This window comes from Etheostoma spectabile, chromosome 8 (genome assembly GCF_008692095.1).
Source record: "Etheostoma spectabile isolate EspeVRDwgs_2016 chromosome 8, UIUC_Espe_1.0, whole genome shotgun sequence".
Classification (NCBI taxonomy): domain Eukaryota; kingdom Metazoa; phylum Chordata; class Actinopteri; order Perciformes; family Percidae; genus Etheostoma; species Etheostoma spectabile.
Genome location: NC_045740.1, coordinates 35,505,824 through 35,577,912, shown reverse-complemented (window position 1 = coordinate 35,577,912; position 72,089 = coordinate 35,505,824). Strand labels below are relative to the sequence as shown.

The 72,089-nt window shown below is 41.6% G+C and overlaps 2 protein-coding genes across 2 annotated transcripts; both read left to right on the top strand.

The window, feature by feature from the left end:
• The first annotated feature begins 31,647 nt into the window (after nt 1–31,647).
• Nucleotides 31,648–40,149, top strand: th (tyrosine hydroxylase). Its single transcript, XM_032523386.1, has 12 exons — nt 31,648–31,855; nt 32,351–32,551; nt 33,609–33,758; nt 33,915–34,003; nt 34,466–34,469; nt 34,928–35,038; nt 35,162–35,286; nt 36,284–36,353; nt 36,434–36,490; nt 37,495–37,590; nt 37,702–37,835; nt 39,428–40,149. The coding sequence occupies exons 1-12, from the start codon at nt 31,772–31,774 to the stop codon at nt 39,585–39,587; spliced, it is 1,281 nt and encodes a 426-aa protein (XP_032379277.1). The 5' UTR covers nt 31,648–31,771; the 3' UTR covers nt 39,588–40,149.
• Nucleotides 40,150–42,436: 2,287 nt separating this feature from the next.
• Nucleotides 42,437–50,319, top strand: igf2b (insulin-like growth factor 2b). The gene is made up of 4 exons (XM_032523609.1): nt 42,437–42,675; nt 43,488–43,638; nt 45,166–45,347; nt 46,778–50,319. Exons 1-4 carry the CDS (start codon nt 42,601–42,603, stop codon nt 47,015–47,017), a joined length of 648 nt encoding a protein of 215 aa, XP_032379500.1. The 5' UTR covers nt 42,437–42,600; the 3' UTR covers nt 47,018–50,319.
• The last annotated feature ends 21,770 nt before the right edge of the window (nt 50,320–72,089 follow it).

Here is a 72,089-nt window from a genome sequence, read left to right as displayed (position 1 = left end):
GAAAACAGTGACAATTGTATTTCACCACCGAGCGCGTTTGCGCCTGTCATTTAATCATTATCCTACTTGAGAGACGACTTTCTTTATTACATTGCGACACAATCATCATCTCCGTTGATTTTACGAGGGGTGCTTATTGAAACAAGCGTCAGCTAAGAAGTCCGAGCGTCTGACCAGCTGAGCTCATTTGACTCAAAAACAGCAACACTGGTGTTGCGCAAGCGCAGACTGATGACGCATTGACATGCTAACGGCAGCTGGGCTAGGCTAAGCAAAACCAAGTTCATCACTGCCTTACAATAATAAAATTACTATCCTGCCTTACAGTTTTCAGAGGCTCATGATAAAATATCAAATTTAAAATTCCCTTTCATCGGATACAAACCCCCTATTAAAAACTAAATGGTATGGGCGGTGCCAAAGATCTGACAGCAACTAACCGAGCTAGCTAGCTAGCTACGAGTCAACGTGCTATGAACAATGCTTTAGCTAAGAGCAAGTGCGAAGGTTAAATTATTTGCTCGTTTTAACTCATTCGATAAAAAATGAAATGGTTTTTTATAAGTTTGAAGAAAACTGCTATGACTATCCATTATGTAGTAAAATGTCCGTTAAACGTTTTCAGCTAAATTACTATGCTAGCCGCCCCCATGCAAACTAATACAGCAGTATGTTTTGCTAGTAATGAAAGAGCCCAAACCGGCAAAATGTCTTCAAACGTTCACCAGCGCCCCTTCTCATTAGGATATATTTGTAACGTTTTATTAATACTCTAAATGAAAACAAATTTTTGCATTAATGAAACGGCGGCTTACTTTTGTTTTGCATCTTTTGTTTGGTCTTACCTCATGAGGGAATTAAGCTGGGCTTTTTCCTTTCACCAATTTTTTTTTCTAGGTGGTGAGGCCAAGAGGGCTTTACCCCCCTCTTCCCTTCCCGCTCTGGGGGGGTTTTGGTTTTGGGTTTTGACAAGATGGTTGGATTGGTTTGGCTTTAAAGTCGGGTACCCAATCAAGGGGAAAGGCGGGATGCCTAGCTACCCTGGAAAGAACAACCCTTCCCTACGCGTCTTCGCTCGCCTCACGGGCGGCGACACGCGCCCCACTCCGGGTTTCCTTTTGGACACTGTGAAGGGGGGCAGGTGTTGCTTTCAAGTGATTTTTTGGGAAAATCAAGAAAGATTGTTTACCAATTAATTGAGTTTTTTCAACGTGTTTAGTCCCCATATTTTGAAAAGTCCATGGTTAACCAAATCTGTTTCTGTTCTTTCTACGAATTTTTGACATGAGAAACTTTACACCACAGACCCATTGATGCCTGTACCTGTGAAATTTTTTTGTTAAAGTTGAACAAAAAACCAAGGGGAGTGTGTAAGCACATCGGTTTTATCCAAACCATTGAGTAAGAGGGTTTTTCCCCTCGTCCCGTTCGGGGCATAACCCTTGGGCGCCCCCTACTGAGGCATTGGTGAAACAACTGAAGAGCAGGGGAGTTGTCCCTTGGATATTAAGTAAATTTTTGCCAGTCTAAACAACAGAAAAACATCAGTGAAAAGGCATATACGAAGGCTTAAACCCACAAAAAAACCGCAATTTTTAGAGAAATTACATTTTTTTGGCAGGCAAAAAACCCTCGATTTGGCCCCTTTTAAACACCCCGTATTTTCCTTCAGTGCACACCGATAAGTCAACTACCTGCTTTGTTTTTCCCACCCAACCCCGCTGCAGACCTTAAATCCTACAAAAGGTCGGGGGCCATAACAGAGGGGGTGGGTGAGTGAGGGGAACCAGTACCAAGTCTTAAAACCGTTGTGTTGTAGGCCAAATCAAATAAAGCCCCAACTCTTTAATCACCCCAAACCCAACTTTCATATGGACACCAAAGTGAGCCCAAGGACTCTCAATCTTTTTTTTTTTTCAAAAGCCCACTTTGCCAGTTTCCCAAACCTGATGGTTTTACTTTTTCCCCCCAAGCGCCTCCTTAGGCCCAAATAGGCTTGGCCAAGTTCAGGGGGCAAATGAGTGACTATGCCTTTTGCTAATATATTTTTTTATTTCATTCCCAGTACTTTGACAGTATCTACACACAACACAACTCCTGCAAGTTCTGCACGACAAATTTCGCCAAGATTGAAAAAGCAAAAACATGTGTCGCACAGATGAATCACACCATGAGCTCTCAATTCACAGCAACATGCATCCATCCAATCTATGCACGGCATTCTGACCAAAACTTGAAAGCTTGTGTTCCCCATCATCATCATTTATTGTTTGACTAAATTGAGTTATCAAAAAAAGGGGCGGGTACAAAATGACTCTTGACAAAATCTGATAGGTATGCATACCCACCGTACCCACCAAAATCAACGCCTAGGCTCCTGAGACTTTACTTTTTTGTAGTAGGGCTACTGTATCTCTGACAGTGACAACCCTTTGACTTCTAAAGAGAAGAAGTACATAGCCAACCAGGAAAGTCACTCCCTTAAAACGGGGGGGGGGGGGGGGGCTTTTGAAACGTAACATAGTATCTGCCATAATGTCTCAGTACCAATGTGGTCCTCTCCAAGGACCTCTCATTGCTAATGTGCCCTTTAAGACAAAGTCTCATTGTGTGTACACTTGGGGGCCTACTGTTGGGGGCTACTTCTGCTTGCAAGTACACCCCCCCCCCCCCCCCAAACACCACAGGCAGGAGCCTGTGCACACCACTGCAATCTTCATCCTCTGAATTCTAAATACTGAGAGCCACATTCAGATAATAGCTTTGTTGAATTGCATGGCCATACATGTATTTGTTTCAAAGTTGCATCAAAAAACTCTGTATAAATTCAGAATTCTTAAGTAAAACGATTCCATCTGACAGCATCTTGAGGCTTTGTAAGATTTAGGATTTCTCTTGAAATGAGACATGCAGCAATTTTTATGGGATTCAAACTACGAGCAATCCGAATTGCTGTGTGTTGTTAGTGAAAATACAGATTATTTACCCATACATTTATTCATTGGTCAGACACTTTTGTCCAAAGAGTGTGGACAGATTGTATTTAGACCACAAGAGGGCTTCATATACCCGTGCTTTATAGGAGACAGTGGCTAGTATTGTATAAATGTATTAATAATATCTGTTGTGGTGAGTGTGTACTTTTATGTTTTTCATGTATTATATTTCCTTCAGTGCTTGTTTTCACTATAACAGGAAAATTTGACAAACCCTTAAAATTGTTGAATTTTTAACATAGAAAACCAATAGGATGTATACATTTGGGTGAGCTGACCTAGCTCTGTGTGGATTAACATGGCAGTATGAGATGGCTGGACAGGCTAGTTGATGATTGGAATGAGTAAAGTTCACATCTTTATGAAAATCACAAACATGGAAAGAACATACAATTGCCACACAGACAGACCCGTAACAAGCTGGATCCGAACCCAGAACCCTCTTGCTGTGAGGTGTTGTGGAAGTTTTCCGCGCAGCAGGAGGGGAATTGTTTTGGAGAGTGAGACTTGTTGCTGGGCAACTGAGTCAAGGTGTGGTCTTCGGTGAGGTTTAATTATTCCCTGCAGAGGATAACCCAGTGGGAAGACAGTTTTCACAGAGTTGACGCAGTAAAAGCGTGACAACGTAAATGAAAACAGTAGCATCTCCGTCTTGTATCCTGCTTTCCCCTAGAGGAGAAAATGCATGTTTTGCAAACACACTGAACACTGACCAAATGTCTCCTTCAGGCTCCATGGTATTCTCCTTGGAGAAGAAACGCAGAAACTAACAGAGTCTCTCCTTCAGGGAGGACACATCAGGAAGGAATTTCCAAAAGCATGCAACCTGACAAGCTTTGTGAATAGTTATATGAATAACAATACATGCATATTATAGAAGGACATATGAAATCATGTTTTAATGTAGTTTTCCCATTACAGAGGTCACGGTGCTAACCATTGGGCCACCATCAGACATCAGAGATTGGTCTCAGCCCTGACCCCTCTTGCTCTTCTCTCTCGTTAAATTGGATCAGCCAGCAGTGGAGAGACCGGAAGAGCCAATATACATGGCTGTTATTTAAGGAGAAATGCTTGGGGTGTGTCACTAAGGCCTAATTAAGCGGAGGAATTATGGTATTCTTCAGTAGTCTGAGTAACTTTAACCATTGTTAATGTGAAATCTCAAATAGAACAGCTGAAACTTTGCTTATAGGCTTTTTGTGGGTTTGCTGTTTGACCTATCCATGTTGATAAAGTATAATAGGGTAAATCCTGTATAGTGCATACACTTGCTGTGTATCCTTTTAAGGTACAAGCGCACGACCCCCCCACTCCAAGGAAAAACTGGGCTCCCCCAAAGGGGTATGGTTTGAACCCTGACCTAACCCTGACAGCATCTTAGAGTGCTTCAGTAACAAGCAGCAGAGGGTTGTACTGTCCAACTACTAGTTGTGAATGAGTGTCTCTGTATGTGTGATGGATGGCAGAAATATTAAGTTTACTTGTTATTCTTGCACCAGTAAATAGCTGAAAGAACCTTTCCGTGCTATGAAGCAACGCATCGTCATTAAACAACTTGGCATAGTTGAGAAATTCCCAAATGCTGGTGCAGATGCTCATTGCACAAATGAGGCAGTAGGACAACAGCTGTCATTTGCCAGCTTTTTAACATCAGTGTTTCTATTGGATCTGAGTGATGACATTGAGGAAGATTTCTTCAAAGTGGGAAGTGTTAATATCTTGATATCATTTTCTGTCTGCATCCACAAACAGACAGATGTGTGTATATTCTCGCGTCAGAAGTCTCAAATTAGAAAATCCACAGCCTTTTTACCTCATATCCATTTAGAAATATAGTGATTGTTTGAGATTTGTTAAACATGCATTTGACTAAATCAAATGTGATCTGTGTCATATACACTATTCATATACAGTAGTCCACTGATGCACCATGACGTTTTTTTTCGGGAAATGTGCTTTTTGCGGAAATAGCCCTTTGAGTTACAGACATAAAACCACTCAAATCTGGCCTTTTTTTCTCTGTTTGCTATCTACCACTGCATAGCCTACCCACTTGAGAGGAAGTGACAGCACTAGGGCCCCTCAGGGTACGATTTTGGTGACCAGGCTTTGTGCCTGTCACAGTGTGACATTTACCAGCAGGGTTTGTACTCACAGAAGAAATCAAATGTGATTGTGTAGCATTTAGGATGAGCCAGGGATCTAGAAACAAATGTACAGTTATCGCTAATTTTGGAAATATAGGTGGATTGTAATGTTTTTTACTTAAAAATGTGTGGTTTAATGCAAGGAGGCAAGCCTCAGTCTGGACCTTTGAGTGAATAAATCAAAGAACAAGAATGACGTTTGATGCCATAATAAGCCATGGATCATTTTGCGATCCCATGTGGATGTGGCTGTGAAATTTTAAAGACAATAGTAACACCTGCAGCTTTCGCAAAAAGCTGGTACTTTGCAGCTTCAGCCCGTCCCTAACTCCACGACTCCCAGATTACACCCCCTCTCAGTCTTTTGTGTGCAGAGGCACACACCTGGCTGTTCCAATCTTACGCATGCTGGTGCATCACCACTTGTCAAAGGGCTGTTCCCAGCTGTGCTCATTGTGTGACAGTGCAAGTGTTTACACTGTACATATAGAGGATGTGAGATAAACTCCTAGCACACTTGTGTGCATTCTGTCAGATTGGCTGATTAAAGCCAGACTCTCAAGTGCTGTGTTGATATCATGTCAGTGAAAAAACACTACAGAATGGAAGTTAAAAAGCGAAAGGCACACTATGCTCTCATCATGTATCACTCTTAGTCTCAAATAGCAGATTGTTGGAGGCTGGAAGAAGGTCCGGTGAGACTGAAAAGCGTAATTCTCAAAATGCAACCTAGGGTGTTGTTGTGAATGTACCTAAGTCAAACTTTTACTTCATTTCATAAGATAAGATTTACTGTATTATTGTTTTTTTGTCAAATGGCCTTTTGAATGGGAGTGCTAGGTACTATGATCACATCCAAATCAACATTTTTAAAACACTAAGAAGGCTCGACACAACACGACTTAGACTTAGACTTCTCTTTATTGATCCTTTTGGGATGACTCCTGCGAGGGAATTGAAAGTTCCAGCATCAGTTTTAGCAAGAAAAAGAACTAGAAAATAGATAAAAAAGACAGTATAAAGACGGCAATGTAACAATAATAATAACAACAATAAGAACGTTCGTCAAATAAACAAAGAAAAGACCATAAATTATTATTAAAGTGACAGTGTTGAGTCCAGTGTTAGTCCAGGTGTGCATGTATGTATGTCTGTATGTGTACTGTATGTATGTATGTGTGTACGTGTGCGTGTGTGTGTGTATGTGTGTATGTATGTATTGTCCTCTCTGCCCTATTTCCTCCTGCCCCCTAGTGAGGAGTTGTACAGTCTGATGGCATGAGGGACAAAGGCGTCCTTGAGTCTGTTGGTCCGACACTTGGGAAGGTGCAGCCTTCCACTGAGACTTTGCTCCGAGTATCACCAGGGGCTCTACACAGGAACTCAGCATTGAGAAATGGTGTTATGCTGTATAACTTTTTCTCTGATCAGTGTTAAAACCGCTTGCATTACTGCTGTTGACATCTGGTATCTGGGAACCAGTGTCTTGTCCTCTGGAGCACGGTGTGACGCTGGGAAAAGACCAGGCCTGTGAGAAACTCTCACCATTACTGCTTTGTTGTGATAGCATGATTTATGTCATTCTGCATTGTATATATGTATATCGCATTAAGAACTGCTGTAAAAAGCTTTTTGGTCAGAGGAATAATAATTCCTTCAGTTCCAATAGGGCCTGAACTAGTCACTTCAGAAAGTAATTCATGCGTTACTTTCAAGTTTTTCAAAATTTTAAATGCTGAAATGTGACCCCACCTCCACCCTTCTTTAATGGAACTTAAAATAATTGTGCATGTTAATAAGGAGGGCCTTATATAATATTTACCCTGATCTATTAGATACATGTACAGTGGCTTGAGAGAGTTTACACACCCACGCTAAAGTTGAATAAAAAGAGGAATAAAAAAACATATTTTAGAAATTGATCTTAATGCCTTAATTCACAAAATTTAGGAAAATACAACCTTTTAAGGACACCAATGTTCTTTGAGATTGAATAATGTATTGTAAATAAATAACTGTTCTTCCTTAAAATACAGGGGGCATAAGTACACACACCCCTGTGTTAAATTCCCATAGAAGCAAGCAGATTTTTATTATGAAAGGCCAGTTATTTTATGGATCAGGACACTATGCATCCTGATAAAGTCCCCTTTACCATGGGCACATATTAATATAAACCTTTGTTAATATAGGCTATTTTTCAGGCAGGTGACTGTGCGCTGTTAGAGTCTTCTAGGTTAAAAGGGAATTCCAGGTTATTGTTGTTACTGTCTCAGATTTTGATAAATATGTGATATATTTACCATGATATATTTAGAAAATAAAACTGGGTTTTGCTTAGATATCTGATCACCATTTTGGCTGTTTCTAGCATTATGTCTTTTAATGTGACAAAAACACTAAATAATAATTTTGACTATGCATTGGTATGTATTTTACGGTGGTGTAAGGTGCTGGAAAAAGCTTTTAACCCTCATGTTGTCCTTGGTGCAAATTTGACCCATTTTCAGTTAATTTTTTTTTTTTTGTCATAAAAAATTGGCCGTTGAAATAAGTGTTACATTAAAAATATCAAAAAAAAAGAACCCACAACATTAAAAAAGTGACAAAAATGTGGGAAAAAGCGATAATGATGTTGAAAAAAGTGACCAAAACCGTTTTTTTTTTCATGGTTGACGGGAAGACAACACAAAATGGACCTTGAAAGTGCTTGAAAAGTGTTTGAATTAGACCTTGGAATAGGTGTACGAACCCTGATTAAAATCATTGGATTTATTGATTATTCCCAAAATAAAGAAGTAAACTGATAATTTTTTACCAAATAATTCAAGATTTGACACTGAACCAGCATTCTTCTTCATAAAACCTTGAATTGCAGCTGTGTTTGAAAGGTTCTGTGACCCTAAATCAACACGTTTTGTCTTAAAGTCTAAAGCTACATGAGACTCGTAGTAACCCCCCCCCCCCCCCCCCCCCCCCCCCCCGTGTTGTCAATTCAACCCTGGTGTTGTCTTCCCGTAGACCAACATTTAGTTTTTCTGGGTCAAAATTTTAAGTTAATCCTTCTTAACAAACTTTTGTCGCTTTTCCAAAAGTTCTTTGTCGATTTCTTTTTGGACATTTTGGTTGTTTTGACCAAGTTTTTGAAGCTTTCTCCGCCATTTGTTATCACTTTTTGACGTTTTCTAACTTTTCCCGAAGTTCTTTCTCACTTTTTACAATGTCTTTGTCAATTTATTTCGGACTATTTTGTTGTTTTTCGCTACATTTCTGTCACTTTTTTTTAAAGTGTTCTTAAATCTTTTTTTATTTTCTTTAAATGCTATGAAATTAAAACACAATTATTCAATAAAAATAGTGAACTGATCAGTTATTTTACTTGTGAGGAGCGTTGTATGGAACCATCCATGTGATTTTTCACGATTTGGTTGATGGAAACCCAAATTTCTGATTTAGAAACTTTTTTTAAATGGGTCAAATTTGACCCCGAGGACAACAGGAGGGTTAATTATTTTCTTTGGATGAACAACAGGTACCTCTGGACAAAAAGCTATATTTAGTCAATTATAATTAACATATGAAATAATTTGAGCCAATTTATATTTTATGGGTTTAGTATGCAAATGAGCATTTCCCTGATTTATACATCAAACTATGTTACACATGACTGTAGTGCAACGTAATATTTAAACAACAATAGACTAGGTCAAATAAACCAAATTAACTGCAACTAACTAGGATTAATTAAAGATTAACACAAACAAGGTCCTGATAATACTCAAGGCAAACGAGCCCCTAACTTGTCAAGACCGGCTCAAAGGCCACAACAAAAGACGTAGATGCACAGCAACGTAACGATAACAAAGTGACATTTATTAAATAATGATGCAAACAAGAGCACGATGAGATGATGAATGAAGGTGGATGGATGTCATGGAGAATGTGAGGTGCGGCCGTCCGTCTCGGGCAGGCGGGTTAAATAGTCTGGTAAACCGCCAGGTGATCACAGTCGTCTCATTATCGCCTCCGCTACACCTGCAAGGTAACAAGGCAAACCCCAGTACACATGTCGACAGGCCCAGGGCCGGCACACACCAACAAGCATGACATCATTTTCATAGCTAGTGTTGTGTGTATGCAGTAGTTGTTATATAGTTGTGAGGGATAGTTCTTTTCTCACTTTGTCACAGGGTTTGCTCCCCTAGCCGCTGAACCATCCCGGGTTAACCCACGTGGCTGTGGGTTGCCTTCTTCCTCCTTCCAGCCGTTGTGGTGGTTCTCACATCAACATCTTCCACCTGCACCGCTGTCGGGTCTTCACTATTTCCCCATAGCTGGGGCTATTTCCCTATAACTGGGGCAGTGGTTGACGGGCATCAGGGCGTTTCCACTCGCCGATGGCCTGCATGCCGCGTCTCTGGGGCCCACTGCTGCCTCCGAGATCCTGTACAACTTAGCCTGGAGCCACAAGGGACCAGTTACCATGTGTGCCACGGGGAGGCGTGTACGAGGTCTTGGCAGTGGAGAGGCTTTGTACCGGGGGAGGAGGCGACACACACTCGGCTCCTCTTTCAGCCCCTGAAAACAGAGGGCTGTCCGGTGGCAGTAGCTGGAAGCAGAGAGTGAGTAGCAGAAGCAACATGTAGCACGTAGCATGCAGCATATAGCATGTAGCACGTAGCACACACTGACTACAAGCTCTTCTACTACTCCTTCTGACTACTTACACTACTGCACTGACGCATCACACGCCCTGCGAGCAAACACACACACACACACACGCAGACAGACAGACAGACAGACAGACAGACCCACACACAGACAGACACATACACACACACAGACCCAAACGCACGCACACACATAACCAAACACGCATGCACACAGGCAGACACACACACACACACACACACACACACACACACACAGCCCCACACACACCCACACACACACACAGACAGACAGACAGACCCACACACACACAGACATACACATACACACACACAAACCCAAACGCACGCACACACATAACCAAACACGCATGCACACAAACACACACACAGACCCACACAGACAGACAGACAGGCAGACAGACACACACACACACACACAGACAGACCCACTCAGACAGACAGACAGACCCACACACACACACATAAAGACACACATACACACACATAGACAGACAGACAGACAGACCCACACAAATAGACACACCCACACAGACAGACCTACACAGACAGACACCGACCCACACAGACAGACAGACCCACACAAATAGACAGACCCACACAGACAACCGACACAGACAGACACAGACCCACACAGACAGACAGAAAGACAGACCCACACACAGACACACCCACACAAACAGACGGACAGACAGACACAGACAGATGGACAGACAGACAGACAGACAGACAGACAGATACTATACCAGTACAGATGCATGTTCTCGTCCTCAGCCAGGCAGAAGCTTTTTGTACCATTTCTTCTTCTTTGGCTTTTGCATTACCTGGCTCTGAAGATCGACCAGCCACCACAAGGTGCTCTCAGTCCCCTCCCTCTCCTGCTCTTTTTCCAGCTGTGTCAGCTTCAGGCTTTCTGTGGCCTGAAGGAGGGATGATTTTTCCTCCTTCCACTGGTTAAGATGACTCTCCAGCTGATGCTCATACTTGTTCTCAAGAGCAGCCATGAGGTTCTTGTGTTTCTGGTCCTGCATCTCCAGCTGGGCTCTATGAGAAGCCTGGGATCTTTCCAGAATCCCCTTTGCCTCCTCGTCCTGTTTAAGGAGAGCTTCCTCCATCTGCTTTAAATCGTCTTTCAGGGCTTCAGTAATGAAGCTTTGCAGGTCCAGATCTTTTTGGGCTTTTTCCATCTGGGATTTCAGATGTCTCTCTTCCCCTGGTGGGGAGTGACACATTCAGTCTTACTTACCTTCAGCATCTTTTTCTCTTTACAAAGCTCCATCTTCTGTGTCTCCACTTCCTTTTTCAGGGCCTCCTTCTCTCCCTTCATCTGCTCCATTCTCCCTTCAGGTCTTCAGCAATGAAGTACTGCAGGTCCAGATCTTTAAGGGCTTTTCGCAGCCTGTTGCTGATTTTGACCATCTGGGATTTCAGATGCTCTCTTTCCCCTGGTGGGGAGTGGACACATTCAGTCTTACTTACCTCAGCATGTTTCTCTTTACAAAGCCCATCTTTGGAGTCTCCACTTCCTTTTTCAGGGCCTCCTTCTTGCCTTCATCTGCTCCAATTCTCCCTTCAGGTCTTAGCAAATGAAGTACTGCAGGTCCAGATCTTTAAGGGCTTTTCGCAGCCTGTTGCTGATTTTGACCATCTGGGATTTCAGATTCTCTCTTCCCTCGGTGGGGAGTGGACACGTTGTGCAGGAGCCTCATCCAGCTGGCTCTATGGGAAGCCTGGATCTTTCCAGTACCTCCTTTGCTCCTCCTGCTGTTTTCGGAGAGCTTCCTCCATCCTGCTCAGTTTGTCCTTCAGTCCTGAGCTTGATCTCTTCCATCTCTAGACAGCTCTCCAACTCTAACTCCACGTTTGTCTTACCTACCTTGAGCTGCTGTCTCTCTTTACAAAGCTCCATCTTTTGAGTCTCCACTTCCTTTTTCAGGGCCTCCTTCTCTCCCTTTATCTGCTCCAATTCTCCCTTCAGGTCTTCAGTAAGGAAGTACTGCAGGTCCAGATCTTTTTGGGCCTTTCGCAGCCTGTTGCTGGTTTTTCCCAGCTGGAATTTCAGTTGCTCCGTTTCCCTGGGTGGAGAGGGGACACGCTGAGCTAGCTGAACTTTCAACTCACCTATCTCCTTCTGCATCAGGTCTTTCTCCTGGCCCCAACTGCTGCCCTCTCTCTGCAGTTGGAGCTGATCCAGGAGATCAGCCAACAAGTCCTCTCGGATGATCAGTTGAACTCTTCCCTCAGATTCACATTGGGTGAGCGTTGCCTCGGTGTCCTTCAGCTCCAACCGTACCTGTTCTTCAAGGTAACTAAGGTAGAAACTGATGGGTTGAATCTCTCTAGAGTTGAATGCCATGTTTTCCAGTGTTTTTTCTCTTGTTGCAATGTGCACCTTTGGATTGTCACAGTCAAACTGTCTCTGATACAAACTGCTGTTTGAGTGAATGTCAGAACTCAAGTTGGGTCCTAGTATTCAGTGTGTTGTTATGGCAACAGCAACATTTATTCTAATGTTTTCTATTGTTGCTATTAGACACCAGTTTGTTTGTGTTTGAATATACAGTGTAATGGTTTCTGATGATTCCTAAAATATGGCAGAAAAAACACTTTAAAAAATGTGGCAAGGAAAAAGATGAGCAGTACACACAAGTATGCACCAGTTGGGACGTCATTTTCTCAACAACTACCTATTTTTAAGATTAAAAAAAAAATTTAAAAAAAATAATAATAATATATAGTAGTGCATCAACATAAAATGTTGATATAGTTGATTGTAAAACAATAACCATGATCTTGACTTTGAACTACATGCAACAGTAAAGCCAATGGTTTACTTATACTCCATACTCACCAATTGCCGGCTTATGGCTGGTCATAATTTCCCATTTTGCATATTAGAAATAATCTCTGGTTTTAAGTTAAGTTTTCCCTAACTGTCTGTTTTATGCCACTGTTGCAGTCAAAAGGTATTTGATTGGCTACATATTGGAACATTTACTAATTACTCTGTAGCCACCAGTGTTGGGCAAGTTACTTTTAAAAAGTAATTAGTTACAGTTACTTCTTCCAAAAAGTAATTCAAAATCCTGCCATGCTACATATGTGTACCTAGTTTCGCGAGCCTACGTTAAACGTAATGCAGAGGGTCAATTTCAGTTTTGCTTAGATAGCTGATCACCATTTTGGCTGTTTCTAGCATTATGTCTTTTAATGTGACAAAAACACTAGATAATAATTTTGACTATGCATTGGTATGTATTTTATGGTGGTTTAAGGTGCTGGAAAAAGCTTTTAACCCTCATGTTGTCCTTGGGTCAAATTTGACCCGTTTTCAGTTAATTGTTGTTTTTTTTGTCATGAAAAATTGGCCGTTGAAATAAGCGTTACATTAAAAATATCAAAAAAACTTAGGAAAAAACACCAAAACAAAAAAAAAGAACCCGCGACATTGTAAAAGTGACAAAAATGTGGGAAAAAGCGATAATAATGTTGAAAAAAGTGACCAAAACCGGGTTTTTTTTCATGGTTGACGGGAAGACAACACAAAATGGACCTTGAAAGTGCTTGAAAAGTGTTTGAATTAGACTTTGGAATAGGTGTACGAACCCTGATTAAAATCATTGGATTTATTGATTATTCCCAAAATAAAGAAGTAAACTGATAATTGACATTTACCAAATAATTCAAGTTTGTAGCCGATTTGACACTGAACCAGCATTCTTCTTCATAAAACCTTGAATTGCAGCTGTGTTTGAAAGGCTCTGTGACCCTAAATCAACACGTTTTGTCTTAAAGTCTAAAGCTACATGAGACTCGTAGTAACATTAGAAGTAATATTTAAACAACAATAGACTAGGTCAAATAAACCAAATTAACTGTCACTAACTAGGATTAATTAAAGATTAACACAAACAAGGTCCTGGTTATACTCAAGGCAAACGAGCCCCTAACTTGTCAAGACCGGCTCAAAGGCCACAACAAAAGACGTAGATGCACAGCAACGTAACGATAACAAAGTGACATTTATTAAATAATGATGCAAACAAGAGCACGATGAGATGATGAATGAAGGTGGATGGACGTAATGGAGAATGTGAGGTGCGGCCGTCCGGTCTCGGGGCAGGCGGGGTTAAATAGTCTGGTAGAACCGGCCAGGTGATCACAGTCGTCTCATTATCGCCTCCGCTACACCTGCAAGGTAACAAGGCAAACCCCAGTACACATGTCGGACAGGCCCAGGGCCGACACACCAACAAGCATGACATCATTTTCATAGCTAGTGTTTGTGTGTATGCAGTAGTTGTTATATAGTTGTGAGGGATAGTTTAAATTTTCTCACTTTGTCACAGGGTTTGCTCCCCTAGCCGCTGAACCATCCCGGGTTAACCCACGTGGCTGTGGGGTTGCCTTCTTCCACCTTCCCAGCCGTTGTGGTGGTTCTCACATCAACATCTTCCACCTGCACCGCTGTTGGGGTCTTCACTATTTCCCCATAGCTGGGGCTATTTCCCTATAACTGGGGCAGTGGTTGACGGGCATCAGGGCGTTTCCACTCGCCGATGGGCCTGCATGCCGCGTCTCTGGGGCCCACTGCTGCTCCGAGATCCTGTACAACTTAGCCTGGAGCCACAAGGGACCAGTTACCATGTGTGCCACGGGGAGGCGTGTACGAGGTCTTGGCAGTGGAGAGGCTTTGTACCGGGGGAGGAGGCGACACACACTCGGCTCCTCTTTCAGCCCCTGAAAACAGAGGGCTGTCCGGTGGCAGTAGCTGAAAGCAGAGAGTGAGTAGCAGAAGCAACATGTAGCACGTAGCATGCAGCATATAGCATGTAGCACGTAGCACACACTGACTACAAGCTCTTCTACTACTCCTTCTGACTACTTACACTACTGCACTGACGCATCACACGCCCTGCGAGCAAACACACACACACACAGACAGACAGACAGACAGACACATACACGCACGCACACACATAACCAAACACGCATGCACACAGACACACACACACACACACACACACACAGACCCAAACACACACACACAGACAGACAGACAGACAGAGAGACCCACACACACACAGACATACACATACACACACACACAGACATACACATACACACACACACAGACATACACATACACACACACAGACATACACATACACACACACAGACCCAAACGCACGCACACACATAACCAAACACGCATGCACACAAACACACACACAGACCCACACAGACAGACAGACAGACAGGCAGACAGACACACACACACACACACACAGACAGACCCAACACACACACACACACACACACACACACACACACACAGACAGACAGACCCACACAGACAGACAGACAGACAAACACACACATAAAGACACACACACACATACACACACACAGACAGACAGACAGACAGACCCACACAAATAGACAGACCCACACAGACAGACCGACACAGACAGACACCGACCCACACAGACAGACAGACCCACACAAATAGACAGACCCACACAGACAGACAGACACAGACAGACACAGACCCACACAGACAGACAGAAAGACAGACCCACACACAGACAGACCCACACAAACAGACGGACAGACAGACACAGACAGATGGACAGACAGACAGACAGACAGACAGATACTATACCAGTACAGATGCATGTTCTCGTCCTCAGCCAGGCAGAAGCTTTTTGTACCATTTCTTCTTCTTTGGCTTTTGCATTACCTGGCTCTGAAGATCTACCAGCCACCACAAGGTGCTCTCAGTCCCCTCCCTCTCCTGCTCTTTTTCCAGCTGTGTCAGCTTCAGGCTTTCTGTGGCCTGAAGGAGGGATGATTTTTCCTCATTCCACTGGTTAAGATGACTCTCCAGCTGATGCTCATACTTGTTCTCAAGAGCAGCCATGAGGTTCTTGTGTTTCTGGTCCTGCATCTCCAGCTGGGCTCTATGAGAAGCCTGGGATCTTTCCAGAATCCCCTTTGCCTCCTCGTCCTGTTTAAGGAGAGCTTCCTCCATCTGCTTTAAATCGTCTTTCAGGGCTTCAGTAATGAAGCTTTGCAGGTCCAGATCTTTTTGGGCTTTTTCCATCTGAGATTTCAGATGCTCTCTTTCCCCTGGTGGGGAGTGGACACATTCAGTCTTACTTACCTTCAGCATCTTTTTCTCTTTACAAAGCTCCATCTTCTGTGTCTCCACTTCCTTTTTCAGGGCCTCCTTCTCTCCCTTCATCTGCTCCAATTCTCCCTTCAGGTCTTCAGTAATGAAGTACTGCAGGTCCAGATCTTTTAGGGCTTTTCGCAGCCTGTTGCTGATTTTGACCATGTGGGATTTCAGATGCTCTCTTTCCCCTGGTGGGGAGTGGACACATTCAGTCTTACTTACCTTCAGCATATGTTTCTCTTTACAAAGCTCCATCTTTGGAGTCTCCACTTCCTTTTTCAGGGCCTCCTTCTCTGCCTTCATCTGCTCCAATTCTCCCTTCAGGTCTTCAGCAATGAAGTACTGCAGGTCCAGATCTTTAAGGGCTTTTCGCAGCCTGTTGCTGATTTTGACCATCTGGGATTTCAGATGCTCTCTTTCCCTCGGTGGGGAGTGGACACATTGTGCAGGAGCCTCATCCAGCTGGGCTCTATGGGAAGCCTGGGATCTTTCCAGTACCTCCTTTGCCTCCTCCTGCTGTTTTCGGAGAGCTTCCTCCATCCTGCTCAGTTTGTCCTTCAGCTCCTGAGCTTGATCTCTCTCCATCTCTAGACAGCTCTCCAACTCTAACTCCACGTTTGTCTTACCTACCTTGAGCTGCTGTCTCTCTTTACAAAGCTCCATCTTTTGAGTCTCCACTTCCTTTTTCAGGGCCTCCTTCTCTCCCTTTATCTGCTCCAATTCTCCCTTCAGGTCTTCAGTAAGGAAGTACTGCAGGTCCAGATCTTTTTGGGCCTTTCGCAGCCTGTTGCTGGTTTTTCCCAGCTGGATTTCAGTTGCTCCGTTTCCCTGGGTGGAGAGGGGACACGCTGAGCTAGCTGAACTTTCAACTCACCTATCTCCTTCTGCATCGTCTTTCTCCTGGCCCCAACTGCTGCCCTCTCTGCAGTTGGAGCTGATCCAGGAGATCAGCCAACAAGTCCTCTCGTATGATCAGTTGAACTCTTCCTCAGATTCACATTGGGTGAGCGTTGCCTCGGTGTCCTTCAGCTCCAACCGTACCTGTTCTTCAAGGTAACTAAGGTAGAAACTGATGGGTTGAATCTCTCTAGAGTTGAATGCCATGTTTTCCAGTGTTTTTTCTCTTGTTGCAATGTGCACCTTTGGATTGTCACAGTCAAACTGTCTCTGATACAAACTGCTGTTTGAGTGAATGTCAGAACTCAAGTTGGGTCCTAGTATTCAGTGTGTTGTTATGGCAACAGCAACATTTATTCTAATGTTTTCTATTGTTGCTATTAGACACCAGTTTGTTTGTGTTTGAATATACAGTGTAATGGTTTCTGATGATTCCTAAAATATGGCAGAAAAAACACTTTAAAAAATGTGGCAAGGAAAAAGATGAGCAGTACACACAAGTATGCACCAGTTGGGACGTCATTTTCTCAACAACTACCTATTTTTAAGATGTGCATTTACCACAAAAAAATAAAAATAAAAAAAATAATATATAGTAGTGCATCAACATAAAATGTTGATATAGTTGATTGTAAAACAATATTCATGATCTTGACTTTGAACTACATGCAACAGTGCAGCCAATGGTTTACTTTTACTCCATACTCACCAATTGCCGGCTTATGGCTGGTCATAATTTCCCATTTTGCATATTAGAAATAATCTCTGGTTTTAAATTAAGGTTCCCTAGCTGTCTGCTTTATACCACTGTTGCATTCAAAAGGTATTTGATTGGCTACATATTGGAACATTTACTAATTACTCTGTAGCCACCAGTGATGAGCAAGTTACTTTTAAAAAGTAATTAGTTACACTAGTTACTTCATCCAAACAGTAATTCAAAATCCTGCCATGCTACGTATGTGTACCTAGTTTTGTGAGTTTACGTTAAACGTAAAGCAGAGGGTCAATTTTCTTAATTTTGTAGTGTGCCATTTTTGTGCGCCTATTCCCGAAACAATTAAAATACATGTATATTTTCACCAGACTTGATGCGACCGCCAAATTTGGTGAGTTTTTGAACATAAGTCCCTCAAAAAGGCAAGGCCGGGAAAATAAATAAATAATTCCTTCAGTTTCAATAGGGCCTTCGCCGCTTTCGGTGCTTGGGCCCTAAGAAATATTGTTATGTATCAATGCTCAGCTCCTGCCTAAATCTTGAATTTCTAAGTCTGCATGTTCTACCCATCTTTTCTTTTGGTTGTTCTGGTTCAAGACTCAAAATCAACAACAGGTGTGAATGCGTTGGATAGGCTCCATCCCCCGTGACCATGAATAGAAATGAGTGGGTAAAAACAATAAATGAATGAATGTTTGAACCTTGGTAGGTAATTGTCTTCACATTTCATTACATTGACTAAGTCAATTCCTCAGCGTTGATTGACTGAATGTGGAAATGTATGGTGCACACAGAAGAAGACTGAAGACTGAATAACCATCTGTTTATTATTTCAAAGCTATCTAATCAATACTTTGTTTACCTTTGACAAGAATATATTGGTCATGGTCTGGAAAGAGAGTGGTCTGGACACCAAGATAGTCTGGTCAATGCACCTGTTGTAATTTTTTTGTCTCGGTCTATCTTTTTTGAGTACCTTTCCCCCATTGCACAAACAAAAAAAAGAAGAAAAGAATTGAAATCCTCCTGAAATTGGATGTCACGATAGCCGTGGTCTTTTCCCGTTGATTGAACACGTAGCAACAGCGTCTACGTCGACCCATCTCATCCCACCGGGGTATTGGTTTTGTGAATGAAGTGGCCAACTCCCAGATGGCAGTATTGATATGGCCGGGAGGACAGGACACGATGTATGAGCCATCCTGCCTCTGCATCCTCTGTCGTCCATTAAGGCCCTCTCCTGCTAACGCGTGGGTAATGGCCTATCTGTACACCATAATCAGACAGACACACACATACACACTGAGTTCAAAAAGCCATCAAAATAAGACACACAAACAAGCGCACACGCGGCGAGCATCCACATTGACACAGCTGCGGTCATTATTCGCAGCAGGAGGTCTTGGGTAGGGGGTAATGGGGGAAAAAAATGGCAGGAAGAACTACTATATCTCCTCTAAGGTGGCTGTTTCAGAAGGCCACGCGTGCGTAATAAATTCACAGGAGCCGTTGATTTAAGTTATGGCGGGCTGAGTTCTTTCTGAGTGCAATTTACTTTCATCTGCACCGATAAGCAATTTCAATCATGACATTGTTGCGTCTCCATCTTCCTGCGACGACAGCTAAACCTTTTAGCCACCAAATAAACACCTATCACACACACACACACACACACACTTAGTTTGTGTGTTCACCTAGTACCTGTTTTTCCCCCTATAATTTCAGCACTAACATTTTGGACAACAAAGCAGGGTTTATTCAAGTTCTGACAGTTAAGGATTTCTGTCAAGGGCGCTCATACTTTTATCACTTTCAATATTAATGCAATAAGTCTCCAATGTCCAGTGTCCAAACAGCACAGTAGTTGTTCAATTGCCTGTGCTTTAAGTCCGGTTAAATATTGGAATTACACTGTGACATAGACTTCTTCTGTGATCAGTTATGCAGCTTACGTAATTTACGTTTATTCTTGACACATTTGAAAAATAATATTAATACAAGGTAGAGTTTACAGCTTTGTTTCAACTGTGTCTCACTGTCTTCAGACTGTGAAGTACCATCCTCAAACTTAGCAAACTGCACAATGTACGCAAAATTAAAAAAAGAACTGAGCAAAAACCCAAAACAAAGCACATTAAAGTGCTAGTAAGCAAACTTTGATTTAAGATTAATTTACGTGTTAAAATGTAAAATTCAGCTGACAGACAGCCCAACCAAACCCATTATATCTTTCTGCACTAATTTGGCAGTCTACCCTTTATGTGAAGATTTTCTAAATGCACGTGTTGCAGACAGCAATGCACGTAGCTACCCCTATAGGGCCTTTATTACTGTAAAATTGTCATTTAAGGGGGCAGAAAGAAAAAAACAACCTTATTGTTATTTTTAATAAAGTTTCTAGTGACTTTCAGTGTTGTAGTGCACAGCCCTTTTGAAAAAGAGAAAGAATTTTCACACATTCTGTTTTTTTTTCAAATGAGGGAGGAATAGGTGTAATTTTAAGATTTTTTACATCACAGACATAAATGATTATTTAAAGCAGACTATGTTTGTATGTACTGTATGTGTAAACATGTCTTAAGGGAACTTTAGGCATGTAGTATTTGAGCCAATTAACTACTCTACTATTTCTTGCCTGTAATTGGAATTAGGCCACATCACACTACTGCACTATTAGGCTTAAAAAAATAAAATGCTCTAGGTCTTTATGTAAAGATTTTCTAAATGTACATGTGGCAGACAGTAATGCACGTCGCTACCCCTATTGGGCCTCTATTTCAGTGCTGGTACAAAGACGCATGATGCAAAGGTGAAAAGAAGTGGTGGTGAAAATGGGTTTTTGATAATGTGTTAACGACCCATGTCCAATGCAGAATACATTTAAATGGCTGACACAAAATCTAGTTGCAACGCCACAGGTGGGGTTTATCTGTGGCTCCAGCTGCTTGATTTCCATCATGAGCTGCAATAGCTTGGTCCCACAGGCTGCTGGACAACAGAGGCCCATTAAGGAAAGGTAAATCTGATTAGGAGTCAGTGTGCCACTGCCGGAGGGGGAAGAGGCAGTGTTAGGTCATTATGCTTCTGTGACCCCGACACAGGGCAAATGGTTTGATAAGACGTTAACATGATGCTTAGACTACTTATATACAACCAGGTTTTTTGTTTCTGGACACTGGTAGGTCAGAGACCAGACGTCCTGTACCGTAACAGAGGTCCGTGTGTGTGCACACGTGTGTATGTGTATGTGGGTGGACACTGTTCTCAAAGCAAATATACAAATATTTTCATATTGCAATATATCCTGACATCAAATCCATTTTTTTCATCATTCCTTACAGCCCTAAACCCAAAAAATAAATGTATTAGTGCTATTTGTGACCTCTTAGTTTTCAGACCACCAGAGCTAGTAACAAAGTACAAATACTTTCTTAAATAGAAATTTTGGGTATCTACACTTTACTGGATTATATATTTTTCAGCAGACTTTTCACGCAATTATCTATACTTTCTACCCCTGACGTTTAAAAAATAGCCTTGTTACTGCTATTTGAGTTTGGCTTGTTTAATTTCAGTTTGACATCGTTCAAAAAAACACAAAAAAAAACTAAAAACCCATCCAGATAAATCACGCCATCCGGATGGAGTGAGTCCGTTGCCCTCACAGATTCGTGTAGCTGAGCTTAGATGTACATTCACATTCCAATGAAGGCCATAACATGCCTCTGAAGTTTGACTTTTTGCACCATTACACTACTTATAGGCAACTAGACATCATATCTTCCATGAAACATATGTTAATGCTCAGTAGTACATATACGGTTCTTTAATGTATTTGCATTGTCTTAAAATGCGTTCTTTATCAATGGGCATAAATGCGGCTGATACAGCTGCATCCCAAATTTTTGTCCTTAATGGCATTTTTTTCCCCTTACATTACTTTGACACTTTAAGTCATTTTGAAACCAGTACCTTTACACTTTTACTTGAGTAAAAAGCTTGAGTTGATACTTCAACTTCTACAGAAGTACTGTTAAACCCTTGTATTCACAGTATACTTCTACCTGAGTAATGACTGGGAATAATTTTGACACTTCTGCAGACCACTTATAGTGATTGATGGAAATCCTTGTTGACTTGTAACTCGTTCTGGGCACATTTAACATGACATACACTAGTAGATATGTGGACGCATGTGGACCACAATCAGACTTATCAGATATGACATTTAGGAACGCAAAAGGCTGCTCGAGAAACAAATGGAGCCTAAAGGGCTTATGTACTGTAGGGAAGCATCAGTTAATGCCTAAAGAACGATGGCCGTTGCTTCCCTTGAACTGCACTTGTAATGAACTGGTGGGAGTTCATTTCATCTTCCAGCTGTTCTTTTTCCCAACATCCTTGTTTATCTATCATCATAACTCGCTGTTCCTTTTCTAAATGGACCAAAGTGCTGTACTAATAATGCAGATTTTTTTTTCTCAAGAGGAAGAGTTCAGTCATAGATTGGCCTCGATTTAGCAATTTTTAATCAACTTGCCTCGTTCAGACATAATGGGATTGTGTCAAATTACATGTGCACATCTTGTACCTCTATGTGTGGGAATATACTCACACCTAGGCTTAAACGATTGCAATAGAAAGTATGAAATTGAAAAGACCCTTTTTATTGCTTTTAGAGTCAACAGTCTGATCTGTGATGGGGTCACAGCAGCCTGCTGGTAATGTAAATGTACTGTTTTCATACGGCGCTTTTCCAGTCTTAACAACTACTCAAAGCGCTTTTACATCGTACAGGAACCATTCACCATTCACACACATTCACACACTGTTGCCGTGGCTGCCGTACAAGGTGCCACCTGCTCACCAGTTAAACACTCACACACATTTACACAACAACTCGGGGTTCAGTGTCTTGCCCAAGGACACTTCGACATGGGACTGCAGGGCCAGGGATTGAACCACCAACCTTCCATTTGGCAGGCAACCGCATCATGTCACACACACAGCTTTACTTACACTGTTGGACTTTTCTGTCATTTCTACTGTTACTTACCACAAAATGCCCAGTAAAATACCGTCATTTTATTTTCCGGTTCATAACTGTAATAGACATTGCCTTATGGGTATTAACATTTAATTTACAGTGATTAACTGTATTTTTTGGAATTTGCGGTATCCACCGTAGCACCGGAGTGATGACGTCGGTTGACACGGACTGTTGAGCATCCGTCCCTTAACCGCTCTCCCAGCCCAGGAACACTTTCTACCACTGCTGTCAAATTACACATGCAGACAGAGGCATTAGAGGAGCACTCTGTGTGATTAGTCATTCCACTCGGCAGCTGTATTTTGACACATGCAAAAACAATCCCAGTCATCGCCGGTCACAGATGCCCAGATGCTCTGTCAAAAAGAGAGAAAGGGAGGGAGAAAAACTTACATGGAGTAAAAATACCTGAAACAATCAAGGTATGGACTTGGACACTACTGAATAAAATTGTTTAGGCCAGGACTTCTGATACTTAAAACCTAAGTAGATATTCAGAATTAGCTATTTTCTTATAAAACAAGATCACATTTGATCACATCATGCTATTTCAATACAGCATCTTTTTGGTATTACAAACACTGAGCAGCCACAGATGGGTGATAAAGAAAACATCCATCTGTCCCATCCATCTTCATCCGTCGGGGGGGCAGCAGCTCCAGCAGGGGACCCCAAACTTCCCTTCCCCGAGCCACATCAACCAGCTCCGACTGGGGGGATCCCGAGGCGTTCCAAGACCGGGTTGGAGATATCATCTCGCCACCTAGTCCCGGGTCTTCCCTGGGGCCTCCTCTCAGATAAAGAAAATAAAGAAAACAACATATGGTCTCACTAAGGTGTGGGGTCACCACAAACCCTCAAACAGCTTCAATGCTCCAAGTTCCAAAACTTTCCCCAAAACACCATTCTTCCAAAAGATGTTCCCTCTGACCAAGATGTCAGTCCAAAAATCTCCCAATGCTGCTGAACTGGGTTGGGTTCTGGTGACTTTAAAGTAAAGCATATGATTTTATAATATCATACTCACAACCCTCTCATGTTCTAAACGGATGGAGGCATGTGCATCAATTCTGTCACCCGGCTTTATATTTACTAGAGTACAGCATTTAACCCTTGTGTTGTTCTTCCGGCTCAAAAAAAGTTCTCATTTTTTTAATAACTGCCGCACTTTTGTCCTTTTTTTGTAGCATTTTTCGACATTGTTAGCACTAGTTTTACAATCATTGTTTTGGGATTTTAAGGTCAATACACCACACATACAGTAGCCTATATGAAATTCTATATAAGTCATGAGTTAAAAAAAGAGAAAGTATGAATAATTCTAACTGATATATAAGATCAAAAGAACATGTGTTGATGGATACTCACAGACTGTCAAAGTGAAGTCAGAATAATTCTATATAATTAAATAAAACACCAAAAATTCAATAAAATTTGGTTGAAAGAAACCCAAATGTTCGGATATAGAGACTTTGAATATGGGTCAAATTTGACCCGAGGATGACAGGAACGTTGAAGATACCCTTTGGAGTGTTCCAACTAGTAGCACCAAGGAGCAATTTTTTGGATCTCCAGTTTGTCCCTTGGACATGCAGTGGTGCTCATAAGTTTACACACCCATGCTTAAGTTGACTAAAAAGAGGAATGAAAAAAAATCTTTATTTATTTGAATGCCTTAATTAAAAAATGCGGTAAAATCCAACCTTTAAGGACACCAATTTTCTTTGTGAATGAATAATGTATTGTAAACAAATAAACGTTCTTCATTAAAACACAGGGGGCATAAGTGTACACACCCCTATGTTAAATTCCCATAGAGGAAGGCAGATTTTTCATTATTGGCTTTTGGATTTAAAATAGCCCCCCCTCATCATCACATACCCTTCACCATACATAGAGATTGGCATGGGATACTTTCCATAAAATCTTCTTTCAATGCAAATCAAACCAGATATTAGTCTAACTGAAATAACACCATGCCAATCTCTATGTATGGTGAAGGGTATGTGATGATATGGGGGGGGGGGGGGGGGGCTTTTTTAATTCAAAAGGCCAAGGGAATTTTATCAGGATGCATAACATCCTGGACCCATGAAATAACTGGCCTTTAAAAATAAAAATGGGCCTGCTTCTATGGGAATTATTATTTTTTCTATTATTCATTCACAAAGAAAATTGGTGTCCTGAAACGTTGGATTTTACCTCATTTTTTAATCAAGGCATTAAAATAAGTTTCCAGAACATGATTTTTGTATTCCTCTTTTTAGTCAACTTAAGCATGGGCATGTGAACTTATGAGAGCCACTGTACATCCTTGTGCATATGTGGGCTACAGTACATAATGCACATTTCTGCATATTGTGTTATTCTTCTTCAATGATCAACAGGTTGCTGTAATGCACTAAGAAATGCAACAAAGCGTCACCCAAGGAAGGGAAGAGGAAGACTGCTCGCATGTAAAGATGGATGTAAACAATGTACGTGTCAAAAAATTGTCTTTGCATATGATTAATGAAAATGGAATTGAATTCCAAATGTCTGTTAGGCCTTAAGGATATACAGTAGGCAAGGCAAGGCAAGGCAGCTTTATTTGTATAGCACATTTCAGCAACAAGGCAATTCAAAGTGCTTTACACAAAATCAAAATCAGTACCTAAAGTGTGTGTTTGTTTTGTGGCTTGTCATTCTTAGTGTCTTTGTGTTTCAGTCTGATCAAGTGTTGATCATAGACACTATAAAGCACTGTTGTGCAAATAAATCTTACTTGTGACTTGCAAGAAGTCTATCACACTATCTTACGCTAGATCTGTGTACATGTGTGTGTTGGCTGAGCTCCAGATATATACAGTAAGAGCGCAGTGTGATTTGATTTTAATCCCAAGAGACAATCGATCACACTCAATCAGAAATCATATGGACGGATCAAGCCTCGCTGTTGCATTTCTACATACGTAACAGAGGAAACACACACACACACACACACACACTGCAGAAATGACCAAATCTCTCTGTTAGCCACATACATAGTTTCATCTTTTTTAAATATTGTCTATTGAGACTTCTTCCTCCATTCATAGTCCATACATCCCATGACATATATTATATTATATATATATATTTTGTTTACAGCGTTGAAAAAATACATTTCAAATTTAGAAGCAACAAGCCCTGCAAGCTGATATGCATATTTTGAGACTGTTTACCCAACATTATTGCGATTAATAGGACATTTATTTTCTGTTTCCTCATCTCTTCATCAACTAGATGAGTCTAATGACTACCACAAAGGTGGCCAGCGTTGTTCAGCAGCGGGAGAGAGAAAAGACATGTGGAGCATGATCAATAATAGCCCAGCTGGTCGCGTTAGCTGCAATTAGCCCTTCTGAAATCCCACAATTATGCAGGGAAAAGCTGACCCTCACAATGCCACAATGCTGCTGCTGCTGAATCAATACATAATTGTAATAATTATCGTCCCCGTGTCATTTGTGGACACGTCTGACACTTACAGAAAAGAAGATTGAATTGGATAAACACAGAGGGGTGAATGCCAGAGAGATATTGCCTCTTCAAGTGCAGCATTAGCAACAAAAGGTAGCCTCGATACCTCGTATGAGCGATGACGGGGGGTCGACTCAACAGCGGTGATGAGTCAGTCTGACTACTCGTGGCCGGGATGGACTTCGCAACCACTCTGGACCCGAGCCACCACATCACAGCAAGAGTCTGGAAAGAGAGGCTGCATGTCCCATTCTGCATCCGAAACCTTAAAATCCGATCATTCATAAAGGTAATTCCCACCCAGGACTCTGCGGAGTGCCCTGCTTGTGTTGTCTTCCCATAAAAATTGAAAATCAACACTTTTGTGGACGTTTTTTTATCGAGGTTTGTAACTTTTTCTCACGTTTTTGACGTTTTTTTCAACACTTTTGACACTTTTTTTTCCCGTTTATAACACTACATAACACTAACTTATTAACTACTTTTACAGTTATTTTTGGAATTTATGGTTAATAAACCTCATTTTTAGGAAATTACACCTAATGTTTGAGTTAGAAAAGCAGAAATTAGGAATTATTTCAACTAAAATTAAAGTAAAGTATTTTGATGGATAATCACAGACTGGAATATGTCAACTTTTACTCAATACTACTTCCAAACCATTTCAATTTGTTTTTCAAACGCTATAAAATCGAATAAGTAGAGATTTGCACTTGCCAAAGAGCGTTGTGTGGAATCAATCCTGTTATTTTGGGCAATTAATTTAGGACAACGGGTCAATTTGACCCGAGGACAACACGAGGATTAATATGTATGTAGGTGACCAAAAGTATTTTTTCTATGTCCCTAATAATGTAACTTTAACTTTTAATTTACAATAACACAATGATTAAATTTCAAATTAGGGTACTGATTTGCTTTCCCTTTCCCTTTATTACCTATGCAGTGTTAAAAAACTTCAGAAAATGACAACCACGTGAAATAATTCAATGCTGGACAGGGCCGACGCGGTAAACATGTCATTGCTGTTTAGATAACAACGTCAAAATACAATCATCGTTTGGCGTAGCTGCAGGTTTTACCAGCTTAAATTTGATTAGACTTGACTGGAAAATAGGACCAATTGTTTTGAGTACCGAGTGTGACAACTACTTCGGTGACGTTGACCAATAGGAGCACAGAGGGCTCTTCCACGTACAACGTGGCGGAGCCAATCAGGAATGCTGTTGTTGGTGCAGCTGGGTGGGACTGTCCCTGGGACCTGCTCCCCCATGACATCACCCACGTTGTGAAAGACAGGCTGTGATTGGTCGGGGACCAGCGTGTAGTCCATCATGTGTCGCTGCCAAGTCAGGCCAAGAGTTGATGACTCTATAATCGTTCAATCTGACACTGCAACCATATTAATAGATACTAATATTTTTATGTCTGAATCCCTGCATTATATAGCTCGGGTCTCTAGGGAGACCATACACATTTTTGGTTAAATATTAGAAAAGCAATACTTTTTGAAATATTTGTTCTGATATTTTGACACACATTTTGAAGAATATCAATGACCAATGAGAGATTAATTGACTAGAATGAAAGAAATAGACAGGGTGTGGCATAGTCTCGGATTGCTAAAGACCCAATGTATTCATTTAAAGGTTAATTATTATTTTTATATATGTGTTTTATAAAAAAGAGAAGCGCACACACACTGGCAAGTTGGGCATTATCAACATATAAATTGAGTCCTGCAAAGCAATACTCATAAACTATATTGGAGAACGTTGTTCTACAATTTTACGCCACTGCCTTTTATCATTAAAGGTTTGAAGCGTGCTCTTCTTCTGAAACAGGTCTTTGGAAACACTCAAAAAAATGTGCATTTGGCTGGTAAATTATGCATATTTTTTGTGCATATTCTTTTTTTTCCCTGGACTCTGAATATACCCAATTTTATCCATGTTATTTTTAGTCACCGATGTATTTTTAAGTGACTAATGTTTCCTGGCTGTTTACAGTAACATGTCTTTTTTGGAGGAACCTTAATACATTTTATGAATTATTAAAGCAGTAAGTAACCACGATGTTCTTATCATCCACAACCACGAGTCTTTTAAAGATTTCTGATTGCTTTAAGAAGATAATGAAGTGCTTGAAGGACGGATGGATGGAACAAACCATGAAACTGATCATTTTTCTTATCTTTGAATAAATGTCAATCTGCCTTTTGTTCTTTCATGTCATACCACTTTCATAAAAAGGTCAAAACGACAGATAAAACGTAGCAAAGCTTTGTTTCTAAAGATATACCAAATTACTTTGTATCCATGCAGAACACAGGCTTAAGAAAAGTGGAAAGGTGGCGTGTATCTCATTGTCTGTTTGCTTTATCTTTCTTTATTCGTACTCACTCTGTCGTCTCTTCAATAAAGGACGGAACCGCCGTTGTCTGTGCCCAGGGCTACTTCGGTGCTCTTTAGCATTTTCAACCTGTGTGTTCAGAATGGGGGGGGTGGGGGGGGAGTCACACAGGGGCCCATTTGCCTCCTCTGCACCCAAGGTTGCTGCTGTGGCAGCATGTGGCCCGAGATAATCCTTTTACCTCTGCTCGCCTCTGGGCACCGTACATCACTTCCCAATCACGTTAACCACCGAGGTCCTCAGCCAAAAAACACTACAAATTCACTTGATGTGGTTGTTGCTGAGGTAAGAAACAGACAGAGTGGCCCGGGAAAACAACACGCTCTTCTCTCTACTCTACTGTGTGTGTGTGTGTGTGTGTGTTTTCTACCCAATCAAATTGAATTTGCGAAGAGCTGTGGAGATTGGATTGAGCTGATAAATTGACTTAATTTTCCGCAGTTGCCTTTTCTCTCGTCTAACCTTTATGTAAAACCTTGAGTTCGGAGCTCTGATCCTTGTTCAAGTTGATTCAAAATGCTTTAAAAAGCTTGTAATTGTCCATAACGTTCCCTTATGATGATGTTCGTAATGAATGGAGAAACACTTAAGGAGTAATTCTCTTAAACCAATCCAATCCAAATGTCATTTTTAATTGTGGGATAGCGCGATTCAGTGTCATCAAACAGCCTTCATGACTGTCTTCGAGCAGTTTTTCTGTCGCTCGCAGTCATCGCTCTGTGGTTCACCACCACAGCCTGGCCTCTCTTTGACTCAACACTGCTTACATAGCTAATGATGTCTGATGTACTCTGCTGAGAGGATTAAAAACCTCCATAATCTGTTTTTTCTCCCTCTCTCTTCCCATCTTGTCCAGGATTAATCATCTTTAACCTTTGTATGGTATTCGGGTCAAATTGACCCATTTCAAATTTTTAAGTACATTTTTTTTCTACCTGAAAATCAATGACCTTTCCTTAATTTCTGTAAAAACATGTATTCCTGACTCAGTTCAGAACATTATTCTAGATATGACCACCTGTGTTTTTTCCACAGTGGATTTTTAACATGAATTATAACCTCATGACAAAAAACAAACCCCACTTCCATTTTTTATTGTGTTCTAGTAGAGACTGGACGCATTCCCTGAACATATATGTCATCTCAGCTGTTTGAAATTGAGATAAAGACAATATTTGTTAATAGATTATGAAGTCAAATTTGATTTCAGAATTGCTTTTTAAAACCCCAAATAAGTCACGGGTCACTTTGACCTGAAGACAATAGAAGGGTTAAAAGAATGTGCTCTTCACAACTAAGGAGCCATCAGGCTGACTGCATGTCAAGGGTGTGAAAGGATCTTCTCGAGGCATTACCTCAAAAGTTAATGTGTTAAAGGTTAGTAAGATAGCATAAAACCAGCAGAATCTCTTTGCAGTCTTTACTCCAGCATAGTGGGACATAGTGGGGACGCTACGTGTCCTCATTTTGCGTCAAAGCAGTGCTCGAGCTGTTCCATCCTCATGTCCCCAGTTGTTCATTCCCAATGTTCAGCAGGATGCGAGTGACACCGGGACGCGCTACCACGGGTCCTTCAGTCCAGCAGCAGTTGGACTCTTCAGTGCGTCATCGTAACGTAGCACTGCTAGCTGTTTCTGCAACATGAGCCATCACTGGACAATATTCTGCACTATGCATATTTATTTATTTATAAATCTGTCTCACCTCCAACAGTGCCACTTCTATTTATCCGCACCTTACTCATCAGTGCATCTGTGTATATATACTATTTGTTTATATAAGTGTCATTATTATGGGTTTTTGCTGTTATTTTTATTGTTATAACTCTATCGTTTTTTTCTGTTTCGTACAATACTTTCTCTGTATTTTTTCCTTATTTTTGTTTTATGAAAGTATGTATGTATGTGTGTTTTTTTTTCTTTTGAGCTGCTGTAGCACAGGAATTTCCCCAGTGTGGTATTAATAAAGTCCATCCTATCTTAGCTTGTTTTAAAGTGAATATATATGAAATTACTGTATAATACATTTTCTCTTTACATTCCTTTCAGCTTTAAGAGTGTGCGGACATTTCTGTTAAGAATTAATTCAGATGTCAATAAAGGAGGAGCGAAGAAGAGAAAATGAAGAATTGAGGATGGGGGATGGGAAGGCCAAAGGACCAGCTTGTGTGGATTTTATAAATAATTTTAATTTTAACTTTCTTTCCACTTGCTCAAAACGTGGGTGTCAATGCGGTGATACTTTAAACAAAAAACTTGTTATTGCATCTCATATTTTACTTTTTCTCAGACCAGCTTTGATTCACATTGCATGCAGTTTTATATCTTTATATGCATTTCTATCTTCACATATATTCAACTATTCAGTGTAAGATTTGATTCACTATTTCTAAAGTGGTATAAAGGGGTAGGAGTATATAAGTTTTACTTCTTTTTGCATGTGTAAACAGAGATTTTTATGTACCAAAAATGAGGGAGTTTCATTTTTTTTGTGTAATTGTTTCCTATTACTATTTTTCAGATGTTTTATTTTATTGACATGCTCAAAATAAAGATATCAATCCAAGCAACCCAAAGTTCCATTGTCAATTTTTTGTCTATTTTTATTGTCAAGGGTTAATTGAACACAAGTGAAGATAATTTGTTGATTAATTAGCCATTACTACTTTAAAAAACCTGCTTTTTGTCTTACTCTTTCAGCAGTGTAACGTTCAGTGGTCACACTGTTACTGTACAACTCAACTATAATGTAAATGACCATGTAAATTGAATATATTGATGCTACTGTGAAGCAATGCAACTCACTATAATAAAAGGCACTGAGCTAAGTTCTGTAGGTGTCCTTTAATTTGAAATGTTTTAAAGACCACTGAAAAAGTGACAAATATGAAGAAAATGCTCGTGTATATGTTACAAAAGATCATACCAATTGTATATGGATGGCTCCAGGTTGGGATGCGTCGGGTGGATTCTGAGCAACGATTGATTGCAGCAGGATTAGCGTGTTTGACGTCAGAAACTGCAAACAAATTACCCCATAAAAGAGGAAAACCTGTCTGAACAAATAGGAAAAGCTCTGGGCGCACAGCACAGCTTGAGAGGTCTGGACAGCGCCGCAACTACACTGCCACTCAAAGTCGCACTTGGACACGCAAAAAAGAAGACTTCTGCGCCTGAAGATGCCCCTTTCAAGCAGCTCCACGTCCTCCACGAAGAGCATCCGCAGAGCAGCGTCAGAGCTGGAGAGGTCCGACTCCATCACGGTGAGAAATATCAGAAATGGCCACGTTTTCCTATTTAGTTTTTTTATATATATATTCAAATGCAATCAAAAATCTGTAATTGTGTTTCTAGTGATATGTCTAAATACCGTCCAGAGTATTGTATCACCAATGTAGTATTGCGCGCCGAGGGCTTGGCGAGGGGACCATTACGCAGCGGCGATGCCTGATCCCCTCTATAGAAGACAAATATGCAGCTAATATTGTAACAATTCACAACTAATATCAGCTGAAATGTTCGCAGTGGCAGCTACTCAGTCTCAGCTGTGTCGTAGGTTTACTGCATTGCTGCTCCAATGCGCATTTGGAGATAATGCGCTCCCACGAAGTATCCAAAGAGAAATCCAAATAGTAAGAAAATCCAAGCAGTTCCCTCGCTCTGTTGGTGTGTCTGTGTGCTCTGACAGTTTAATCTAAAACAGTAAAAAAAAAAAAACATATGCAGTACGTAATGCTCTTTCTTTTGTTTTGAAACAGTCAAGGTTTCTCGGTAGGCGGCAAAGCTTGATCGAGGACGCGCGCAAGGACCGGGAAGCCGCCGCAGCAGCGGCAGAGGCGGCAGAGGCCAGTGAGCTCATCGTGTTCGAGGAGGACAACGGAAAAGCCCTGCTCAACATCTTCTTCACTTTAAGGAGCTCCAAGACACCTGCACTGTCGCGGACACTCAAGGTTTTTGAGGTATAGCAATAGTACATTATGTGTTTGCGTATTTGGCCACAGCGGGTACGGGGCACCACTTTCTAACAAGGTACGCTCTATAAAGACTTTATAAGTTGTATCTCATGAATTATGGAATGCTTTACAAGTCATTTACTAAGGCGTAATAGATCGTTTGTAAAATAAATAAAGAAAAAAAGATGAGATAGAATACTTATTTTTGTGTTGCTATGGGTTTCAACGGGTTGGTTATTTCTGTCTTTTTGGAAAGAGTACAGTTATAAATTCATATTTTATAAGGATCAGGGTTTCTCTGTAGCCATCAAGCCATGGATGTTAACAGTAAGTTAAGTGGACTTTTGTCCAGATCGTCTGGGGCAATGAGGTGATTAGTCAAAGTGGATTTTCCTTTATAACCCTTATTACCACTAGGTGGCACCCGGATAGCTCATTTGGTAGAGCGGGCGCCCACATGCAGAGGCGTACTCCTCGGCCTAGTGGGTCAGGGATCGACTCCGACCTGCGGCTCTTTGCTGCATGTCATCCCCCCCTCTCTCCCCTTTTATGTCTTCAGTTGTCCTGTCAATAAAGGCTTAAAAATGCCCAAAAACCACAAAAACGGTTGGGAACATTCACATGCTTGGACACACATAATATCCCATATGCCGTGTCACGTGTTAACAAATATATTGTAGACAAGTGCATCTCATTTTCTGGACAGTGAAATCCTGATCACCTATTAGAGATAATGACTTATAAAGCTCAAAGATTTAATGCTGGTATCAACATTTAACACCCAGCATAGCCAAATTGAACATGTTGCATAAAGCATACTGTTTTAGGTGGTACATGTACAAAAATATTTATATTTATTGGGCATATTTTTTCCTTGTCTTTCTACTATGTTAGAGGCACCTCCATGCACATTTGACATCAGACTTTAAAAGAATGTTCTGCATGTTATATGGACGTGCTTGTCTCCAATAGAGTGTCGCATGATTGCGTCCCACCTTGGTCATGCTGTGATTGTAATCCAGTACTCCTGCAGGAGTCACATTTCAGTGTGACTGTGTTTTAGACATTCGAAGCTAAGATTCGACATTTGGAGACGCGACCGGGCCGGAAGCTAAAGGACAGCCTGGAAGGCCTGGAGTACTTCGTCCGCTGTGAGGTGCACCTATCAGACGTCATATCTCATAGTCCAACAAGAGGAAAAGCAGAGGACGTTTAAAAACCCCCCAAAGATCAAATGTAAAAAACCCTTTTGGCTTTTTACCCCAACAAAAAGTAGAAAAATTTAAACAAAAAATAACAAAAGTTAACTTAAATTTTTTTCCTTTTTTTGTACCAGTTTTAATTTGGGGTTTCCCCCGAAAATTTGCGTTTTGACAAATGTCATCATCTGGTCACAAAATTTGATCCAGACTTGGATCAAGACCATCCTGTAAGTAACCACTTTTCCCAGTATGAGGAGTATTGTCATTGTTAGGCTGCTTTTTTGTTTGGGCCAATAGGTTTTTTAGGGGAAAAAAATGGGTCAGTGTTTGGGTATATTTTATTTAAAAAAGGGCCCCCCCAAAAACAGAAACCCCTTTTTCAGACAGAGGAGGAAAAGATTGGGACATCGGCCTTTAGATAAAGGGCAGTAAGAACATCTTTTGCCTGAATGTTTCACAGACATAAGAGAAAAAAACAGACAAAAAAACTAATACTTGGGTTTTTCCCCTTTGGGCCCGGGCCCATTTTTCCAGAGTGGAAACACCGAGGGGAATTGCAAAGGGAAAAGCATTTTTAAAAAACAGTTAAAAACACGATGTGAAATGTACACCCGATTTTCTTCCATTGGGGGTTTTTGATGACTTTTTTCCAGAAAGGGGGGCACTGTCAAAGCATTTGAGTTGTGGGCATCTTCTTGTCCTGAACACAACTGTTCAGGAAAGTTTGGGAAAAAATTGAAAAGGATAAATTTTCAAATAATGGGTGTTTTTTTCATTTCGGGTTTGGCCCCGTTTTAGCCAAAAAGAAGAGTCAGTTTTGAGGATTTTCGGGCTCATGAATACCCGGGGAAAAGGAAATTTGGGAAAAGGGTTCAAACAATTTTAAAAAACTTAAAAAGGCATTTAGACACAATGTAAACAAATTTAAAAAAAAGGGGAAACAAGATACAAATTTTAAAAAACAGATTGAACAGGAGAAGGGGACCTTGGAAAAGTATTTTTTAAAAATTTTCAGTGGATGTGTGTGGTTTTTAACCCAAAACCCGAAACCCGGGTTTTTAATTTTTTTTTTTTATGTAAAAAAAAATTAATTATAGGGAAATTTTATCCCTAATTAGGGGGGAATTTTACCCCCAAACCTGAGGGACGGGACATCACCCCGCATGCATGAATCCTCGAGGCCCTCTGTCTGCTGGAAAGGCATTGTGGGTACAGTCCAGACAACATTCCCCAGTTGGAAGACGTGTCAGCTTCCTTAAAAGGGGAAGACGGAAAAGAAACAATGAAAAAAGTAATGTTACACTTTCCATCCGTAAAAGGGTTTTTAAATTTTTTTCTCTCCCCTCCTTTTTTACCAACTCCTGAAAAAAACACACCGCCACACAAACAAACACACAACCCCACACACACAGAGCTCCCGGGTTCCTTCGCGTCCAGTGGCAGGTTGCCCTCACTAGAGAAATTTTCCCGGCCCTTTGGCATTTGGGGGGTTCCAGTGCACCCAGGACCAGAAATCCTCCCCCCCTACATCCCGGAGCCGTTTGGGACGCTTTTATCCTCTTGCTTTGCTCATTGCATCACATCCCACAAAACATTTCGGCCCCCAAAACCAACCAATGTCCCCAGGGACGGGCCCCCCAGTTTTTGTTTAAAAAATCCCCTGACTGCTGCTTTTAAATAGCCCTTTGTTTCCCCCAATAAATGTATCCCAAAATCCCTTTTATTAGACCTTAGTGGCCCCAATACTTATCTAAATCCCTTTTTTTATAGACCCCTTTGTGGGCCCCTAAATGTTTTGAAGTTTTCTTTATATAGACCTTAGTGGTCCCCTAATAAGGATCTGAAGTTCTTTAAAACCTTATGGTCCCAAAAACTGTATCTGAAGCCCCTTTTATATAGGGCCCTTTGGGGGCCCCTAATACCCGTTCGGGTTTTCTTTTTATAGACCCTTTGTGGTCCCCTAAAACTGCATCTGAAAATCTTTTTATATAGACCCTTAAATGGTCCCCTAATACATATCTGAAGTTCCCTTTTTTTTAGACCTGTGGTCCCCTAATACTGTATTGAACCTCTTTTAAAATAGACCTTAGTGGTCCCCCAATCGTATCTGAAGCCCTTTTTTTTGGGCTTTGTGGTCCCCCAAAAACTGTATCTGAAACTCTTTTATATAGAACCCTTGGGCCCCGGAAATCTCTTTTTTAAAAGACCTTTGTGGTTTCCCAATCGTCTGAAAACCCCCTTTTTAAGGGCCTTTGGTCCCCCAATACTGTATCTGAAGGGGGTCCCTTTTATATAGACCTTTTGGTCCCCTAATACTTTTTTCCGTAAAAAAACTCCCCCTTTTTTGGGGGAAAAAAGGAAAAACGGGGCCGAAACTGAACTTCTGTCTTCACTTCTCATGTTTGCATGGATTTGTTTTTCCCTCTGTAACCATTGTTTTGCAATGCAATCAGATTGAATTGCCAGTTTGGGATCTTAAAGTCTGTATTTAGTTAAATTTATCTGAGTTTTTTTTTTTCTCTCTCTTTCTCTTCAGCGACTGTGTCCATGAACTGCTGGGCCACGTCCCCATGCTGGCCGACCGCACCTTTGCCCAGTTTTCACAGGTGAGTGGGAGGACGGCCCTGCAGACTTATTTTCCATGCTGTGTTATTATGTTTTGGTAACTATTGATTATTTGTTCCAGAGTCTTGGTCTGGCATCACTTGGAGCTTCAGATGAAGATATTGAGAAACTGTCCACAGTAAGACTCTAGTCCTCCACCGCCAACAGTAGTTAGGGACTGTACTAAAATGACTGAGGTGGAGAAAGGGGCTGAATTAATAATTCAACGTATGTTTTTTTTTTCAAACCGAGACCCTTTGCTTTGAGGTAAACCCTCCCCTTGACATAGAAAGAAATTAGAAAAATATATTCCAACTCAGTCCTGATATCAAGTGTATTATAATAATTTATTACACAGCTTTGTTCAACACTCGATTCTGATTGGTCAATAATAGCATTTTACAGACTGTTATTACTAATTAGCAGACCACTGCTATGAATAACAGATCATCGCTATGGAAGCAATTCTGATCATAGACTCTGGAGGATCATTATAAAATCAATAAACTCATTTAAAAATCAATATCTCGTGTTAAATTATAGATCTTTCACGAAGTAGCTAAGATAAGCAGGATAATGTATAGCCAGCTTCTCTCTCGGTCTACATGATCCCTTACATAATCGCAGTTCAGAAGTGGAAATATGATTATGAAAAACGTAATAAGTGGGGCGTTCTGTTACCAAGCATTCCTGCTGCTTTATTTTTGTCGACTTGTGAAAAAGCGGTGCACCCATAAGAGCAAAAATATCTACTACTAGATGATTAAACGAACTGTAAAAAATAAAATCACGGATATAGACACATGCTTTGTCCTCTTCATACAACACTTTATGATCCATGGCACACACAAAAGGCATTTCCTGGATGTAATATTTGAATTGGACCATTCAGTTTTTCGGTAAATCTCACAAGAAATCTAATGCTATTTAAATCTGGGTCAAGAAAAAAAATCCCCCCCCCCACTCCCCCCCAGTCCTACTCTCCCAAAACAATCAGACCAGCCTCCCTTAAGCCTGTGAAAAAACATGACCCACCCTGGTCATTTTTTAACAGTCCCTTATCTAAAATGTGACAAAATATAAATTCATTGGCAGCTCTCAGTCATTCTTTTCATGTTTTTTTTGTTTTTTTTCTCCCATCAGCTGTACTGGTTCACTGTGGAGTATGGCTTGTGTAAGCAGAATGGTGAGGTGAAGGCTTACGGAGCTGGACTGCTCTCCTCTTACGGAGAGCTTGTGGTGCGTCTAAGTTGAAATCTTAACCCTGACTGAAGAAAAAAAAAAAAAAGAGGCTCCAATCAGAGCCAACTGAGCCGTCAGCTAATTCTCCGTCTTCTACTTTTAATCCAGCACTCGCTGTCTGATGAACCAGAGACCAGGGAGTTTGAACCAGAGGCTGCGGCACTGCAGAGCTATCAAGACCAGACGTACCAGCCGGTCTACTTCGTTTCGGAGAGTTTTGCAGACGCCAAGGAGAAATTCAGGTATCGAACGATACATGCTTTCTTGTTTGGGCATGCAAATACACAGGGCCGGAGAGAAGAGGGAAACACAAAAGTGAGAGAGAGAGGGAGAAATGGGGTTATGTGAGGACATGTTCTAAGGTCAGAGAACAACTCGCCAACCCCGGAGGCCACAAACTTTTGTAGGTCAGCCATAGCAGCCCGAAAACAGCTGTTCCTAATGTAGTCTTTCTTACCAAGGCAAAACGCTGGGGTTGTATTTGGCAGACGGTTCAAATGTTGCCCTGCAAAACAATTACCTTTATTGAGTGTTTTGAAAGCATTTAGTCTCCAGTAGAAAGCAAAATGCTGTGGGTTTGTAAAAGCGAGGAATGAAAAGGATTTTCAGAATAGTCCAATCTTTATTTTTCCCATTGCTTATTTGTACTATGGTTAGACTCAATATCATCTATACTATGGGGGACTTACTTTTGCTATAATGTTTAATTACATATTACTCTATTTTAATGTCACGTTACTTATTTACCTACACTGTAATATTTTTGTACTATTGCCACCTAACTTTACTTAACAATATCTTTTATGTAATGCCACTTTACATCCATTCAGTACTTTTGCACATTGTCTGTTTGTTGTTGTTTTTTACTAGAAAAATGCTGCGGTGACAAGGGAATTTCCCCATTGCGGGATGAATAAAGTATTATCTTATCTTATCTTATTGAGTGTATACATTATATTCATAAACAACAGGACTACTGTTAAAAATGGGGGGAAGTTCCCTCAGTGGAAGGAGTATATTTGGGTTGGAATTGTCACACAGGGCAGCTGTAATGCACACATTCATGATTAGCTCAAAGACACCTTTGACTTCTTATTCCAATCTTTATGGAGTGTATATATGCATAAACAACAGGACTACTACTGCAACTTGGGGGGAAGTTCCCACTGAGGAAGGAACATATTTGGGTTGGAATTCTCAGACAGGGCAGCTGTAATGCACACATTCCTGATTAGCTCAAAGACACCTTTGACTTCTTAGGTCTTACTTTCTGTTTTATTAAGAAGAGTCCACGGAGACGAAAGGTAACGTCTCTAAAAATAGAGTCGTGAAGGGTAGTGATACTGAGGGTGATCACAAAAGGTAGCACTAACATTGACTAATTAGTTTGAAGGGTAGTCTCAAGTGGGTTAGGGTTTAGGGTTTTATACAGAGAAAGACAGACTCGAAGGGTAGCACTTTAAAGAAAAAGTCTGAATGTGTAGTGTCAAAAATAGACACGAAAGGCAGCACTAGATTGGCTTAATTAGTGTGAAGAAGAGTCCAAGGAGACAAAAGGTAGGGTAGTGACACTGAGGGTGATCACGAAAGGCAGCACTAGATTGGCTTAATTAGTGTGAAGAAGAGTCCAAGGAGACAAAAGGAAGGGTAGTGACACTGAGGGTGATCACAAAAGGCAGCACTAACACTGACTAATTAGTGTGAAGGTAGTCTCAAGTTTACACTTGTGTTTTATCTGTTTAACTGATTTTGTGTAAAGCACTTTGAGTTGCCCTGTTGCTGAAATGTGCTCTACAAATAAAGCTGCCTTGCCTTGCCTTATACCTCTGACCAGGAGGTACGTGGCCGGCATCAAGCGTCCCTTCTCCGTGAGGTTCGACCCGTACACCAGCAGCGTCGAGGTTCTGGACAACCCGCTGAAGATCCAAGGGGGCCTGGAGGGCGTGAAGGACGAGCTCAAGATGCTGACAGATGCCCTCAGCGTTCTGTCCTGATGATGCCCCCCCCCCCCCGTTCCCCCTGCCGTCGTCTGCTTCCCTCTCCGCCGCTCTCGGAGGCGTCCGGCGTGTCGTCGAGACCAGTGTGATCATCTTTCTGTGCCGTACCTCCAGTATGATGCTCTTCCGACAAGGTTGCAACCATTGAAAACCTAAAAACACAGCGCGTGCGGGCAAAGTTTAGAGGTTTAATATCTCGCTGGATATGGATCCATTTGTGAAATAATAAGGTTTTACAGACCGTTCATGCTTTTAAAGCAAAGTGTGTTGTTGTCAAATGCTGAACCAAAATCCAAGGGAACTGTGGTAATGAATGTATAAAATCAAACTAAATGGGTATAGTATAATTATTTTAAAATCCAAAAAAACTAATTATAAAATACATATTAAAGGGTATATATATTTAAACCAGTTATTTTAATTAGAGTAATGATGTATCTTTGGTGTGTTAAAGGCTTTCCTTTCCAGATATGTGAATTCAGTATTTTATTATTACCTCTAAAGTTGCTGATTTACAGTTTTCATGGTCTTTTTTGTCTTGCAGTGTATGCACATGATAATAATAATTAGGAAAAAAATAATAACACATACTTTCCATGTAATGTGCTGTGGATTGTTAAACGAATCCATCAAATAATAAAGAATTGCAAATTCAAATGTGGCTGTCATCTTTCAATATTTCACTAAGGATTTGGACCTGTGCATGCACATATATTTGATTATTATCTGTTCATGTCATATCTGACCAAACACAAAGAAATCCCACATAGAAATCCTTCATAATATTTCACGCGGGCAATTAGGACAGCCCTCCAATTAACACCTGTTATGACACATTATGTTTATTGTGGCAATAACAAGTATTAAGTGGAGTAGTGTCCTAATTGCCAACTATTATCTTCATTAGGGACCCAGCACCCAGTCTTCATAATTTCTTATCTTATTTATTATTTTTGCCTCATTATAGTTGACATGTGTCTGCCACAAGAGGGAGCAGCCCAGCATGGTGGGCCTACCTCTCTGATACTAAGGTCCCAGCAGATTCTTATGGACCCAAGTAAAGTAATACATATTCAAAATGCTCCTCTCCTGCCTACAATCACAATGGGCTATTTTGCAACGTTATTACATGTTTTATTACAACAACAAAACAAGCTAAAAACCATGTGGATGCCAAAATAGACTTGGACGTGGATGAGTCCACTTTATGCTTTTGGGGACAATATAGAAAAGAAGGCTACAGTCAATGATTATGCCGGGACAATGACCCCATGTTGAACCTATGTTTGAAGGACACACCTTGGGGAGTTTGTCCGGACGGAGCTCCTGGTGGTCCAGGTCCAGGTAGGTGAGATATTTGGACAGCTGTCCTCCGTCCGCTGATGCCTTCCAACCTGCTGAAAGCTGAGACAAACAAACAGAGGTTCCGTCCCGGGACCACTAGGTGTCAGTCTGAGTCTAAAGACATGTCCTGGTCCTTACCTTTCTGCAGGAGCCACACTTACAGAACAACCCTCGTGCAGTTGTGTAAAGAAAAGAAAAGCTTACTGCAGCTCAATGTATGCACTCACTTCTGTCTGTTGTTAATCTGCCCGGGCAACATCTGGAAGAGGTTTTTCCTGCTAGACAGTCAGCCAGCCACATTATTTAGCTTGAAAAAATAACAACATTAATAATACATACATCATTCACACTGTGTGATTGATACATTAATTAGCTGTAAAAAAAAATAATATTAATAATGTAGATATAATTTGGGCATATTAAATGTATACATTTTTTTTTCCTGCTAGACTTTTAACAGTCATCCATACTGTGTGATTGATGCATTAATTGCTTTAAAAGCATCAATCACACAGTGTATGTATATATATATATATATATATATATATATATATATATATATACACACACACAAATACTTATATACACACAAGTATATATACACACACATATACTATGTATACACACAAATATTTATATACACACATACATATATACATATAACATACTCAAACATATACATAATCATGTATATATATATATATAGTACACATACATAAACAGACACACACACACACACATGTATATACATATAAATATATGTGTGTGTGTGTGTGTGTTATGTATGTGTACTATATATATATATACATACTCACACATACACACACATATATATATATATGTATATATACATATATATATATAAATATATATAAATATAAATATATATAGTACACATACATAAACACACACACATATATATATAAATATATGTGTACTATATATATATATATATATATATATATATGTGTGTGTGTGTGTGTGTGTGTGTGTTTGTCACGGCATTCTTCATCGTTTCATCACGTGATTCAACATTTGACACATCAGTCAGTCCTGCTGCTGCATCATCCTCGTGCCTTCAGATGACCTTCCTAATCACCCTGAGACACATTTGACCCCGGTGACTACAACACCTGAGTCAGAGGCAAGCCGCAGACCTCGTCCTTGGCCCCTCCGCTTCCACTCTCAATGCTAATCTCAATTACAGCAGGGCGGAGACATTGACATTTCTCTTGGAGTCTGAGGAATTAAGTCTATTCTTGTTCAGTCTGTCCCGTGTGTAAACATTGTGATTGTAGGTTACAGTGCGTAAATGTGGAAAATGCCTATGGAATTGTTCCATATTTGGTGACTTTATCTTTTTTCTCCCTTTAAGCACTTTTCCATAAACCGTCTCTGGACCAATTTTTCCTTTTTCTTTCTTTTTTTTTTTTTTTTTACCAGCCGTAAAGAGGAGGAGCGAGGGGGTGGGGTGTGGGTGTAAGGGGCGTGTGTGGCTATATAATACTTCTCCCTGAGAACTTTTGCCTGTCGCCTGGTCTTTGGGACAGCCTTCACACATCATCTCATATAGCCGCACCTCACTGGGAAATTAACTCACCTGCAACCTCTACAACCAAATAACACCCCCCCCCCCTCCTCAACGTTTTGACTACTGCCAATTGACATGGAGATCCAGCAAAGACACGGACACCACTCACTTTGCCACACCTGCAGGAGAACGGAGAGCAGCAGAATGAAGGTAACCTGAAGGAACAAATAGTTTTTACACTCTCCGGCTGTGCTGCGTCTATTGATCGAGACCTCTGCTTGGGTTGTATCCATTTTCTTGGTTTTAGAAGTGAGAAACCTGCCTCGGTGTGCGCCGTTGCAATGATCCCATCATGTTTGCGTGTGCAATATGAGCAACCCGGGCATCTCTTAATGTGCATGCAGAGAAAGTTCCCACATGACATGGAGTGCGCCCTGAAGCTTTGAAGCATTTGTGCAACAGCTGACCTGATAGGATAGGCGAAGAAAAAAGAAAACTAGTTGAGATGTATTTAATTCTTTCTCTCGTCTGGATGACGCGCCGTTCACTGGACACGGAGCAAACAGCTGGGCTGTTTGTCGGCAGATAGGGGGCGGTAGGTCCGAGGGTCAGTGAGCTCACCACAGGGTGAGCAAGGGGAAAATATATGCTGAGTCTGGCTTTTCAGATCGTTAACTATCGAGCAGCCGGTCTTGCAACTTCTGGGGAGTTGTGTAAGAAGACTACTTTTTTTTTCTTCTTTTTTTCCCCAGAATAAGCACTTCTCTCAGGTGTGACGGCGGCTGATAACAGTTGTTCCTTCGCACGCAATATTCGTATTGTTCAAAAGCCTGCATAGAAAACGCATTTAACACTGGAAGTCCCATTTTGTAGGCTACTTGCACGCGTCCTCTTAAATCACTCTGAACATCTGGCTGTCATCGAACATTGGTTCTGTCATCACTTTTGCAATGTGTGGTCGCATTTGTTGATCCGGTGCTTTATTCTTAAATGTGTGCATGTGTGTGTGTTTTTGTCTGCAGGTCAAGAGGATGTCTTCGTCCAGTCGCGCGCTGCTATTTGCACTGTCCCTAGCGCTCTACGCTGTGGAAATAGCCTCGGCGGAGACGCTGTGTGGGGGAGAGCTGGTGGATGCGCTGCAGTTCGTCTGTGAAGACAGAGGCTTCTATTTCAGTAGGTTTCAATCCCGGCACACGTTTGCACAATGGGCTGCACAGACGCTTTATTTTTTATGTTATTATTATTATATATTTTTTTAATGTCCCTCTGTCTTGGTTGTCCAATGGCACACATCTGTTTGGATGGCTGAGGCTATCGCTCTGTCTGTGGCTTGTGTGGTATGCGTGTTTGGTATTTTTCTTCCTCACGCACACACACACACACACACACACACACACACACACACACACACACACACACACAGAAAGAGCGAAAGAGAAAGGGGGATTAGAGCCAGCTGTGTGTCTCAAGACCTCGTCCAGGCTCTGCTCTGCTGAGGGTGCGCATTCTCCCTTAAAGCCCACATAGTACCTCTCATTGCATATGAAAGGCCAGTGAGCTGTGAAGGCAACCCACGACACAGCGCGACACAATGGGCCGCTTGTTTACCAGTTAAGTAATAGCACCCCAAGAGGCATACCAGTCACCTCAGTACCAGTGTTCCCAGGCCACGCTGGTTTTGATGTCAGGTTAAGAGGACGGCTCATTAACATCGGTTCTGATTATTGCTTCCATTGTAGTGGCGATGGGGATAGCTTTAAAGCATTATGTGAATGCATTGTGGTGGTTGTTAATCCTCAAATGGATAAGCTTATGTTTGCACAGTCTGCAGTGTTTGGGACATACAGGAGTTCACCTCATCTGCATCAGATATCTTATTTTCATTGAAATATTGGCCCATCCTCTGCTTTTCACCTTTGACAGGCAAGCAGTTTCTTTGTGTGCTGCCTGCCACACAAGCTTCTCTCCAGTCATAATGATTATTATCCAATTTGGGCCAACATAGATGTGCTCCCTTCCCTCCGCCTTCACTTCTCCTTCTCCTCCCCGCTGGATCACCCTCTCTTTCTCTCTCATGTTCCTCCTCCTGCAATCAAATCTCGCCTTTCCTCTCATGAGATTTGGGGCGCGGGACTTCCAACCCTCCACCACCTCACCTTGTTCTTTGATACCTTTCTGTCCCATGTCGCCACTCTCTTCCTCTTTTGTTTTGCATTCTTCCCCTCTGTTTTGTCACACCCTCCCCCCCTTTTCTCTCACCGCACTGATCCATTTTCTCCTGTTTTCTCTACCTCTCTGCCCCTCTCCCTCCTCATCCCCTTTATCCATACTGGCTTGACAAAGGACAAGGTCGCAGGAGAGTTTCCATTTTTATGTATTTGCTCACCCGAAGGTCTGTCTGAGAGCTTAGCTGTCTGTCTCCATCGCACTCCTTTGGTGTCTACAGCACATTGTGTTTACTTGTGTATTCACTCATTAACGGACGATAGCCCTAATCAGATTATCCTCTACAAACAAAAAGATTTGTTGCAGTTGGTCATAGATTTCCTTTTATCCTCTTTGCTCCACGGACCGCTATGATTGACGAAGTAATCCCGTGAAAACAACCTAGATTCGTTACTGACGCCAGTGTTGTGCTCTCAGGCCTTAACCTCGCCCTCCTCGTGGCCTTTCTTCACCCGTTGTTGTGTTTCTCCCCAGGTAGGCCAACCAGCAGGGGCAACAACCGGCGCAACCAGAACCGTGGGATCGTAGAGGAGTGTTGTTTCCGTAGCTGTGACCTCAACCTGCTGGAGCAGTACTGTGCCAAACCCGCCAAGTCCGAAAGGGACGTGTCGGCCACCTCTCTGCAGGTCATACCCGTGATGCCCGCACTAAAACAGGTACATCTACAACAACAACAAGAACACGCCAGTATGGAAAACAATTTTAATCCTGGTTCTTATCTGTCCTCCCATCTAATGCGCCTCCACTCACCTCTGAGCCTCACCCCCATGTCCCTGACACGGAGACTTACGCAAAGACAGGTTTATCTGGTTAAAATAGCCATTGGTAAGCAGTTTGCTTCCATGCAGTGCTGCTGACCATCGTGGAAAACACCAAGACGGTCACAGCTCATTATATATAAAAAAAAAAAAAGGCAGAGTCATTCTCACAGAGTCTGTGAGATGTTAGAGACTGCTGGTCCGTGACAAAACAGTGTGTTCTGAGTGTGTAATTATTAGTCACGGAACAGCAAACTCACCGAAAACTGGCACGCGTTTTGATCTGCGCAGTCGAAAAACACCTGACCTGGCCAGCAGAGCTTCTCTGAAATATGTCCCAAACATTCAAGGAAATCATCAAAGCGGTTTCTGGTCTTTTCACTGCGATCACAAGACTGAGCTGTGGCTGCTTTCCAGGCCTCTTCAAATCCCTTCAACCCTCCTTTAGGCAAGGCTGGGAAGATCTTTATAATGTTTCAGCTTTAACTTGTTAGAAAATCAGCGGAAAAATCAGTGCAGTGGCATGAGATTGGTAGTGATGTAACGAAAAATGCTAAGAAATGAATGTACAGAGGGAAGTAATTGACACTCTTTCTGAAATGCCCGAAAAAAGAAGGGAAGAGAATTGTAAGGGAATTAGTTGGGACATGTCCCTAGTTTGTGTGGGCAGGGAGAGTTGATGGGTACAGCCTGCTCTGAGGGCCAGCTGTTCTTAGGCTATTGAGCAGGCCTGGAGTGAATGAAGGGGGATAAACACACTTCAAGTGTCAGGACCAAAACAAGCCATTCAGAAGGAGCACTGGCCACTCACGCATAAATTCCAGCTTCTCTGCTAACGCTCCCACTTTGTCTCAATCTGTGGTGCTCAGCTTAACACCTAACACTGCGGAAAAGCTGTAAGAAGGGAAGATTTGAAACGACGATGTGTTTGTGTGGCGTTTTCTCCGTCTGTGGGGGTTAGCCAGTTCAGCGGGTCGTTGGGTGAACAACGACGTGCTCCTCATATGTATACGAGGCGAGTGACCGCCCTTCCCTTTGACAGTATGTTAAAGAGGCTGAACTAAGTGCTTGTTGACAGCTTCTCTCAGTCAAGGAAACCAAAACAAGGGCAAGTTGGAGGCGAGGCGAGTCTGTTATGACGCTCGACGCTATGAGAATGACAATTGATTTCCATTTGACTGGCCCAACAATGACTGACTGTTTTTTGCAAAATAAACAAGGCTTTCCTCCATTGTAATAAGCACATGCACAGTATCTTATCACAACTTATGAACTGACTCCCTCCTTTTTCTCCTTTTTCCTCTATTTTGGCCTGCACGCCACGATAGGAAGTTCCAAGGAAGCAGCACGTGACCGTGAGGTATTCCAAATACGATGTGTGGCAGAGGAAAGCGGCCCAGCGGCTCCGAAGGGGTGTCCCCGCCATCCTGAGGGCCAAAAAGTTTCGGAGGCAGGCGGAGAAAATCAAATCCCAGGAGCAGGCAGTCTTCCACAGGCCCCTGATCAGCCTGCCTAGCAAACTGCCTCCTGTCTTGCTCGCCACGGACAACTATGTCAACCACAAATGAGCCCGCCGCCAGCCCTTTGCACAGACAAGTGTTTGGAGGGAGAGAAAAAAAAAAAAGACTAGGGGATTATAGCTTTGTCTCTGACGTCATTTCTGTGGCAGTCCTCTTTGACCTCCCCTGCCCTGTCCGAGCCCACCGAAACCCCCCCCCTCCGCCACTATTCTTGACCCCATGGCCCTTTTCTTATGCCCCCCCCCCCCTTCGGCCCCACCCACCCTCCTCCGGCACACAAACATGCCTTCACATTCTTCCTGTCTGAACTCTTTAGCTCCCTCTCTTTTTCAGTCACCGACACAAAGGCACAAACACAAACAATGAACAAAGAGTTAACAATTCGGCTGAATGCAATTCAGGTGGATCCTTCAGCAAAAGAGAAAAGGGAAGGGAGAAAAGAAGATGAAAGAGATCTGTGGTTTGTAAGTGTCAAGAGGACACCCAGCGGAATGTTTTTTTTTGTCCTTTTGGAAGACAACTGAAAGTGAAGAGCAGCTTGCATGAAATAATCCATTCCACATCATTTTTCCTGAGGCATAAAAGAAAATCTCTGTTAGTTCTTTTTCTTATTAGTTTGCACCTTTACCTATAAAGGGACTTCCACACTGTAAGGAATTATTTTGTAAAATTAGATTCCTGTTCCAGCACCTTTTGATCACAAACAAAAAGCAGAAAAGAGTCTGCAAAAATTGCACATTGCCACGGATTACGTCAAAGTAAAGAAAAAAATGGCACTATTTTTTTATGAACAATGAACGTGTAGCTTAAAAAAAATGTCATGGTGCTAGCTTTGGGAATGGACTCAAAGAAGAGGTTGAAAAGCACGTTTTTTTTTTTTCTTTGAATGAATATTAAAGCTTTCCGTTTTAAGGAAAGTATGACTTTTGAAAAAAGGAAGATAAAAGGATATGGGGGAGCTCCTGGCAGTGGCAATGTAAAGGGGGACGTGTCACTGAGAAAAAAAAAAATGGGCTGTGTCGGCATCTAGGCTCAAAGCGAGCGCTAGCAGATGCTCGTCAATAGCTTGCCAGCATTAGCGGCAAGGGGGACCTGAGACCCAGTCCCTGTTCTGTCTGTCCCTGCCAGACACAGGGAGCAGCGTGAGGACAAATATGGGACACCGTGGACCGCCTGGATTGAGACAGTACTACAGTTCTGGGACAGTACTTCCTGTTTGCTATGGCTTTGCAGACTGCTCGGACAGGAAGTAACATGGCGTGGACAAAGAGCAAGTGGGATAACGATGATTATATTTTATTTTGTCTTTTTTTTTTTTTTTCTGTTTTTCTTTTCATATCAATGTTTCAACGAGAAAAAAAAAAAAAGGAAAACCCCGTCAGTTTCTGGTACCGTGACATTCCTGTTTTTCCAAGTTAGGCTTTTCATTTTTTGTTGTGATGTTATTTTACAGTTCTAATGGCACAACATTTCAATTCAAAGGGAAAAAAAACAGCAATAATGTCAACTAACATTTCATTGTTATTGTATATCAGTAGTATTCACATGCTTTTGCCTGAAAACAAATACTTGAATATATATATATATACATCTATATATATATAGATATATAATTAGTTTCCAGGGACGTTGTGTTATTTTCCTTTAGTCTGAGCTGTATCTTGCGTAATGAGCCGCCAAGCTTTTTTGTTTGTTTGTTGAAATACAAATAAGGGCACTGTATAAAGGCATTATTTATTTTGTTATAAAATATATTTGAAAAATTGGTCCAAATAATATACGTAGCACTGATGCTCAACTGACGGATTTATTTTGTATGATCTCTGTTTTCCAATTGGAGTTGTAAGGCTTTTTGTAGATGCTTTGTACCAAAAATAATGTCTTTTTTTTTTTTTTCTTCCTTTTTTCGTTTGCCATAGTTACTTTAAATTAATATTTTAACAGCAGCATAGCCTGGATTGCTTAGGCATGTTATGTCACAGAAATAGGCACATACTCTGAATACGTTGGTCTGCATGGATTTCCAGAAGCCTGCTAGGGGTTATCTGTGAAAAAGAAAAGCATCGATGAGTGACTTTTATTCTTGGAAAAATAACTGTTCAATAGTGATTGTACTCAAACCCACTATGTTTTCAAGCCACTTTAGTATTGATGGCAGGAGAATGATCATCCTTCATTAAACCATGTCTTTGGAATTGTGCATGGTGTCCTATGATCTTCTAAGGAGCATCTTGCCTATGTGCCAGTGCCACACATTGGTGTGGGTCCATGAGGCCATAACTGTCCGGTCAGTTGTAGATTTTTAGGGTTTACCTTAAATGTGACTTACACAAGTCATTGTGTATATGCCTTAATTGGAGGTAAATATGTTGCTAGGATGCTAGTAACCTTCAAAAGGTCATTGTCTATTAAGGAGAGCTTACCATCACTCAGCATCTCACTGTCTATCTATCTGTCTGCCCTTTCCTCTTTGTTTGTTAAAGACAATGCCCCTGATCTTATGCATCAACAGTATGTATCTGTATTGCATGCCAAGGGGATGGGGGTGGTGGTGGTGGGGGTGGGGGGGGGGGAACAATTGCCATTCACCCCTCCGCAATCTTCCAGCCGTCTATGAATTATGCATTTGATGAAGGGCTATCACGCTAAAACCATTTCTGAAGCACTCAGGAAAAAAGAAAAACAATCTATGCTCTCCGAAAGGGAGAAGGGCAGAGTGTCAGCGATGATCCTGTTGTGGAAAGGGCTCGCGGAGGTTTTGTTGCCCGCACCTGGCCACAATGATACAGCTCTCTGTGACTAACCACTGAAGCTCCATGTCAGAAAACAAGGTCATTCCGTGCCACATTGTAGTTTCCTCCTCCGTTGTGTCATGCGCCATCCATGAAATGGAGACCTAATGGATACTCGCCCGACTGTAGTGAAGAGTCAGAGAGATCTCAATTATCAAGGCTGCGTCCTGTCTCTAATTATATTCTACTCCAGTTGTGCAACAAAAGCAGGCAGTGCAATCATTATTATATTATTATTATTATTATTATTGATAAAATTATTATTATATTTTCTATTTTATTCAATATTTTCCTGCTAGGACTGCATTCATTCACTATTGTATTGTTCAAACAGGCTACTCTAGTGTTCTTATGAATGGCGTGAAAGACAACCACTTCTTTTCGCTGAATATGAAGAGATACCTTGCCGAGCAGTGGCAACTTTTTTCTGTGTCAGTAGCTCACTCAGCCTGTGTGTATTTTATTGATTTAACCTCTGCACGCTAGAACGTCCGAAATGCACAATTCATGTACTTTCATTTTTAATATCAATAAAAAAAAAACATTTTATCAAACATACAATGTCTAAAAGATGTACTGCTTTGTTCAGTGTGCTCGCCTGTCTCGGGTGTGTGTTATGCGCTTGAAAGCCATTTTTTGAAATCTTTTTATATCAATTAAACCTTATGCACCCTGTAAATGATTTATTACACCTTGAAGCCTTGCAGAGGATCACAAGCTGCTCTTAGCACCCTCACTCTTTTCCTCTCAGCCACCCCTTCCCCCTTCCCTTTACCTTTTCCCCCCTTCCCCCTCTCTTTTCTCTCCCTCTTTTCATTTGGAAACAGCGTTTTGAAACAAAAACAACCTCCTTCCGAGCGTTTAGGCTCCGTATCGGAAAGAAATAACGATCTCCGTCCATGTTAACACGCCTGACGAGGCGAATCAAGTGACTCTTCACATACATTGGGCATGAACTAGCCGCTTTAAACAGGAAGCGGATTACTCTGCAGTTAAAAATCATGTATGTATAAGTAGAAAATGCTTTGTAGAAATAACAACAATGGTGAAAAGTAAAACCAGGGATTCATGTGCTTGAAACGACACCAAGATGGAACTGTTACTGAAAGGTATGTGTGCCTACCTAAGCGATAAGACTGACTGACACGAGTTGTTGTTTCTCCCCATCTACGCAATGTGGTCAGCAGCGTTTCAAAATGTCTTAGTGTTAAGGGCTCTGAAACGCCGGAGTAGTGTGGCACAGTAGCAAAAGATATCCGTTTTTAAACAAAAATGTCTTGGTGTGGACGCAGCCTCGGTCTGCCTCCTGCTCTGTAAGTGAGCCAAAGTGGAAATCGGCACTCACAGAGTGGCAAGCAGGCTGGCCACAACTCCCCAGTATTTCCTCTGCTGCATGCCACACTTAACCCGACCTGTTCTCACTGCCTCTGACACACCCATCCGTACATCCATCCCTCCATCCCTCCATCCTCCAGCGGCTTGCTAACTACTGGAGCAAGCTCCACTTCAGTGGCTATGTTTAGTAACCGACATGTCTCAAATTAACACATGCATGTTCTGAAAATGGCACGACCTTTCATTGTTGACATGCATGCACATACCCACCCATGATGTCTGTTACCGGGCAGATTTACGGTAGAGTACGGTTGTTCCCAGAATGGAACACTTTCAGGCACTGGGGTTATCTTGGTGCAGCAGAGTTGCTACTGTAGCTCTCTGGTCTGTCTTAGGTTGGCATCAAAGAGTTTGAACTTTACAACCAGGAGAGTCAGAAATCTCTTTTTCTTTGGCGTGAGTGCAACGTTCTGCATTACAGTGATGAGATACACATGTGTTCCTTGTGGGAAAGCAGAAAAGCTTGCTGGCTATCATAGTAAAGAAGCTTGTGTTCTGTGTTTTACAGTTATAAATCTCCCTATTAAATCACCTTAGCATGTCTCATGAAACCTTATTGACCTACTAAGAAGTTTGTCACCCTGCAAAATAAGGATAAAATACTCAACTGGAAGTGCATGCTTTCAAAAAATATAATAGGTATATACCCAATCGTGCACATACTTTGCTTGGAAACACTTGCAAATGTTCACATATCATATATATCATCTCTTGTTACCAGCGGTGGAAGAAGTATTCAGATCCTTTACGTAAGTAAAAGTACTAATACCACACTGTAAACATACTCTGTTATAAGTTAAAGTCTTGCATTCAAATGGTAAGTTAAAGTATGTAAGTATCATCAGGAAAATGTACTTAAAGAATTAAAAGTAAAAGTACTCAATGCAGAAAAATCCAAATTTTAAATCAATGTGTTTAATCAACCAATCATTTCAGATGCATTGTATATAATATTGTTGAGTAGTTTAATTTACAAAAGAGCATTGCATTTTATAAACTACATGTTATTTGTGTGCAACAAAACTTAATATGTAAAGTAAGATGTCAGATTAATGTAGTTGTAAAAAAAGTACAATGTGTCTTTCTGAAATGTAGTGGAGTAGAAGTAGAAAGTGGCATGAAAAGGCAAGACTCAAGTGAAGTACAAGTACTTCAAATTTGTACTTAAGTACAGTACTTGAGGAAATGTACTCAGTTGCATTCCACCACTGCTTGTTGCCTTTATTGATACATGCATTATTAGTGTGGTGTTTTTAAATTGTCGTTCCCAATAAAACACTTTATTCTCACTGCCTTTCTACTTACAGGTGAGTGTGTGTTCACCAGCAGCTGCTCTGGGACGGAGCCTGTTCCCTGCAGGTGTTTATACATAGTATGACCCTCTAGAGCTTGGTTATGAGATCAGGGACTCTCTAGTCCTCAGGGCTCGTCACGTCAGCTCTGGGCCTGATGGGGAAGCATCTGGCACAACATAAATCAACAAAACAAGCCAAACTGGTCCACAGCGCGCCAAGACATAGTCTTGTTTTCCCAATTGTTTGAAGGTTGTATCTCGTTGAGATTAAAGCTGATGCTGCAGTGGTGTGTCATAGTCTAAAAAACAACTCTTACTACATGACAGAAGGAAATCACATTCTCATTTATTGTCCGGACAAAAGCTTAGTCATGCAAAAGCCTTAACAAAACAACATGGAAGGCTGAAAAGTATTTTTCTCCCATCTAAGGTATGTATAATTTGGGTAGGCTCATTTTATACATGTTGTCGAAGTTAAATTTACATCTGCATCTAAATCCGGAAGCCCTAGGCATAAAATCACTATAACATTATCCTAAATAAGTAAACAATAGGAAGAGCATAGAAATGCCACCTTAACCTAAACTGGTGGAGCCAAATAAACCATAAACCCACGCATCCATCCCCATAAGAGAGGCCTCCTGAACTGTGGAGCGGAGTGTAGATGTGGGTGGCACAACTCTCCCAGGCCTGACATTGGAAACTGCCAAAGAGCACACTAGAGTTAGTTGTGGTTGGCCGGATGCACGGGATGCATGTAAGGCCAGGCCAACTATTGAGGCACAGGGTTTGGCAAGCCCAGTCCATCACAGCCCAGCGTGGCCACACAGGCCAATTAAGACAGGCCTTCTCCTCTCCTTTCTTCTCCTCCCCTCCTCTGTGTCTCTCTCATCTCTCTCTCTCTCTCTTTATCGCTCACTTTCTCTCTTGTACTGCCTCTCTCTTTCTCCCAATCCTCACAAAGCGTGCTCACACATTCCTCTTTTCCCACTTTGCCTCTCTAATTGCTGTGGACTGAAAAGGGGGATGGAGAGAGGGGAATGAGATTGGGCGAAAGAGACAGGGAGGGAGAATCAGAGGGAAAGGGGGTCATACCACATAACCTCTATGGCCAGGACAAACTGTACTGGCCCCCTGGAATAGTCAAAACCCCTGTTTGTGGTGTGCCCCTGGCTCTCTCTCTCTCTCTCGCTCTGTCTCTCTCTCTCGCTCTCGCTCTCTCTCATTGATTACACTGAAATTTAACCCTTTGGCTAATTTCATCCAAATAGCTTAATTTCATATTATACAATGTAATTCAATCTACAGCCTCTCATTGGCTCCGAGGTGGTTACAGCAAAGCCAGAGTATAAAGAGGGGATTGTGTTTCTTCAGCGCCCCACAAAACTATCTAATTGTTGATTCCTAATCAACCAGGAGCTGCGAGGAGCATTTCCTGATTATGTAACCTCAGGATCTGACATATTAACAATGAAGTGGAAGTTTTAGTGGATTTCGCACAAAGTAAAACTATGCGAGGAGAAGAAAAAAAAAGGGTCGTGGGTATCGGATTTGCCTCTTGATCCCATCAATGTTTCATTTCTGTTGTAAGTTGTGATAATCATAATTATAGTATTGTATTTGTATCCCAGTTTATATAATGTGTAGAATACAAGATGTGACTTCATGAGGGCATGAGCATGAGACAAAAACAAACTATTTGGGCAGACAAAAACAACAGCACAATGTCAGTGTTTGTCTTTTGTTTATGTCTGATCATCTCCTAAAAAGCATGAGATGGACCCATGCCGCCCACTCACACACTAAACACGGACGGCTCTGAATGCTACATTTGTAAAGTTTTGCAACTTTGAGGCTTTCGGTGTCTTTGTCAACACACCGCTGGAAGGTCAGGGATGGCAGAGACAGCAGAGCAAAATGTGTTAGACTGTATTGTGGAGGGCCAGAACATGGGAAATGATGTGGTTACGCCATTCAAAATCATAACAAAGGGGGAAGTGGTTTCCAGTGTGGTCACTGGGTCATTGCATGACAATTTCCTCTCAGTGGAAAACAAAAGGGGGGTCACAGCTTTACACTGAAATATGCTCCGTGTGTGGTGCAGAGACCGCCTAGGCTATACTTATTCACAGGGGTCAAATGTTACCCTCTGTGGTCACTCAGTTTTAAGATTTCTAAACTATACACATTTCGTTCTAAATGAAAAATTCAAACATCGGCCCACATTGAATGCGCTTCCCAACAGATGTTACGTCTATCACTTTGCTTTTCTCAAATATGCATGCATTTGTTTAAGGCTACATTTAATTCAAGGTGTTGCAGGAAGAGTGAAGTGGATGGCAGTAAATGTTTAAAAAGCAGAACGCTGCACTTAATTAAACAAGGAGGTCAGCATCTTGTAACGTTTAAGGTTTCGGAGTTTTTCACTCTAACATTATCCAGGTGTGTCCTTACTTCACTCCATCAGGGCATTCATCATTGTTGCACGTCAGTGTCACTATGTGGAGGTCACTGGGGCACTACCTGGGACTAAACACACACACACACACACACACACAGCCTTCTTGCCGTGATCCATTAGGCATACAGTATTAGAATCAAGACTGGGAAGGGTGCTGAACTGGCACACATAAACGAATTGCACATTTTTTTGTTAATGCAAAAAACTAAAAAAGAATTGGAAAAGTGGAAAACCAACAGCAGACAATCAGTGATGCTGGCATTTGTTGTGGTGGTAAAGCAGGCTGCACAATAACTCAGGGACACTCCCCTCTATGTTTGAACAACATATAATTACAGATCAGGATAGGAGAGCCCATTCTGAGGGGAAAATAGCAATCTCTCTTAATTACAAGGCAGGCCATGATCCATACCTATCCGTCACTTCAAATAACTCTGTTGGATGACTCTCTGTTGGGGTAAATGGCAAAATGATTTCTGTTCAGGTAGAGGTAAACAACACAAGAAGCGCTCAAAGGGCCATCAGCTAAACTCTGAACTTGCTAAAATCTCAAATCTTTCAACAGGAAACACTCGATTCACAACAAGATGTGTAGTTAGGAATTTGCTGAAGCTTAAAGTAAGATGTTGCAGCTTGATTCTTTTAAAAGAAAAAAAAAAGAGCCATGTGAAAGTGTATAGTCGGACTTTTGTGTAACAGTTGAGCGAGCGCCAGCGTGTGTGTCCAGCTGTCACACACACACACACACACACACACACACACACACACACACACACACACACACACACCAGTAAACAGTGTCAGCATACAGCTATGGTGGTGGTTCCTCTCACTCCGGCCAGATGAGCATTCTAGTTGTCTTCCCCCCCCCCCAGAAACAAGATAAGCTCCATTTCTTTGCCGTTTGCCAGGGCCCAGGGGTTACCGAGGTCTTTCCTCCTATTGCTCTCTTTCTCTTTCTCTTCCTCTCCATCATATTCTCTCTCCTTGTTGTTCTGCAACTTGTATTGTTTTGTATAAAGATTTCTGCAGGATTCCAAAACTGGCAGGGCGTGCAAAATCTCATGGCTCTTAAAAAAAGTAGATCATCTGGTACAGAATTTAACCATATCCTTAGACACTTTGGCATGATTACATTTCACATGAATCTCGAAAACAAGAATGACACACATTTCGGATATTGCCGTAGCCCGCACAGGCCCATTCAGACCAACGCATGGGAGACAAGTGCAAATATTTGCGAGGAAATTGCTCGAGAAGGACATTGCAACTGTGCCATTTGGCTGCCCCAAACCATTGTCTGTTTAGACTTGCCATGGAAGCTGGCAGCAGTTGTTTGTGTCTGCTGTGCCATCATTGAGCCCAAGACTGTCAATTTCATTCTCATGCTTCAGTAATGCGGATTGGAACATATCCAGAAATGCCACAACTGAAAGACTATGTATAAGTGTGTGTGTGTGTGTGTGTGTGTGTGTGTGTGTGTGTGTGTGTGTGTGTGTGGTGTGTGTGTGTGTGTGTGTGTGTGTGTGTGTGTGTGTGTGTGCGCGCTGACATATAATGGCAGTGCCATCAGTCTGGCACAAAAGTGATGACAAAGGTTTCTCTGTGAAAACTCACACATATACTCAAACGCACACAAACATAGAAAACAGTCATGTATACACAAACTTAAAAGCACACATGCATACATTATCACACTCTCACACACACACACACACACACACACACACACACACACACACACACACACACACACACATACACACGTGTTCACGGAGCCCTGCTAATGATGGGTGGCAGTATGATGTTTGTGTGTGTTCCAAAAGATTTGGCATTACTACTTGGGCCAAATCAGCAGCCAGCAGCAGCAGGCTATTAACAAAACTGTTTCTTTGTTTGCTTTTTTCCTGTTTTTTTCTTGAGAGGCGCCAAGCAATTAATGGTCTGCCTATGGGAGACTAGTAAACGGTGCCACAGTGGAGAACATATGCACAATGATGCAAGACATGATGGAAGAAATAGATGATATTATGACTGGCCAGATCTTTACTGTAAGATGGACCAGAGAGACCTTTTCCACTTTGACCTGTGTGAGATATTGTTCATTCAACACAATTGTCACACAGACTTTGTAGTTCATTATGTGAGTACATTTGTGTATTTCTGTTTGTTTGCCGTAAATTGCCCCTTGAGGGACCAACAAAGTATTTTGAAGAAAAGACCATGATCTGTAGCCAGCTCCCATCCGAACACAACGGACCCACTGGTGACCATCATGGAAAGTGTTTCCTGAGTTTGAAGCCTCTGAGCGCACACAAGGATGATAAACTGTGTGTGTGTGTGTGTGTGTGTGTGTGTGTGTGTGCGTGTGTAGCCTTACTATGTTTAATTAATCTCTATTAACAAGTGACAGGTTTGCTACTTTTTTCTCAGGAAAGGAGTCATCTTATCTTAATGGCGCAACACAAGGGTTTCATGAGGGTCATGTAAAAAAATAACGGCTGGTGAGGTGTTGAAAAAAATGCAACGTTGATATGTAATCAGAATCAACTTTATTTGCCAGGTATGAGGACAAATACGAGGAATTTTACTTTATATGTGGCCACAGCTATTTTTGATGATTTTCATCTGCTGTTGCAAAGCTGATCCTCATTACAGACAGAAAGACTAGGATAAAACCCTTATTTATTATCATTATTATTATTGTTAGTGTGAACATTGTCATAAGGCTTTGTACCTACCCATCGTATTTACCAACTTTGTCAATTCTGAAATTGATGGTGTAAGAATTATGATTTTTTCATATCATGTGATTATGATTATTAGTGGTGTAGGAGCAGTCAGTAAACAACTTTAACTTTAAAAAGTCTTTCCCATGGCAAGTCTTATATAAGATAAAAATGTCTTGTAAATTATTAAGTTTTATTAATTGGTGCTTATTGTTTAGGTGCATTAAATCAAAGTAATAAGAGTGTCTATCCCCTTTTACTATGAACATACATATTACATTAATTGAGAAAGTAAAGCAATGGTCTTAAAGTGCCCATTTTATGAAAAGAAACATTTTTTCTGGGATTTGGGGTGTTATTTTGTGTCTCTGGTGCTTCCACATGCATAAAAGAACTTGGAAAAAACTATCCATGCTGTTTTGAGTGAGATCTGGTTTCTGAATGTCCTCTGTCTTCAGTCCCCGGGTGAGCTGGTCAACATCTGCACGGCTTTCTACGTCACTAGCCGAGACCAGGCGGCTAACCGTAGCATGCTAGCTCGTTCTCAATGGCAAAACACTGCTCCAACACACACTAGTTCACCATAATCTCCAAAAGAACTACTTCCTGTCCCTGTTGTGCAGGTATTCCACAAGTGTCCCTCGTCTAGAAGACGTCCCCCAGCTAATCCTGCCTTGGACTGACCAAAGCTGGAGAAAGAGTTATCTAGATGACCTGTACCTGTGAGTACTGTATATATGTATTGTGAAGGACTTGAAATATGAGCAATGAGATTTATGTATGAGACATCTTCACACTGTTTTTGCAAAATAAAAATAGAAATAAAAATAAATCTTGATTCTTAAGAGGACTTCCTCTCTTTGTATAGTTTATTTGAAGCAATGCACAATATAATCACAGCTGTTGATAGAAATACAGAATATGAAATGGGTTCTCATCCGTCCATGTGCAGCTTGCTTGGGTCTACCTACATTGCGTTAGTGAGCGCTGAGGTTTAACACCACTCTGCCAGCTCACTGAACACAACGGCTCAATAATTACACCTGCTCTGCCCAAAATTGGCCACCTGTGCCACCCATCCCGCTTGCTAGGGTCCGATCATTAGACAACAAACTGGACTGCATCCAACTTCAACGAAACTCCCAACGCGAGTTCACAGACTGCTGGGTTTGTGTTTTTGAGGGAGCATGGCTGAAGAACAGTGTACTACAAGCCTGCTAGCCTCCCGAGTAGATGCTGCTCTGGTGGGTAAGACTCGTAGAGGTGGGCTGTGTTAACATGGACACGGACTGGTGCAGAATTGGGGGGGCTTTCATCCATCTAGTGCTCACTACTGGTGGAGTTTGGGACTGTTAAATGCCGACCACTCTACATTCTACACAAATTCACGGCTGTGTTTACATCACTCCAAGTGCTAATGCTACCATTGCGTTGGCTGAACTTTACTGAGCCTGTAATGTTGATGCAATAAATGTAACCTGTTCCATATTTTGTTTTTATATAATGTCGTTTTTATATATTTTAAATGTGTAACACCACTTGAACCACGACAAAACGTTGTTTTATGTAAATGGTTGAAATGACAATGAAACACACTTGAGTTCGCTTGACTGTAACCGGTAGGCGGGGCTTGGGAGTGGACTCCCGAGCTTTCTGCATTCTGGGAGTTGTTGTCTTTCATCCAATACATTTTCTGGCTTTTCTTGGTCTACAATGCAACAAGTTCTAAAAAAATAAAAATAAATCACATTTCTAATACAGAAATCACCCAATTTAAATACAAATTCATCTTTCCAGCAGTGAAATATCCCTTTAAATCTTGTATTGTCTTCACTTTCGAGACCCTCTCATATCCCTCAAATGGAACTGTGACTTACTTGGGGTTTCAAAAACAATTCTGAAATAAAATTTTACTTCATAATCTATTAACAATTATCGTCTTTATCTCAATTTCAAACAATTGAGATAACATCTGTTAAGGGAATGTAATCAGTCTCTACTAGAACCCAATTAAAAATGGAAGTGGGGTTCATTTGTTGTCATAAGGTTATAATTCATGTTAAAAATCCACTGTGGAAAAAACATAAGTGGTCATGTCCAGAATAATTTTCTGAATTGAGTCAGGAATACACGTTTATAACAGAAAATAAGGTAAAGCCAATGATTTTCAGGTATAAAAAATGTATATTTGTACCATTTTTCTTCTTGTAAAAATTTGAAATGGGTGAATTTGACCCAAATACCATACAAGGGTTAAGTTTGCTGATCCGGCGGAGAGTCGGGGGGGATTCGAGACCAGATGATGGGGATTGGCCCTTCGGTGCTGGGTCTAGCTACTGCCGCTTTCTTCTTGTATCAGCTAGCTAGCAGCTAACCAGCTAGCCACCAGCTTTATTTCCTATGGCAGATAGGGATATGGCTGCTAGCTAGCTGCTTTTAGCCTGAGTCTTTGAATTAGAAAAACTGGGAATAAATAGAGAGGGGAAAAAATATATGTGACATTATGACTTAAAGGTCCCCTCAAATAAATACAATTACCACCTGTTAATTTAGTTATTGAACTACATTGACTGATTTACTGTATATATTAACATTTACATTTATTTAAACATTTTAGGGCTGTCGATCTTTAAAAAATTGAATCCAGTCAAACTACAGATTGTGCCGAGGGACCAAATCCCAGAACATGCATGCAATAATCAAAACAATTGACCGCCGTTATTTGCATTATTATTGCGTTCATTGTGACAGCCCTAATTTATGTATTGCCTTGTTCATTTATTTCAGGATGTGTTTCATAGGAATATTCTTTTATTTACGCATTTATTCATTAATTAAGGGACTGAATATCAGAATAATCATCATCAAGTACAGGCTCACTCAGCATTGGATGTGGGGGGAGCCAGGGCTTTAGAGTCAGCAGGCTTGATTACATATTAAAAGGGAGTTATAATGCTGGAAACACAACGCTACAAAAACCAAAAATTGCCTTTTCAACATCATCAGTAATTTCCTCCCTAAACACATCCCCTCTGTGCTTTTGAATGAACCCTTAGATGAGGTAACAGCAGTGGTTCCACCTTAACTAGACATTTCTGGCAAGGAAAATTAGCTGCAAATTCACGTTTGGCTGCGTGTAAATGTGGGGTTAATTCCTACATGCTCCTGAACGCATGTCTGTGCATGACTGTTCATAACCAATTTTTCTTCTTCTGGTTTATGTATGTTAAGTATGTTTGTGAGAAGTGGCTGCGACAGGTAACCAGGAATTATCCAGTGGCTTGCTCCCCAGACAGACTGTGTGCGTACGCAGTGTGCCAGGCTAGTAATTGTGGGCTCGGAGGGAGAGAGGTTATGCCATGCTGGCCTTATTATTATCATTAAAGCGAGAGTTAGTTCGCCGTCTGAGGCCAGGTTGAACGGGGAGATGTTCCTCCAGACAAACTGATGCTTACAAGCCTTCTGTTTGTCCCTCGTGTGCTCAGTGAATTAACTGCTGCCCAATAGCAATTACTGCCAGGCCATCCCCGCAAATAACAATTTGTCTTTATTGGACCCACTTTGAAACTTTTTTTTATTTTCTTATTTGAAAATAAAAGGTTGTGCTGATGGTGTCAGACATCTCACTCCTGCAGCAGCATGCTGTGTGTTTATTAATATGTCAATGTCAGTTATTAGCCCCATAGATTGGGCCACCTGCAGCCTCTCTGTCTGATAAACAATGAGAGCTGCTCAGCTCCCGGCGCTGAGAGCCACCTGTGAGTTTCTGTGTGTGACAATCTGTACCTGTGCATCAGCTCTGGACTCTTTTAACACCTATAACTGCTCCAACAGCTGCTCAGCTGTGGTATGACTGTATTTAGAGCCAGAGAGAGGGAGTGCAGGGTGCTGGTGGGTTATTCCAAGGTACATTTACTAGGGCCCGAGCACCGGTAGTGTTGAAACTGAAGGAATTATTATTATTTTCTGCAAATGAATCGCCTTGACATACTCAAAAACTCACCAAAATTGCCAGTCACGTCAACAATGGCTCACTTGAGCCCCCTACAAAGCTAAAAAAAATTAAGCCCCTGCAGTAAACTTGGTAAACATATGAAGCATGTCAAGACGTACAAAAGACGTCATAGGCGCGATACCCTAAACCCAACAGGTAGTCCGCCATTTTGAATTGAAAGTTAGAAATCAGTGCGTTTTTGGCCATTTCCATGTCGGACTTTGACAAATTCCTCCTAGAGATTTCATCTGATTGGCTTCAAATTTTCTTTCTGCCATCTCAAGACGTTAAAGATGCAAAGTTATTTAAAAAAAAAGGTTTTTGTCATAGGGCATGGCCGTGGCGGGGCGGCCATTTTGTGCGTTTTGCCACCAAAACAGGAAGTGGGTGTAACTTGAGTGTACATTGTCCAGTTGGCTCAAAACTTTTCGTTATTCACAAGAGTCCAACCCTGACGATATCTAAAGGCCGATGATTATTCAAAGTCATAACGCCCCCTAGTGGCAACAGGAAGTTGGCCTAAAAGTCAAGGTGCTATACTTTAACAAAGTCCTCCAAGAGATTTCATCAGATCGACTTTAATTCAGTATCCGAAATACTTTATTGATCCCCGAAGGACTGTCATCTAAAGACCTTAATCTAAAGACCTTAACAATGAAAAGATATTAAAAGAAAAACTTTTTGTCAAACGGTGTAGTTGTGGTGGCTATTTTGAGCATTTATCAAAGAAGTTGTTGTAACTTTAATATATATTGTCCAATTGGGCCAAAATTTCTCACGATTGACGTGTCCAGGCCTGAGGACATTTACAGAAAAATTGACTTTTGGTCATAGCGCCTCGCGCTGACAACAGGAATAAGACTTATATGACAAACATCATTCAATTTTCATCCAATATGAAACTTATAATGTGTGGTCTACATGTGATACTGACCTGGCCACGCCCCCTTTCATAACATTTGAACTGCTCAGGTTAGGTCGGAGTCTTGTGTGAGGTGTCTTTGAACTCAGAAGAGAGTTTCTTTTTGATTGGTGATTGACCCGCACCCTTTATTGTAGCCACGCCCCTTTTTATAACCATGACTCATTCGATGTAGACCCTTGTGTGAGGTATCATTGAACTCAGTAGAGAGTTCCTTCTTCATTGGTGATGGTTTGCCCCCCTAAACCATGCCTCCTTTCATAACTAGTGACCCCTTTAACCCTTGTGTTGTCTTCCGGTCAAAATTAAAGTCAATGCTTTTAATCAATATTTTTGTCCCTTTTTTCAACACTGTAAAGTTTAACAGTGCAGTGTTTTCCAATGTTTAATGCTTTGATGCTTTTTTTGACGTTTAACACTACTTAACTTTAGTTTTGCAGTTTTTTGGGGGAATTTATGGTCAATAAACCTCATTTATAGGAAATTATACCTAATGTTTGACTTGGAAAAGCAGAAATTAGGATTTATTTAGACTAAAATTAAAGGAATGTATGTTGATGGAAAATCACAGACTGGAATTTGTCAATTTTTACTCTTCAATTGGTTTTTTAAATGCTTTAAAACTGAATAAGACACCCCCAAATGAATGAAAGTAGAGAATTGTACTTGCCAAAGAGCGTTGGGTGGAATCAATCATGTTATTTTGGGGAGTTAAAAACAACACTGATATAGGCAAATGGGTCAATTTGACCTGAAGACAACATGAGGGTTAAGGTAGAGTCTTATGTGAGGTATCAATGAACTCATTGACTTTCTTTTTTATTGGTAAAGGTTTGCCCCCGACCCCTATGCTTTGGCCACGCCCCCTTTCACAGATAACGAACTGTATGACGGAGAGTCTTGTTTGAGGTCTCATTGAACTCAGCAGGGAGTTGCCTTTTCATTGGTGATTTGTTGTGTCTGAGTGCCGCGCAAATGCACGGTCCCAATGATCGGCGTCCACCAGTGACCCCGACGTGCGCTGAGGAGCGAAGGTCCAACGCTGCTTGCAGCTTTAATGGAATCTGTTTTCTTACTAACCTTGATTAAAGTGCGTCCCAATGACGTTAGATACCTATTTTGCAAGGAATACCTGGCCGAGATGGCAGAGGTGCATGCATAAGCAATACTTAAACAGATGATTCTAAAATGAGGATAAATGTAGACTACAAAAAGACATAATTAAATTGACTTAAAATAGACATGTCAGCTCTATTTTAATCATTTTCGAGGTCTTTTCAGGTTCCTGAAGCAGAAAAAGTGAAAGGTTTCTTTCCCATTTCCTGACAAGATAAAAATGTAAGAAAAGAGGCCAAATGAAGATCCTCATCTGTCATTTATCAAACATCATTTTAAAAGAGAAAGTGAGAATATTCTGTAGTACTTTATCTTCTTGATTTCATTTTTTTTAGCTCATACATTTGCCTCTTTCAAAACAGACATTTTCTTCAAAAACAAAGATATCATTATGTATCTTTCACAAGTCAGGAGGGAGAAAGAGTTCTTGCCACAGACTGGCAAACCAAACAGAAAAGCAAGCAAAACAGGCCCGGACAACAGTCAAAGTTTTATCAATAAAGATGTTCTTTCTATGAAAATAAGCACAGCGGCCAAACAAAACATAGCACAGGATCCAGAGTTGTCGGAGGCATGCCAGCAGACACTCTTGAAGGAAACTGTGCAGCAAAGGGGACAGGGATGACGCCACAGGGCTTTTATTCCCCCCTAAATGTCCCTGTCCACCTCCTGCAGCATGACCTGCTCATCTGTGTCCCCTACAGGGAGAGTCGAGAGGCTCCGGAGGTCCTGGGCTTTCCAGCAGTCTGATAATAAGGGATGATGTGTCTGCCATGTGTCATCAGTGTGGGGTTTTGTCAAGTGGGGGAAGGGTGAGGGGGACAACAGCAGAAAAACAGGGGGATTAAAGTGCACAATAACACTTTTTTTTATCATTTACTATGTCCACTGTACGTGTGAAAATGAGCCTTGCAAGACCCAAAGACCCACGAAAACAACACTTTGGAAAATAACATCCAGGGGTCACTTTGTTTTTGTAATTTTGTTTGTTCCATTGTCTTCCTTTTCCAAACGAGAAGTTCCCTAGCCAAAAAAAAGTGCCACTTCCCTTTCAGCATGGCATCTTCATTACTGGTGAGACTTGTGTTTTCCCAAAGTTTTTATAGAAACAGTTGGAGCTTTTAGCAAAAATTCTACAATGGAAATACATGGTGAAACATAACCTGAGAAATGGACATAAACAATATAGAACTCATGTCCAAAAACTCTGGCATTGGTCTTTAACACAGGAATGGAAAGAATTTTGATTCCTTTAATTTATTAATAGCACATGGCAAAGAAGGAGTGTGTGGGTCTGTGTGTGAGAGTGATGTGTGCATGTGCACGTTGAGCACACAACAGGTGCCAAACACAACAGAGGAGACGTGAAAAACATGGCGGGGTTAGCTCACAGCCAGGCTTCCCGCTAACACGGTGTCACAAACAAAAAATGGGACCGTGCGTAAGTCTGAGCGAGCATGTGCGATTTTGTGACTATGTGTGATGATATGCGTGTGTGTGTGTGTGTGTGTGTGTGTGTGTTTGTGTGTGTGTGTGTGTGTGTGTGTGTGTGTGTGTGTGTGTGTGTGTGCACATGTGGGTGTGTGTCTGTCCATGTGGCAGTGTCTGCAGCTGTACGTGTGCAATGAGCAAAAACAGTACAGGGGAAATGAATGAGGTATGTGTAATGGCTTGCTGCTCTGCTATGTTCATTAGGCTACAAGCGCATGTGTGTGTGTGTGTGTGTGTGTGTGTGTGTGTGTGTGTGTGTGTCTGTGTTTTTGCTTTGCTTAAACACAAATTCCTGGGAAACAGTAGGAGGTATTGAAATTGTTCCCTGCACTGCTTTTGAGGTCTGGTTGTCAACATTATCAGTACACAATCACTGACAGTAACACATGAGACAGATGCTGACACTGTGGCGGATTACCCTACATGTGTCGGTCTCGATGGGCCGATAGATACATATTTCAGCTGCCTCTGTGGAGATTGACATAAATTTTGGGCCTTGCATGTTTGGTGAAAGTATGCAATTCAGAGGAGGAGTGTGACCCAGCATGTGCTTTCAAAAATGTTCTCACTGTGGTGCTGTGGCGTGGAACATCGTACACTATATATACTGTGTTTGGGCCATTTCTTCCAATATTCAGGCAATATGCAAAGTATTAGATTCCGCCTGTGTCTGTGCATTAACTTATTTTCTACCTCCTTGTGTATCACGTCATGCCAATCCCATTACCTGTTCTTTCACACATAATCACTGAGTGATTGCTTATCTGGGTCACTGTGGTAATTTAAAGATATTGTTCATATGCATCATATAGTTCAGGAGCGCAGGGGAATTTTGTGGCAGAACAATGCGTACAATATAATTCATAACAGAGTGGGATTTTTTTTGCCAAAGTGGATATGAATGAGATCCTAATGCACTTTGCCAGATCCTGTTACATGCACATACTATTTCCATAGATTATGCTGGGACACACTCTTTCTTGTGTGCCAAATCATATTACCCCTTGTTAGAGAAGCCACATGTTGAAGTTGCTTTCCACATGAGGCTATATGTTTCCCAATGCACCTTTGGCTGTCCTCAAATGGCTGGGCTGTGCTTGCTGACCCCCAGCACAGTTTACTGGGAGTTTCACTTCTACAGCGGTTCCCAAAAAGCTTTCCAACGCAGACAGCGGTACAGCTGGCTGCCCCCAAAGCTGACATTTACAACAACCTCTCATCTGACAATGATTCACAGAACACGCACTACAGATATTTATGGCACCAGATGCAACAGTGAATCAGTACAACAACAACAACAACAACAACCAAGGCATTGATGATGAAATATGTCATACTGAACAGGTGACAGGCCAAACGGCCTCAGGGCCCATTAGGGAATCTTTCATTTGGGGGCTTCGCTTTATATTTAGACTGACAGTGTACTCATAACAAAATCAAACTTGGATTTGGATCAAACTTCATTTGATATCTCAAACTGATGTCCAAATCAGTGCTGCAAAGGCCAGCTTACTTACTGCGATGTCAGGTATGTTTAATGTCAACCGTGCTGAAGGAGCTTGCAAGTCAGTAGGACATTTAAGGTCCTCAGAACAAGAGACATATATTTTTCACATTTGTTTTTAACCTTCTTGTTGTCCTCGGGTCAAATCTGACCCCTTTAAAAAATGTCTATATCTGAAATATGGGTTTCTTTTTAACAGAATTACCACAAAAAATGGACTGGATACTGTTTGACACTCTTTGCAAATACAATTAATCACTTTCATTTCTCTGATCTTAACTATTAGTCGAAATAATTCATCGTTTCTGCTTTTTTAACTCAAATATTAGGTACAATTCTATTTGAATAAGGGTTATTGACCATGAATTCCAAAAAGTAGTGTAAAACTAGTAAGGTGGTGTTATTGAAAACTAAAAAAAAGTCTGAAAAAGGGACGGAAATGTCAAATCTTTCTCAGTTTTTCAACCCGGGAGGACAACACAAGGTTAAGTAAGTAAATAAATACAATGTTATATAACACTATACTAAAAGTAGTATAACTGTAAGGAGGTGCATGGACTTCAACCATTCACATGCAATTGTTGTCCAAAGGGGGTATCAGCGGAAGATAGCTGATGCTGTCAAGAAGTTCAGAGGGACAGTCATATGTAGCAAAGCTACATATTCAGCTTCTTTTTGGTCATAACCCTGACGTTTTGCATGTGCAGACATAACAAAATGTACTGCTTTTAGATTTCCCTGCCAGCCTCAGTCTGAAGTTTGGAGCAGACATCACTGAGGCTTGTCAGCCTCTGGGCACTGTTATCAATGAATTCCCCAAAAAAACACCACATTTTTGAAATAGTTTTTGTGCCAAATGTCCCTTGGCGCCAAAATTTGCATGAGAGAACATGCACTGCTTTATCTGATAGTGTTCTATCAGTGTGTGTGATTGGCGGAGAAGTTGTTGCCTGAAGCAAATTCTTTCAACCAGCCTTAGCATATGAGTAAATACCTCAGCAACAGAAACTACTTCCCTCCCCTGGCCAGCAGAAGATCAGTGATGTGTGTGTTTGGGGTGTAGTGTAAGGTGGGATTTAAAGTCCTGACCCCAGACCGTGGAATTCCAGTGTTGGCATTCGAGGAACATGCCCAGCCCTAAGAAGGCGAGCCCAAATACCCCCCTGGGTAACTTTACACAACATGTCTACAACACACACACACACACACAAAGCAGACAGTCCCCTGCCCCCTTTCTTTTTGTTGTTGTTTTCTCTTCTCTCCCTCTTACAATGGAAAGGCATCTCCACTCTCTAGGAGGCCACAGTGAGAGATCTGCTCAGTAGCGGAACAACAAACAGAATCTATAATGACAACGCTCTGTGCCTATACCATGGACTTCAGTCGGCCAAGTGATTCTTAGATACAAGGACTAGAGAAGGCATGCGGGTCCATGCTCTGGCAGGAGCAGCAAAAACACACACACGCACTGCTTTTCTGTCAAACCTAGTTGTTGATGAAGCCACTTGTAGGCTGCTTAAAACAGCCTCAACCTCTTGGGACGGGGGCCCGTCCGCAGCTGAGGCCCCGGCAGCATCGAGGCGCTTTCAATACAAAGCTTCTTTGAGCTTGAGCATTGTCTCCTACCCGGCTTGTTCTCTATGATTAGTCAGCAATCTGCTATCATACAAGGCCCTGGCCTACTTCTGCACAGGAATTCGACCTATGACATCAGTCGGCTGCAAAGAGGCCAAAGTCTGACCGGCTCGGGCCTTATGAAGTCCAGGTGGAACGGATTGAACGGTCTGGCTGTTTTGAACCTCCTCTACAGCTAAAAAACACCAACAAACCACACACACATAAAAAGCCATATCCTGAAACGTTATTAAATGAGCACAAAATTGAGAGAATGCAAGAAAGGATGACGTAACCGAGGCATGACTAGAAACAGACACAAGGTAGATGCTAAAATGTTGCTGTGGTGAGTTTTTCTTATTTAACCATGACAAAAGGCTTTCAAACCCAAACCACAGCCATAAACCTAAACCATAGAGGGTACAGTTTCAGTTTCTTAATGTTAACCAAAGGAGTTATTGAAGAAAGGCTCTGCCAACAGATCATTGGCAGATGTTTTTGAAGAAATTACTTTTCTTGTGCCTACACTTCCCATTAAACTCAACCATTAGGTAATCATACATGTGATGAACACAAGACGTAAAATCTGTGCTGTTGTCACATAATCTAATTTGTGGGAGTGAAATACACCGTCAGTAACACGCAATTTACATTTCAGTTACATTTTCACTCATTTTCTGAACATTTCCGAGGTCATACACACACACACACACACACACACACACACACACACACAAAAGACTGATGGAGGAGGGGTTAGAGGGAAGGAAAACAGAAAACCTCATTTTCTGAAAATTTCTGGGGTCTCGACGACACACAGACACACACACACACACACACACACACACACACACACACACTCACACACACACACACACACACACACACACACACACACACACAAACACACACACACAGGGATGAAAATGACTGATTGTGATGGAGGAGGGGTTAGAGGGAAGGAAAACAGAAAACGTGAGAACAGAAATGGGGAAGACTAATTAATCCTCCCCTGGTGGTGTTCTCAACTGCCCCCCCCCCCCCCCCCCCCCCCCAACCTTTCTACTTTTCTGTGAGGTGGTTTGATGTTTCATTCTTTCTTATTAATAGTACTTTTGCATCAATTACCCAACAAAAACATCCTTTAGAGGGAAAGGGATGGGGGATTGCGGGGGGGGGGGGGGGGGGGGGATTTCTCTGAGGGAGTGTGGGAGACAACCTCCTTGTAGCGCATTCCAGGCTTTTGTCATTCCTGGGAATTTGTTTCCTGTCAACGTCTTAAGTCAATAAGCCCCCCCCCCCTCCCACCCCATGATGAGCGAAGAAATATAAATGAGCAAGTGAGACCTTTAATCGAGACGTCTCCTTTAGTGATAAATGTTTGCTGGTTTATGTGTAACGTCAAGGCGCTGCCAGGTTCTTGCTCAGTTTACAGATTTCTCTCTAATATGGATGTTTTGGGGTATTATTCCATTTGGCCTAATTTATAAGATGCTCCACACATGAGGTCGTTGGGCTTTTATGGCCTTGTGTTTTCCAGTGTCTGAAAAGAGTGTGTGTGCCCTCTAGACGGCCAGCCCGGGGCCAGTAAACCTCTCTCTGTACAGGCAACCACAACCATTCTCTCGAAATTACATCACCTTTCTAGATCCAGCAGTGAAAACGATGCTCAGCTGCAACTCAATTCACCTCGTTTTGTTTCCTTTTTTGTACCTCTCTCTCCATCTCCCTTTTCTTTTTAGATTTCTAATGATCTATGTAAGGAATATGTATCGACTTATGACCCTGGTAACACCCAAAGCAAGTTTTTTGAAAAGAGTATAGAGAAACTTGATACTTTTCCTGCTTTGTTACATTCACAGTCACAGTTTTCTCCAGTGCAACCTGTGTCCAACATCTTCTCCTTTCACGTCCCTTCTCCCTTTCTTCCCTTTTTTATCTCTGAGACCAACACAGAAGGAAGTGACTGTGGGTCAGTGGTATGTCTGCAGAGTACACAGTGGCTAACGCAGGCCTGGGCCGGGCTAATCGGGTCGTGTCTGTCTGATTGACCCTCCACTCCCTCTTTGTTTAGACGTCCTGACAGGCGGGTCACCATTCCACATCCTTCTCCGCCTCCGTTCCATTATTCCCACAATATCATGTTGTAAAAGTGAAAGGCCATGTTTTACTTTCTTTACTTGAAGGGCAAACAAGCAGCCGGAGGTGCTTTTGGGGAAACCAAACACTGCAATAAAGGGACTCGGGCTACCACCTGAGACACTGCAGGTCATGGCGGTTAGGCAAGCATCTCTTATATGCGGGTCGTCCTACAGAAACAGTAGGGAATGGTAAAGGCATGTTGCGGGCCATTGGCAAATATTTACAGCTCGCTTGGACAACAGGAGGAATACAGGAGAACATCTCTATCAGAGGTTACTCACCCCCCACCTTCCTGTTTCCCCTCTGTGTGTTGGACCGCTGTGTTATTCAGCTGTTCCCCAGGTCTGTCTGAGGCCCCTGTGGCCTGTCAGCCTGTCAGATTAAAGCTTGGGTCTCCCGGTATTTCCTTAAATGCCACACGCTTTGTTTTCATTGAAGAGGGGAGCAGAATGCGTGTGATCTCTTGTCGGCCTTCTTCTCATCCATCTCTTCCAGAAGCCGAGAGGGACAGGGGGTAAAAGGGGGTTCAGGCAGGGGCAAGGGGCAGGGTCACACAGGGGGAAGAGCAGGGGTCAGAGGTTAAGCTAGGTTACCTCCAACCTTTGCAAAAGAGCACCGAGGACTTGAACAGAGGCCTCCCAGACAGGCATACACAAATACACACACACTTCTCTGCCCACCAGTAATAAAGCCTTCCCCTGAAATTTCGATCATGTCTGCAACACTGCCGTTATTCATGCAGAGTGTGGCCAGTTATTGAGTGCAGATGTGGGGCTGTAATGAGCAGCGGCTCTGGCCCTGACTACCCAGTGATGAACAGAGGGCTGTGCTGTGCCCAGATATGGGAGAAGAGAGAAAGACATGGATGAAGAGAGGGAAATAGATGAACTGGATGAGATGAGTCTTTTGTTGAAGGACTAGGGGAGATGTGGAGGGGAAGGGTCTTTTGCAGGTGCGGAATGTGTTGTTCACAGTCACATGTGAGCTCCCAGTGGTCTGATCTAATACCTGTCAACTTGGCACCCTGGTGGCCCAGGGGTTAGGGTGCGCACCCATTAAGTGCAACGTCCCCAGTTCACATCCAGCCAGAGACCGTTGCATTCCCCCATCCCTCTCTCCCATCATTTCCTGTCATCTCTCTACTATCAGTTATATGTATATATATGTGTGTATGTATATATATATATATTAAAAAAAAATATTCATACAGAAATCAATGATCTGAAGCATTCAAAATGTGCAAACATACAGTATATAACATATCTAAAGTGTAAATATGCAGTATATATCATTACATTTCCTTTGTTATTAGTAATAGTCAGAGATATAAAATACCACTAATCTAAAAAAAAATCTAAAACTCTACTACTACTAAATAATAAAATCTGTTTGTACAGGATGGATAAATGAGAGATATGAGTAAGACTGAGGGGACAAAGGAGGAAAAAAAGACAAAGTCCCGGACTGATGTAGTCCACATCTCAGTGGACTGAGTGAACATTGGGTAAGCCGTTCTAGGTATTACCCAATCAGCTGGTATCAAGGGTTCAAAGATCACCAATCAGGGAATGTACCTTATACACGTCTGCAACATTTTCTGACGTCATTATGTACTGTATCAATGGACATCCATTAATATCAAATAAATATATATTTTTTTAAGGTC

Excerpts from the sequence above, each read along its gene's own strand:
- th (XM_032523386.1), top strand. The coding sequence starts at position 31,772 with ATGCCCCTTTCAAGCAGCTCCACGTCCTCCACGAAGAGCATCCGCAGA. Across the intron at positions 32,552-33,608 it reads GGACACTCAAGGTTTTTGAG|ACATTCGAAGCTAAGATTCG; the intron begins GTATAGCAATAG and ends ACTGTGTTTTAG. Across the intron at positions 35,039-35,161 it reads GAAAAGAAACAATGAAAAAA|CTCCCGGGTTCCTTCGCGTC; the intron begins GTAATGTTACAC and ends ACACACACAGAG.
- igf2b (XM_032523609.1), top strand. The coding sequence starts at position 42,601 with ATGGAGATCCAGCAAAGACACGGACACCACTCACTTTGCCACACCTGC. Across the intron at positions 43,639-45,165 it reads AGACAGAGGCTTCTATTTCA|GTAGGCCAACCAGCAGGGGC; the intron begins GTAGGTTTCAAT and ends GTTTCTCCCCAG. Across the intron at positions 45,348-46,777 it reads TGATGCCCGCACTAAAACAG|GAAGTTCCAAGGAAGCAGCA; the intron begins GTACATCTACAA and ends ACGCCACGATAG.